Consider the following 72,089-nt stretch of genomic DNA (forward strand, 5'->3'; position numbering starts at 1 on the left):
GCGGGCAGAACTGAAAACAGCCGAACCGGTTGCGTTAAATGCGGAACCGCTTGATGAGGAAGAAGAAGAAGATCCGGAGGAACTCAACAGACGAAAAAGAAGGACAACCGGAGAACTTGCAGCAACTCCAAGCTTCAGACCTTTGACTGTTCCACCTCTTCCACCGCCAAAACCAGTCTGCGCCAACTTCAACCTTAAGAAACAGGTCACCGGTCATTCAAGTGTATGGGCCGGTGTGCTGATCGATGCCGACAGACGCGTCAGAGAACACAGAGCACGGCAAGAAGAAGCAAGAAGACGATTGGAGAAAGAACTTGAAAAAGAGCAAGACAAGGGGGGATCATCCAAGCCCTAAACTTTATTTCTATAACTATTTTTGAACTATTATGCTTCACTGTATTTCAGAACTCGGTTACTCTGATATTTCTTATGTTTTTCAAACATTTTTTGATGTTTTTCAAACATGTTTTTGATACTCTTCAAACATATTTTTCTTACAAATCTTACCTACTTTCATACACTTATCAAAAATCAAATTCATGTTTTTCAAACACGTTTCTCTCAAAGCAATTGAACTCATATTCTTAAAACCGGCCATACATTACAATTTTTGAATATTTATTCTAAATAATCAAAAAGGGAGAAATTGATAGAAAAATTTAAGTAAGTTAATTTTCTTAAAACCGGCCATACATTACAATTTTTGAATATTCATTCTAAATAATCAAAAAGGGAGAAATTGATAGAAAAATTAAGTAGATTAATTTTGGAACCGGCCAGACAAACTAAACAAGTCAAATGTTATATGCAGGTACTTAACAAACCGGAACCGGTTGAGGGATCAAACATCGGTTGCTACTATTTCAAAGAAACCGGCTTCAAGTGATCAAGTTAAAGGATCACAGGAACCGGCATCTCTATCTCAAGCAACCGGTTAACGAAGAACAAAAGATTACACTCCAACCGGATCATAATGCACAAGACACAGAAACCGGAAAGTATAGATCAAGAGTCAGAAGATTCAAATTTCAAGAGTAACATACCATGACGAAAGAAACGTGTCTCGAAAGAATAAAAGAAGATCGGATCCGATCAGAAGCATGGAAGGAAAGCAATGATGCCTTGGTGATCCGATGCTGACGACCGTAAGCGGATGTTCAACACGTGTATCAATCTGAAAACCGGCTATGTCATCACAAGCTCAGAGTCACCTGCATGGATGCCAGGTGTTGAGGAAATTGAAGCGTGCAAGCAATCCTTCTGCAAACAGGCGTGATGACGATCAACTAATCCAGAAGAGAGAGAAGAAAGTAGCCGTTAGCTATTTTCAGCTATAAAAGGAAGATGGATCGTCTTCATTCAATGCAGTTCGGTACTTGTAGTTGTGAGCATCATAAATTCAAAAAGTCATAAAGCATTAAATTCTAGAGAGATAAAGTCTTATATTTTAAATCGTTTTGCCTAAAACCGGAAGTCATTTGTGTGATATTGTGTTGAGTTGTTGTATTACATCAAAGTGTGAGTTTGGTGTAACCGGCGAGTAGCGAAGTTGGGCTCGACCGGAAGTGTAATTGTAACTCTAAAGAGTTAGTGGAGATCCTTCTCATAACCTGAGAAGAAGGGGTGACGTAGGAGGGTTTGCTCCGAACATCCATAAACAAATTTCCTTGTCTTGTGTTCTTTCACTTTGCTTTTATTTCCCGCTGTCTTACCGCAAACCGCAAACTAATCATACTTCCTCAAACCGATCACTCACCTTTGTTAAATAGCCTCCTTCTTAAACATCATCTAAAAGTCGCAAACGTTGCTTCAACCTGAAACAGACATTTCCGCACTTGAACCCGGTTCAAGAGTCTGTGACAGGTTGTGCAGTGCTGAGAACGGTTTTAGTCTCTAACCGGACTATCACCAAGTTGTGTTGTGTAAGCGGTCACCCTAAAACCGGAAAACAACACGGACCTCCAAGGGCGTCCCCGATCCTAACAGTGTCATACCAAGCTCTTGGAGCCTGTTTCAAACCGTAAAAGGCTTTGTTTAGCCGGTAAACATGATTTTCGTATTCTGAATTTTTGAAACCTGGAGGTTGATTAACATACACCTCTTCATTTACTTTACCGTTTAGAAAAGCGCTTTTAACATCCATTTGAAAAACTTTGAAATTTTTAAAAGCTGCAAATGCTAGAAATATTCTAATGGCTTCAAGTCTAGCTACAGGGGCGAATGATTCTTCAAAATCAACGCCTTCTTCCTGTTTATAGCCTTGAGCCACTTACCGGGACTTGTTCCTCATAACTAAACCGTCTTCATTGAGTTTGTAGCCTTGAACCACTAACCGGGCCTTGTTCCTCGTAACTAAACCGTGTTCCTATAACCGGTTTATTTTTCGGTCTAGGGACTAGGTACCAGACTTTATTTCTCTCAAACTCGTTTAATTCCTCTTGCATTGCTAGGATCCAGTTGGGATCTGACAATGCTTCATCCACCTTTTTCGGCTCAATTTGTGATATGAAGGTTGAGTTTTCATAGTGTTCCAAATTCTGTTGCCTAGTTCGGACGGGTCAGGATATGTTACCTATTACTAGTTCAAGAGGATGATTTTTGTTCCTTCTGAGGTTTATACGAGACGTGTCTTCCAAGCTTTCGGTTGGCTGATCAAGGTTAGACTGATCGGTAGGCTGAACAGAGTCAGACCGACCGATTTCTTCAGTTGAAACTGAAGAGTCAACTTTCTGCGATAAGGCAACTTGAACAGGCTGAGGTTTAGCATCAACCACTTGATCATTAACAAATCGTCTAAAGACCGGAGCCTCATCTTCATCATCAGAATAGATATTGAAATTTTCAATTCTATTGTGAAGGTCGAAGGGTAATGCAGTGTTTCGTTCAACTGATTCATCAAAAACAATGTGAGATGTTTCTTCAACTGTTAAAGTTCTAGTATTATATATTCTATATGCTTTACTTACAATTGAGTATCCCAACATTATTCCTTCATCGGATTTAACATCAAAAGCGGACAAATAATTTTTGCCGTTGTTGTGAACAAAACATTTACTACCGGTACATAGTATATCATATGTTTGGAATTCGATCATAGTATATCTCAAAAGGGGTTTTGAAAAAAAACGTTTAGTTACTAGAGATCGGTTTTGAGTGTAACAAGCGGTATTGATAGCCTCGGCCCAAAATTTTTGAGCAATACCCGAATCGGCTATCATTGACCTTGCGGCTTCCTTGAGAGTTCGGTTTCTTCTCTCAGCCAGGCCGTTTTGTTGAGGACTTCTAGAACTAGACAACTCGTGTCTAATACCGGAATCATCAAGAAAAGTAGTTAATTTGCTGTTTGTAAACTCAGTTCCTCTATCACTTCTGATTTTGTTTACCCGAATGGATTTTTCATTTTGTATTCTCAAAATCAGTTTGATCAGGTTTGGTGTTGCTTGATTTTTAGAGGCTAGAAATATTACCCAAGTAAACTTAGAATAATCATCAACGACTACCATAGTATATTGCATGCCTCATAGACTTGTTACTCTAACCGGACCAAACAGATCCATATGCAGGAGCTCTAAACATCGTTCGGATTGATGATTTCCTTTACTTTTGAAAGATGACTTTATTTGTTTACCCATTTGACATGCAGCACATACTTTATCTTTTGAAAACTTGACATTTGGAAAACCGTAAACCAACTCCTTAGAACATATGAAGTTTATTGTTTTGAAGTTTAAATGGTTTAGCCGTTTATGCCAGAGCCAGTTTGGATCATTTCTAGCTATCATGCATACAGGATTTTCAAACTTAGTTTTCCAATCAACTTTGTATATATTTCCCATTCGGTTACCGATTAAAAGAATGTCATTTTGATGATTCTTAACTAAGCATGCATTCTTATGAAACTCAACTTTGTATACTATATCGCACATTTGACTAATGCTTAACAAGTTGAAATGCAGGTTTTCTACCAATAGTACATTATTTATTGACAGGTTACCATGGACAATCTTACCCTTGTCCACAGTTCTACCTTTTGAGTTGTCACCAAATGTTATGACTGCTCCAGTTTCATAGGTGATATCTGCTAGTAGTTCACTATTACCGGTCATGTGTCTTCAACATCCACTGTCCAGATACCATTCCGAGTTCTTTAGCCGGTTGCTTATCCTAACTTGTAAGAAAGAAATATTTACACCTTTTTGGTACCCACATTCAGTTGGGTCCATGGTTGGTTAGTCCCTTTGGGATCCAGACTTGAATAAGTCGGATCACTTTCCCGATATTTGTTCTTATGATATTTGGTTTAACTTCTTGATCATTGCTCAAGAATGCCTTATATCGCGGTGATGGCTGTTTTTGAGGTTGAGATGTACTTGTTTTATTTTGTTTATTTTCTGTCCAGTTGGCTTTCCTTCTCTCAGGATGAAGCCATTTTTCTGATTCGGTTGGACTTACATATTTTAGTTCTGGTTTTATGATAGTTTTTGCCCCATTGTTGGTTGAAGAGCTCTTGACAAATCTTATGAATGGAAGATTGTCCTTTGTGAGTTTCATCACGTTAGGTTGATTTGGTTTGATCGATTTGTTTTGTTTGTATCCAACACCAAATTTACACTTAGGATGTCTTTTATAATTGCACATTTGATCTACGGCTTTACGTGATCTTTCCCAAGTAGCCGTAACATACAGTGTTCGCTCATTTACTTCAGCTACTGGTTGAACTGTCTCCTCATTTTCTAAGGATAGTTTAGCCGGTTCATACACTGTGGTTTCGCATGACTCATTAGCGATACCACTTGACTCTACGGTTTTATGTTCTACCGGAGTCGGTATGTAGGAATATATGTTTCTGAACTCAGCGACCATTTCGTTGAGTGCAGAAATCAGATCTTCCTTAGTAAACTCATCAGAGGAGAAGTCAAATACCTCTTCGTCATTTGCCATGAAGTATGTTACTCTCTCCTCATCATTTTCGTTGTCGGAATACGCCAATTCACTTCCACCGTCTGATGCAATGAGTGCTTTTTGTATTTCCTTCCCTTCATCGTCTTGCTGGTTATCGTTTCTCCGGTAATCGTTCCGTTGGTTGTCATTTCTCCGATAATCATTCCCTTGGTAGTTGTTACCCTGATACTGGTTGCCTTGGTAGTTGTTGCCTTGGTAGTTGCTTTCCGGTTTTCTATCGTCTCTTCTTGGTTTCCTACATTCTGACCTGAAATGTCCAAAACTATCGCAGTTATAACATCTTTTATTTGATTTATCAACGTAATTATAATTGAAATTGTTGTTAGATGGCGGCTGGTTCTTCTTCATGAATCTTCCAAATTTCTAAGCTAGCATCGCCATCACATCTTCACTGATCTGATCAGTGTTTTTGACTGGAGCCGGAACGGTTGATACTTGGATCGTCGGTTCCACAGATGTAACCAGAGCTCTGGTTGCGGTTGACGTAGATGCTTCGTCTTCTATCCGAGATTTAATCTCGAACTCATAGGCTTTCAGATCCTCGAACACGTCATGCAGTTTCATCTACCCGAGGTTGCTTGACTCCCTCATCACCATGGTTTTGATATCCCATGTTATTGGTAGTGATCTTAAGGCCTTAATAATTACTTCCCGGTTGTCGTATCTTTTTCCGAGTGTTTGTAACTCGTTGACCACATTGATTAACCGGTTGCTGAATTATTTCATGTTTTCCCCCGGTTTCATCCTGATGTTCTCATATTTTTGAGTAGCCACCAAGATTTTATTCTCTTTTGTTCTTTCGTTTCCTTCATGGATCTGAATGATCGTCTCCCAGGCTTCCTTTGCACTATCACAATCTGATATCTTGTTCAATGTGTTATCGTCTATAGCCTTGTAGATGTGTCTCATGCAATGGTTGTCCAGGTTACTCCGTCTTCGATCTTCAGTTGTCCATGCGTCTATCTCCTTGTTGATCTTGATTGGCCCTTCCTTCAGAACTCTGCTCATCTCATCATCCAACATAATTAGATGTAGATACATCTGTTTGTTCCAACTGCTAAACGCTTCACTGTTTAGCATTGGTGGCTTGTCGTTGTGGGTCATGCTTCCCATATTCTTCGGTTGCTTGAGTGCTAAGAACCTCGCTCTAATACCACTTGTTAGGATCGGGAATGCCCTAGGAGGAGCGGGGTGTTCCGGTTTTGGAAGGGTGGCCGCTTACAACATACTAAAATATTTTTTCATACATATGTCGTCCGTCAAAATCCCACCATGAATAACACTCCAACCAAAAAAATGAGATCTTAGATTGTATCTTGGACTCCCACAACTTCTCCTAATATTAATCATACGGGAATAACTCAACATACAAGTTATAGGTATGCCCCACGTGAAAACAATCAATGTCTAGCCACTGCATAATATCGTGTATGGTCAGTTTTACCTCCTTACGCACCACCTTCATCAAAACCCTGGCATGATAAGAGCTCTTAATGGTGTTCAACCTCCTTCTATATTTGTTCTATATTTGACGTGGTTAGTAAAACCCTAGTCAAATGATCAAACATTTCTGTTAGGATCGAGGACGCCCTTGGAGGACCGGGGTGTTCCGGTTTTGGAAGGGTAGCCGCTTACAACAACACACAATTTGGTGATAGTCCGGTTAAAGACTACAACCGTTCTCAGCACTACGCAAACTGTCACAGACTCTTGAACCGGGTTCAAGGGCGGAAATGTTTGTTTCAGTCTGAAGCAACACACACGACTTGGATGAGGTTTATGAGGAGTTGGTTTAAGGAGTATGAATAGACCGGTTTCGATTTAGGAATAGGGTTATATTTCGGTTAATGTATTTCGGTTTTAGAGTCAAATAAGCAGGAAATAAGTGAAAGACACGAGACAAGATTTTTTATGGATATTCAGAGCAAATCCTCCTACGTCACCCCTTCTTCTCAGATTATGAGAAGGATCTCCACTAACTTTCAAAGTTACAACAATTACAATGCCGGTCGAGCCTAACTCGCTACTCGCCGGTTACACCAACTCACTCTTGATGTAATACAATAATATCGCACAATAGATCTTTCGGTAAATGAAACGACAATTTTGGATCGCGTGTGAGATTTCTTTCTCTCTCTTAATGTTTTTCAGAACCGTAATAAATGAGGTCGCTTCGTCTTCCTTTTATAGTGAATCGAATCCCAACGGTCATTTTCTTCTCTCACCGTGGGATTGGTCAGTTCAAGTTCACGCCGGTTCAGAGAGGTTGCTTGCACGTTTCAACTTCCTGACACTTGGCAAGCATCCATATACCGGTCAGATATTGATGACGCAACCGGCTTGCAGTTTTGGACACGTGTCGGACATGCACCTTCCGGCTGTCTGAGTCGAATCTTCGGATCAGCAATTCATTATTGTCTTTATCGCATGCTTCTAATCCGGATCTTATCTTCTTTTATTTTTCCAAGACACGTCTATTTCGTCATATTACGTCATCTTTGTAATTCTTAGTTTCCGGTTGACTCTTTCGTAGTATGATCCGGCTGGAGTATGAACTTTTTCTTTGCTAGCCGGTCTGTTGGAAATGTTGAGGTCGGTTCCTCTTGATCATGACTTGATCATCTGGAGCCAGATTGCTTTGATATATTCTTCAGCCAATTTATGCAGTCTCCAGCCGGTTTATACAACTCGGTCTGTTCCTACACATGAAAGTTAATAGTAGTTTAGTTTTCTGGCCGGTTCAAAAATTAACTTACTTAATTTTTCTTATCAATTTCTTTAACAGTGACATTCCTACAAATGGAAATGGAGGAGAGCTCATGAAATTCCAAAGCCATGATTTTAACCGTACACCAAGTATCATCCCAAAAGTTAATTGAGGTCTCGTCCCTCATTGTTAATCTAGATTGTTCGTAATAACTCTTCCTTGAAGAATATATTCTACTACAAATGCTATAGCCTGTAGGAAGATTAGATTTTTTTTTTGAACAATCTAGAAGATGTTAATCTACTGCACCATTTAGAGAGTAGAGCTTTGTTAAAAAAACTAGATCCTGGATACCCAATCCTCCTCGATCCTTGTATCAATTGATCTTATCTCAAAGCATGACATAAGAAAAATAAATAAATAAAGACAAAAAGGAAGAAAGAAAAAAAAAATGATAAACCACATACAATAAAATAATTAACGTGCACGAAGGTTTTCAAGAAGGGAGATGATCTCTCCAACCAACTTATCGAATTTTTCATAACGAATTTCAGATAGTATCATAATAAAGACGTTATAAATTATATGCATCATTCGAATAAAATCATTTAACGTAATTCATTTTATTTTTAGTCAAATATTCCAGCAAAAGATAATAGGGATAGCCCAACGATTCATACCTGCTATATCTATTTACTCAATCAAAACCTCCTAATAATAACTTTTGAGAGACTTTAGCATCACCCACTAAATGAATTTCATGTTCTAAAGAAGACTTCAAATGCCCGCCACACCACGACAATGCATAAGAAGATGAAACGTTGTTTCAACCTCCATAAGGAATGTCCGACAACGAATAGTTATAATACAACTTTTTTTCATACATAAATCGTCCGTCAAAATCCCACTATGAATAAAACTCCAACCAAGAACGAGATCTTAGACGGTACATTGGACTCCCACAACTACTCCCAATAGTAATCGTACGAGGACAATTCAACATACAAGCTATAACAATGCCCAAATGAAAACAATCCATGTCCTATCATCGTATAACATCATGTATGATCGGTTTTACCTCCTTATGCCTTATGCCTCAACCTGATTAAAACCCTAGTATGAGAAGAGCTATCACTAGTGTTCAGCCTCCTTCTATATATAATGTGACTAGTAAAATCGCTAGTTAGAGGATCTAACATTTCTTTAATAGTGACATTTCTACAAATGGCAAAGGAGGTGAAGTTAGGAATTGCCAAAGCAAGACTTTTAAACCCGCACCAAGCATCATCTCAGAAGTTAATTGAGGTCTCGTCCCCCACCGTGAATCTAGATTGATCGTGATAACTCTTCCATTAAAAATATATTTCACTCCAAATGTTACAGCCCGTAGGACGGTTAGAGTTTTTGGTGAACAGTCTAGACCAATTCTAGCCATATTTATATTTGATGAATGATGTCCAAAGACTATTCGACTCAGATGTTAATCTACACCATTTTGAGAGTAGGGATTTGTTAAAAGAAACTAGATCCTAGATACTCATCCCTCCCTGATCCTTGTATCACATGATCTTATCACAACTAACTAAATGACTAAATAAGGAATTAGACAATTTCCAAAGAAATTTACACATAATTATCTCCAATTTTACCGCTACACTCTTAGGAAGAACGAATAAGGAAATCATATAGGAGGACATATATGCCAAAACACATTTAATGAGAACCAAACAACCCCTTTCGAGATCAATTTACTTTTCCAAATCGATAATTTACTTTCTATCTTAGCAATGATCGGGTACAAGGACGCCTTAAAATGAGCTTTAGCACCCAATGGCATACCTAGATATAAAAATGGGATGACATCAATACCGAAACCTAGAACATTGACGAGCATTGTTTTTATTCTTAATGAAATAGAGTTCGAGAAAAAGATAACAAATTTACCAAGATTTATCCATAGGCGGGCACATGTACCGAATAACCAAAAGATATAACGAAGGTGCTTGAAATTCATGTATGTGGCTTGAATCATACAAAGTGAATCATCGACAAAAATATTAATAATACTTCTATTTTAAATTATTAATTTAATTTTATTGTTATATACTAATAATCTTTAATTATTTTGTTAAAAAAATTCTCACCTTCTCAAAATTCTCACCAATTATTACCATTTTTTCTTCATGTTTTTTAACATGAATCCGAAAAAGGATTTAGTCTTCCAAAGAGCAAGCACATAATGGGGACATTTCTCTTTATTTCATATTTTTTCCAAGCCTAACTCAACAAGTATATTACCACAAAACTCCTTAAAAATGTTGGTCTTAGAATCTTAGAATTAACGTTATATAAAAAAGAAATGATATATTATAATGTTCAAATAAATTGAAATTGATGAGAGTCTAAAATATAAAACTCATCTATTATAGAATTACATTCATATTTTTAGTTAAATCTTGTTTAATATAGAGTGTCAAATAATTGACAATAAAATAATTCTCAAATTTATTACAAAGTTACGTCTTTACATTGTTCATTGTTGAAAAATAAATATTAAAATAAGATAAATCAATATAATAAACTTAACATAAATTGATTGAACCATCTTTTATTAAACCGATGATTCTGACTTCCAAATTTTGTACTCGGAGATACTCAAATATATTTGGTTGATAAGGCATCGTTTTTAATTATGAATGTCTTATCTCATCATGTATATTAACATTATATTCACATATATATTTATTTTTTCTAGATCTCGTTCAATACAAGTAGAGGGTGAATGATGTCCAATGTTAGAAGAGAAAAAATTGAAATTTGCTTACTATATTTATTTTGGATTATATAGACAGTATATTTAGGGTTTTCACTAGTTTGACTATATATTGAAGATATCAATGTTTATCATTTTTAGAGAAAATTGATGTTCTATTTTTTAGATATATGTATACTATTTATTATAAAATGTTATTTTGGACATATAATTGAATGTTCTCAAATTATATTTATAATGAATTCTGAGATAAACTCAACTACTCAAGTTGAGTGATCATTTTATCAAGCAATTGGAGTGCAAGGATGAAAAACAGAAGAAAAAATTAATGAATATTTCATTGAACATTTGAAATGCAAGGATGAAAAACCAATAAAAGGATATGTGATGATAACATGAAAACTTCTCAAGGTTATACATTCAATCTAACATACATAAATTCAGTTTTAAACATCTTATACATAAATAAATTGAAGACTATATACTGTAAATTTTCGAGAGGTATTGTTCAAGATGGAATCGATTAGCTATACCAATGAAGAAGATGAAAATTAGGAAAGATAAGTAATGAAGGAAATTAAGGATGAAGTGGGTGGATTAATGTGGGTCTTTACCTCTTTTTAAGAATTAGGGGTTCATACTAGCTTTCTACCGTTGAGGAAAAAAAGTTAGTGAGTTTAAGCCCATCTCAAACCTAAAATAGTTTCGTCATTAATCATCTTTATTCATCTTTAATGGTTGAAAAATGACGAACTTTAGTATTCATGGTGTTGGAAATATAATGTTTTTTAGCCGGAATTTTAGATCAAAATTTAAGCACCCAGTCCTAGGATTTATATGCATAATATGATAAGATCAAAACTACTTGGTTTATAGAGGAATACATGTTTATGCATGACCTGAGTCATGCTTGGTGGTATCGATGGAGATGAGAGCCCTACGTATTTCTCCTATAGTTAATCCACATGAGCCCGGTTAGATCTCATTGCTTTCGACTGTTAGGACAAAAGGACTAAGAGAGAAATAATATTTATTAATTGATCAGAAAGATTGATGGTTTCTTTCTCTCAATAACTTCAAAAGTTATTTTTATGTTATTCTCTCTTAATTACTTCCCATAAAGCTAATTCTTTAGCTACACATATTTTGTTTTGTGTCTCTTCATTGTCAAAATTTATGGCCTCAATATCATATATATTGTTAGATGAATAGGTAATTAATTATTAATTATTAATTATTAATTATTAATTATTAAAGAACTTAACTAAGTTTAAATATCATGCATGTTAAAGAAAACCGGAAATAAAGCTGATCATTTTTATCTCAAGTCGGGTGCAAAATTAGTCTTATATCAGAGTCGTAATCGGTAGTATCTCAGAATAGTTATATCTCGAAGTTAGTTTTATCCTAAACGTTACCGGTAGTATCTCCAAGCCGGTAGTATCTCGAAGTCGGTTTTATCATAGACGTAACCGGTAGTATCTCAAAGTCGGTTTTATCCTAAGTGTATCCGGTTATATCTCCAAGTCAGTTTTATCATAAGCGTATTCGGTTATATCTCCAAGTCGGTTTTATCCTAGATATAACCGGTAGTATCTCAAAGTGGGTTTTATCCTAAGCGTATCTGGTTATATCTCCAAGTCGGTTTATCCTAAATGTAACCGGTAATATTTCTAAGTCGGTAATATCTCAAAGTCAGTTTTATCCTAAGCGCAGCCGGTAGTATCTTAAAGATAATAATATCTCAAAGTCGGTTTTATTATGAGCGTATCCGGTAGTATCTCAAAGCCGGTAATATCTCAAAGTCGATTTTATCTCACACGTAACCGGTAGTATCTCAGTTCGGTTTTATCCAACGCGTAGCTGGTATTATCTCTACTTCGGTAGTATCTAAATTTGGTAATATCTCAACTTCGGTTTTATCCTAAGTGCGGCTGGTAATATCTTAAATATCGGTTCTCTAATGAAGCGTAGCCGATAGTATGTATTCCAGGACTATCACAAACATACCCGATAATTGCAGAAATTAGCTTTATACTACTTCAGCCTTTTATTTCCATTTTGGTGCAAGTCTGATGAAGACTTCTTGGGAGCAGATGTCTACCAACTTAATCTAGACTGCCATTTTAGTGCAAGTCTGATGAAGACTTCTTGGGAGCAGATGTCTGTCAACTTAATCCAGACTGCCAAATCATTAGATGACAAAATTGTATGTTGATTATTCCTCGTAAATCATTAATCTAATTAATGTCATCTTGACTTATTATTATCAAAGTACAGACAAGTACAAAGGATATCCAATATGTTGTACTACTTTGAACTCCAACCAATCACGATCAAGAAAGGTTTACCATCAAACAAACATATCCGTTGAAGAAGAAAATATATCCGTTGATATATTTTCCTACTTAAAAAGATAGAAGTCATCTGTTTTCACCACCTGTTTTACCTTTTAACCTTACAACTTTTGCAACTCGAATCCTTGCTATCAAATCGTTCAAGCTTTCGAAATAGTGTGTGTTAGAAACTATAGTGTATTACAATATTAACTATTCTGTGTGAGTGGTAAGCATTGTAAGTTGACATAATTTATTTTTGTTCAACAGAGTGAGTTCATTGAAAGATCGAAAATAGGCAGTAGTTAAGCCTTGGTTGTTCGACTAAGTTTGTGTACGTGTTGTAAACAAATCGAATATTCTAGTGAATATCCTTCTCAAAGGTTTGAGAAGAAGGGGTGACGTATGAGCTTTATCTCCGAACATCCATAAATTTTGTGTTGTATCTTTTTTCTTTTACTATCTTCTAAACCGACCATCTGTTGCTTCAAGTTGAAACAAATATTTCTGCACTTGAACTCGGTTCAAGAGTTTATGACAACTTGCGAAGAATAAAGATCGATATTAACCTCTAATAGGATTATTATCAATTGGCGTTTATGTAAGCGTTCACTCTTGTGAGACCTCAGTCTCCCTTGACGATCCCGATCTTAACAAGTGGTATTAGAGCATCTAGTCTCTATTCTCAAACAATCAGATATCAGCATGGCTCTTGTCATATATATATATATATATAAGGTGTAAAATATTTAAGGAGAGAATATACAAAATATTGTAAACTTTTCTTTAGTTAACTTTTGATTATATGTTATTTTATTTTATTTTATAAATAAATAAATAATTTATTCGGTAAGATCTTAACACCATAATTTAACTATTTAATTATATATTATTTATTTCATTAATAAATAACATTTTATTAAAATCTTAATTCTATAATTAAATCCTTTAATTATATATTATTTAATTTCATAAATAATATATTTATTATTAATAATATATGTCATATTTAATAATAATCAACCATCATTTCCTTTTATCTAATTCGTCGACTCTTAGTGTGTGACCTCGTATGACCCAATTATAATAGCTATAGGTTTACTGTATTAAAATAATACAATTTTTAAAATAATTAGATTAAATTATCTTCAATAATTGTCCTATCTAAAATTAGTCATTACACATTAAATTAAAAGACACAATTCCTTCACATAGTTCATTGTCATTGATTTTAAGAGTAATGGCGACTATTTTTTAATATCGTTGATGACTAAATGACGGTCATTTTACCACGATGGCTTTTAATTTCACATCAATCAATTTTAAGTGCAGTAAAAATCAACAACATTGAAACTGAGTTTTCATTGATATTTCTTCTTGAGCAAACATATCTTTCCTTACGCATTAAAGGACATAAACTACAACAATTCACTACCTAAATAAAAATTAAGCACATTTGCTCTTTGATCCAAAATTACATGTATGTGCTTGATATTTGTTAGTGAAAATATATCATATTATGTATCATGTATGTTAGATAAGGGTGGTCAATAATCATCCTCTCTATTGGGTATGTTATTTATATGCACATATTAATTAAGTTTAGAGTTAATGGGTTATCCCTAGAGTAGTTTAGTCTTTATGACCTACTGTACTACTCTATAAATACCATGTATCATAGAGTTTTAACCCTAATAGTGAAATAATATATTTGATGGTACTCCCGAGTACGTAGGCAGTTTGGACGAATCTCATTATATTTTTGTGTTATTTATTTTACTTTCTCTATTGTTATTAGTTTACATGGTTACTTGAATCAATAATTGGTATCAGAGCATTGTTGAGTTCTAACATAAACTAATTAGAGATGAAGATGTTGTGTTCTACGTTCGAGTTATGATTCTCAAAATAGATCGACAACGGTGGTGGAGAAGAAATGGTGAAGCTTATTTGACTAATCAAAACTTCCAAACAAAGATGGATTTCAACAGCAGTAACAAGAAAGTGGGAATCTTCATTGTTGATTTTTCAATTCGCAGAAAAATAGAGATCAAAAAAGTATTTTAAAAAAAAAGAGAAAAGAGATAAGTAAGTGACGGAAGGAGAGAGAAACAAATAAAAAGCTTAGGACTTTTTTTATTTAGGTCTTGTTTATTTGTCAAAATAAACAAAAGGCTTATTTGATTTCAGATTTCAACAAATTTTTGAGGTTTCATTTATCTTTGGTTTTGAACTTGTTTGATTTGCGTTGAAGCTTGTTTGTCTTGTCGTTCAAAGTGAATATTTGAGTGTTTTGAAATGTCTTATAGTGACATATTTGAAGTTGGAAAGTTCAATAGAACAAGTAATTTTGGTCTTTGGAAATCGAGAGTTAAATATCTGTTGGTGTAAAACAAAATTATGAAAGTCTTGCATGCTGAAAAGCCAACATGAATGGAGGACGAAGATTGGAAAGAAGCTCAACAACGGTCATCGGGGATCATACGACTTTGTTTGGTATATTAAATCATGTATCATGTTATGAATCTTCAATCTCCAGTTGAGATATGGAAAAAGTTAGAAGACCAAATTATGTCCAGATCGTTAACGACCCAATTGTATCTTATGTAGATACTATATGGGCTAAAGATGCATGAGGGTTCAAATTTGGTTTAGCATGTGAATATTTTCAATCAAATAATCATGGATCTATCACAGCTTGATGTGAATATTGATGATGAAGATAAATTAATGATTCTTTTATGCTCAATATTGTCTTTCTATGAGCACCTGGTGACTACTCTAACATATAAGAAAGAAACTAACAAAGTTGAAGAAATTAATGTAGAATGTTTTGTCCAAAATCAACGAGAGAAGAATGCAAGAAAACATTTTCAATACAACATTTTATATGTTACGGGAAATCAAGGTCATGAAAGAAGGAATGAAAAAGAGCGTTCTAAAAGATGAAAATCTAGATCCAATTCTTCGTATTCCCATGTACCTTCAGGACACTCAATTTATAGTCTTTGTATTCCCTATACGTCATCATTATAGTTATGTGCTTATTTTGTGTGAATTGGGCTAGTGATCCTACAGACCGCAAGTCGACCATTGGATTTTCTACTTTCCTCGTTGACTCGCTTATTTTGTGGAAGAGTAAGAAACAATAGGTCATCTCTTAGTCTTCTACATAAGTTGAGTATCGTTCTATGACCTTGATTACTTGTAAAATGGTTTGGTTACGTCGGTTGATTGTTGATATGGGTATTTCTCTTTATCATACTCCAATATATTGTGATAACCAAAGTGCTATTCAGATTGCATAGAATGTAGTCTTTCATGAACAAACCAAACATATCAAGATTTATTGTCATGTCTTCGTCATCGCCTACAGATACACACAATCATGTTTTCAGTCATTCATTCTTCTCTATAGATTACAGATATATTTATAATAGCTCACTCAGTTTTGCGCTTTCATTTTTACTAAATAACTCTCGATGTTTATCGTTGTTGCATCATGAATTTAAGGGAATGTTAGTTGTATTATTAAGATACTTTTGTCTATCTGTATTTTTGTGTAATCCCTATACACATCATATATTAGTTCTTTTAGGCTTCTAAATAAGAAACTCAAGTTTAACTCTCTAGATTTTTGAAAAAAAATTAGTAAGTTTTGGTTCTGATTATCGAATCTTTTAATAACAATTACGAAGAAAAGAAAAGATGGGAAGAACAATAATATTTGTTGAAGAGGAAAATTTTTAAAAGTCTTAAGTATTGTATATCAATCAACCTTTACAAACAAATCTTTTAAATGAGTATATTAGCATAGAAACCCTAAACTACTTATATATACAAGTCAAAACTCATTAATAATAAAATAAGCCCTAATTTCATAAAACACAATAAAGACCAACAACTTTCAATTTACTTACAATTAATGTTCAAACTCACAATCTCCCCCGTAAGCTTGATTTAGTTCAAAATTCTTCACGTTGAGTAGCTCTTGCATCTCTGCAAATTTTACTCTTGTTAGCGCCTTGGTGAGAATGTCCGCACATTGCTCATTATTTCTTATGAACTCTATAACAATTTATTGGTTCTCGACACATTCACAGATGAATGGAACCAATTGTCAATGTTCTTGTTGCGTCCATAAAACACTAGGTTCTACATTAATGATATTGCAAACTTATTGTCGACACCTCGACTCGCACCTAAGCACCTCGCTCAATAAGTTTCTTAATAAAATTCCTTGACACGACGCAGAATTAGCTTCCATAAAATCTATCTCGCATGAAGATAAAGTAATAGTTCGATGCTTCTGAGATTGTCAGGTAATCATATTCCCGTTGAGATAAAATATCATTCCTCTAGTCATTTTTCTGTTTTCTGTGTCACCGGCTAGGTCGCTGTCAGTAAAACCAATGAGTTCTTCAACTTCTCATCATTTTCTTAACTAAATCTCATAACTCGTTGTTCCCTTCATGTAACGAATAATGTATTTTAATGCATGTTGGTGTAGAGTGGTAGCTTGCTCCATATATCGACTCACTATTCCTAGTGCATAAGAGATATCGGGTCGAGTGTGTGTCAAGTACCTAATACACCCGATGATACACCAATACTCATTCCCACTAAGCTTCCTTCCTCATTCTTTTTGAGTTGCAACTTTGTTTCCATTGGATACTTGCTTGGGTTGCAATCCTCCATTACAAAATATTTCAACACCTTCTTTGCATAAGTTGCCTGATTCACCTCGATTCTATCTTTCTTATGGTCCACCTCGTTTGTTGATTCTGAGATTGCCATATGATCAGATTTTCATTGAGATAAAACAACATCCCTATGGTGCCTTTTTTGTTGTTTATGTGTCACCGACTAGGTTTTTGTTAGTAAAACCAACGAGTTCTTCAACTTATCGTCCTCTTCTTAACTGAATCCAATATTTCCTCGTTCCCTTCACATAATGAGTAATGTGTTTTACTGCATGTTGGTGTACAATGGTAGGTTGCACCATGTATCGACTTATTATGCCAACTGCATAAGAGATATTAGGTCTAGTGTGCATCAAGTACCTGAGACACCTTATGATACACTAATTTGGATCCACTAAGCTTCCTTCCACATTCTTTTTGAGCTACAACTTTTCTTCCATTGGATACTTGCTTGGGTTGCAATCCTCCATTATGAACTGTTTCAACACCTTCTTCACATAAGTTGTTTACTTCACCTCGATAATATATTTCTTCCGGTCCACCTCGATAATAAGGTAGTACGAGAGTAGCCCAAGATCACTTATCTTGAACTCCTTCATCATCTGCTTTTTGAACTCCTTAATGCCCTTAATGCTTGATCCTATCACAATCAAGTCGTCGACATATACGCCGATAATGAGTACTTCTTTTCCATGGTTTCTCGTGTATACAACCTGCTCTAGAGAATATTTCACGAAGCCGAGATTCATCATTCTCTTGTTGAGGCAAGTATTCCATGCCCTTGGTGCTTGACGTAGTCCGTAGAGAGTCTTGTCTAACTTGTACAACTTGTGCTCTATATTTTTTTATAATGAAACCTTCAGGCTGAGCAACGTAGACTTCTTCTTCGATGTCACCATTGAGAAATTTTGATTTTGACATCCAAGTGGTGGATCTCCCATCCACGGTAAGCTACGATGGCAAGAATTAACTTGACTGTGTTAAGTTTTGCCACCGGTGCAAAGGTTTCCTCAAAGTCAACGCCTTACTTTTTCACGTAGTCTTTCGCTACTAATCTCGCTTTGTGTTTGAGGATGTTGCATTCGTTGTCTCTTTTCAACTTGAAAACCTACTTTAACCCGTTGGTCTTGTGACCGGGTGGTAAGTTGGTGATCTCCCATGTTTTGTTCTTCTTGATGGACTCGAACTCTTTCTTCATGGGCTCATACCACGGCTCTTTGGCTACCGCCTCGTGATATGTTATTGGTTTTTCGGTAGTGAGAAACAACAATTCATCATGATCCATCTCTACCAGTGGTGCCTCTGCATAGACATCTCGTAGGATTCCAAATTCTACGGAATTTTGTACGAGCTCGTTGTTGTCGTTACATCACTTCTACTTCTTCTCCTCCTCGAACATGGCATCTTTACTCACACAGACTTTCCCGCAAGTTGGATCAAGAAACCTCTATGCCTTGCTTTCATCTTTGAACTTCACATTTCTAGTGATCTTCTCGTTGAGCTCATTAAACTTATCTCGATGGCTCGTCATATGGTTACTTGCTCCATTGTCAAGGTACCACACGTCAGTTTGATTAACCTCATCGCCATTTGCGAGGAGGTTCACCATGATTTTTTCTTCAGTGAGAAACACCACCTCTAGTTCCTCCTTGGACGATTCTTGCACGAACTCTTCGAGGATTATCTCATTGTCTTTGAGCAAAGCATTCGTCACTCCATCAGAAAACATTAATGTTGGTTCCTCGTCATAGAAGCTAGTGAGGTTTTCCTCATCGTCGGGCATTTTGTTAGGGCACTCGGAACGCGTAGTTCTCGTAATTTTACAAGTGTAACACTTCATTGTGCTCTTGTCTTTGTGGGGTTTAATGTCTTCTTGTTGAGGTGAGCTTTCTCCGCGAACTCGCCCTCGATATCTCTCTTTTTCACGACCTCGATTATCTCCACTATTGCCGCTGCAACTCGACGATCTAGAAGAGAAATTGGCTTCTCCATTTTTCTCATTCATGACATCCATTAATCATGCGTGAGAAATAAGTGCTCCTCCTCTTGGTCTCCGTAGCCGCGGTGTATCTCCTCGTGGACTTTTAGGCGACTGACGTTCTCCTCGACGGTCATATTCTTGAGGTCACCAAATTACTCGATCGCGGTAACGATCTGCATGTATTTTCGTGGTATGGATTAAAGGAACTTCTTGTCACGTTCCCTTCTCTTCTGATCTTCATTGTCGCCACATCTCTAGTTAATTTTGACGACATGTTCTTCAGATAGGCTCTAAAACCAAATGTTGATTTTGAATAATAGATCTTCTAAGAACAATTATAAAGAAAGGAAAAGTTGTAAAAGTTGTAAAAGTTGGGAAGAACAATAATATTTATTGATGAGGAAATGTTTTAAGAATCTTACGTGTTGTATATCAACTTTTTACAAACTCTTTTAAATGAGTATATTATCTTAGAAACCTTAAACTACTCATACATAAAATCTCAAACCCATTAATAATTAAATAAGTTATAATTATATAAAAGACATTAAAGATCAACAAGTTTTAATTTACTGATCATCATTGTTTAAACTGACAGTAAGCAAATCAAATATAAAGAGTGGCAATCAATATTTCAATCCATCATAGGAATAAGCTATATTTTCACTACTTCATTTTTCTTATGAAGAACAATATCTTCACACCTAACTTAGTAAATGTTTTTATCTCGATCGCCGTATTGAGTGTTTCTCCGTCCATCAAAAGACTTTTTAAAAAAAAACATAGAAAACCCTAAGGTGCTTGTCTATGAAGCCAGCTTCCACCAACCTTCTCTGAAATGCTAATCTTCAACGGACAAATCCTCACCAATATAATGTTATTATATTTTCTAATTTAACTATATATCATTGGAGTATTTGTTCTAATTTCATTCAAACTTTATATCATTCAATAGATCATAGACTTTGAAGTAGTTTAAAAGTCACTTTCCTTCTTATTTTTTATCAATCAAACTATATGTTTTTACCAATAGATACTTTTTTATAATTTATCCTTCTTTAAAGGCGGCAAAAGAGAAGGAAAAAGAGTTAAGGTTATTTCCTAGTTCAGATTAGACCGGTTCATTGAAACTTCTAACTAATAAGAACCAGTCAATTACAGTCGTTTCTTTCCCTTTATTTAATTTTCTCCGCGTTTATTCACACATCTATAAATCTCTCTCATTCACCTGAAAAGAGAAAATAAGATAGAAGAGAAAGAATCTGAATTATTGAAGAAGAAAGATGGAGGATACTAAACCAAAATCCACACCAATTCGGTTCTTATCTTCTCTTTTGATGATATCTCTCCTGATTTCTTCATCCTCTGCTCAGAATTGTCAATCCACAACATTCTCCGGCAACAGGATTTACTCCACTTGCACAGCTCTCCCCGTTTTAAACTCTTTCCTTCACTGGAATTACCATCAATCCAATCGGACTGTTGATCTTGCTTACCGGCACACCGGCGTCTCTTCCACTAACTGGGTCGCATGGGCGCTCAATATCAATGGAGTTGGCATGGCCGGCGCTCAAGCGCTCGTCGCCTTTCAGGGCACCGGAGGAAACATGCAGGCCTACACCTCCTCTGTTATCGACACTCGTATTTCAACCCTCTCGCCGGGAAATTTGAGCTTCAATGTTCCATCCATCTCTGCTGAATTTGTTAGTAGTGAGATTATTATATATGCAACTCTTCAACTTCCCGGCGACGGTACTAGTTTCAATCAGGTCTGGCAAATCGGACCTCTTTCCGGTAACAATCCGGCAGCACACAACTTGGCCGGAGCTAACGTGGCGTCAACAGGGACAGTAAATTTTGCCGACGGCTCTGTGACGGGTGATGGAGGCGCCGCTATTACTAGACAGAGAAACAAAAATGTAAGCATTTTAATTCTTTTTTAGTCAAACTTTTAGTTGTAATGTTTTTTTATTTAATTTGTGACAAAAATTATTACTTTGATTTGTGATTATTTATATTTTCATGAGTTTATTATCTAATCCGGGATTAATGAAAAAAATCATTTCAGATTCACGGAGTATTGAATGCAATCAGTTGGGGAGTGTTGATGCCGTTTGGGGCGATAGTGGCTAGATATTTAAAGGTGTTCAAGTCGTCTGATCCGGCATGGTTCTATATCCATGTCGCGTGTCAATCGTCTGCCTACATCATTGGAGTAGCCGGATGGGGTACTGGATTGAAACTCGGGGAGGAGTCTGGATTAGACAATACCACACATAGAAACATCGGGATCACACTCTTTTGTCTCGGAACTCTTCAGGTATAAATATTACTGATTTCCACTACAAAAAGTGTCTTAATTGTAGAATATTTAAATTTGATATTTGTTAATTATTTGATTAGGTGTTTGCACTTATGTTGAGGCCAAACAAGGACAACAAGTATAGAATGTATTGGAACTTTTACCATTGGGGTGTGGGATACGCTGTGATCATTCTCACCATAGTGAACATTTTCAAGGGATTTGAGCTTTTGAACCCGGCCAAGGGTTGGAAACATGCTTACATTGGAATCATCATATCCTACGGCGCCATCGCTGTCTTGTTGGAGTGTTACACTTGGTATTTTGTTATCAAGAGAAAGAGACAGACTCCTCTTTCCGGCGACAAATACCCTTACGCCGGAAACGGGCAGCCCGGGCAATCTGTCTAGATCTACATCTTATGGGTAGAAACTTAAAAGAACAAGGGATGGCCATGGCCTTTCACACTTTACATTTATGGTTGAGAGAGATATTTTATTTTTGTTGTCATTGTATTCTTAGATATATTAATATTTTTTCATAAATTCTTTCTTGTTTGTTGTACGATCTCATGTGACATAAAATAGTTCCTCAGTAATATTGTTTTAATAAAATGAATTTGGTACATTATTATAATTTATGTTTTTTAATTCAATTTAAAATAATTTTTTTAAAGTGAAAATCAAACCTTTAATCTTTTATTATCCTGACCCTTATCATCACGACACATAAATAATATAATAATATTCATCACTTCATTATTACTACTAAATATTTAATAAATAATAAGATCTCAATTAATAAATTTTATTATATTGAAATGTTAAATTTATTTTAATATTATAATTAGTTAATTTAATTTAATTATATTTATTGACTTTTAGAATAACTAGGTTATCTAATTTATACCTAGGTATAAGTATACGACTATTTAACCCAAACTCTAAGGGATTTGAATTACTAATTTGAGTAAGTTATAATTATTTGAGTTTGATATTTACCTATTTTAAAACGTATTAAGTTTATCAAAATATATTGAATGAGTTAATTAAGAACATATTAAATTGTTAACAAAACGTATTAAATAGTAAAAAAAAAGTATAAAACATGGGAAATTAGTCAAAAAAAAATATATATATTAAACGGATAACTAAGATGTTAAATTGTGTTAAACGGATAAAAATATATAATTAATTGTGCCAAAAATGTATTAAATAGTGTAAGAAACGCGTTAAATTAGTACAAATAAATATATTAAACGAATTCGAAACATGTTAGAGTTATTGATAAAAAATTAATTGGGTAAACTTATTTTGTCAAAAAAAAATAGTTTTCCATATTAATGAATAATATAAGTTTGTGTTAAACTTGAAACTATAACTTAACTTTCCGAGTTCTTGATTCAAGAAACGTGTTCTTGATTGATGGGACCGAGTATGGAATTCTTTTAATCAAGCGCAACAGATATAATGTGATGAGAAAATTCGAGGTTAAAGAGAGAAGAAATCGGGGTGAGAAGAGAATACTACTAGAATACACCTAGTAGTCCAAGATAGAGGTTCAAGGCCGAGAGAATAACTTAGAGTAACAACTTTCACAAGTTTCAATTCATAACCCAAAAAGTGGGGTGGGCATCAGCATTTAAAGCGGCTGAATTACCCAAGAGTATTCGGTTACCAACTTGTTACAACAACTTTAAAAAATAACAGAATTTGGTTTGAGAGAAAAATAAGAGAAGGGAAACAAAACAAAATTATTAAACAAAAAACATAAATTAGCCCATGTGCACCATAGGACCGAGAAAAGGGTGCCGGAAATATTCTAGGACCGAGGCCTTGATGCGTAGACCTAACATAATCTCCTCCTTCAAAGTTCGTCGCCCTCGACGAAAAGAACGTGGACTGGTCAGCCTCTAATGTGCATCCTCAAATCTTTAAAAAAATATTGCTTCGGTCGGGCTTCAGCAAATTCAGCAAGGGTCGCAGCATAGGACCGAACTTCTTAAAAAACTTTCGGCAGAATCGTTTCAATAGTGGAGTTGGTCGGGTCCTTGTAGTCTTTTGCATTTCCGGGTCACTTGCCACTCCGCCTATGTAAGGAATTTCTGTGCACCCAAGGTCGAGTTTTTCATTGTTTAAGCTGACCTTTGTTGTTGCAATGTCGCCAAGACTTGAAGCAAATATATAAAAAAAATTTCTTCCAACTTCGATTATACTCTATGGTGTTATCAAAAATCCAGGCCAAGTCTTTTTCCCGAACCAGCATAACATGGGCAGCGAAAGAGCCATAGCTTCTAATTATTCTCCTAACTTGTGGTCGGTCTTCGGGTTGCTGGAATAGAGCATTGAACACTTCAAATAGTTGCTGGAGATCTTCAGGAATATCTTCTAAGGTCATTGTCGCGAGGGAAATAGTTTGGCCTTCAGGCTTACTTTTTATTTGCACTTTAGCAGCAACACTACATTCATCGAAAATCTTTTTTAGTTGGTTTCCATGCATCAAGGAGACCTGCGACTGAGGAATCCCCTTTAGGACTGTGGTTATGCCTTGCTTCTCATACGAAAAGGTCAGCTTTTCGAAGTTCCAAGATGAAGGACCTAAAGTAATCAGCCATTCAATGCCCAGCACAATATCATATCCGTCCATGGAAATTACCTTCATTTCTGTTTGATAGTCATTGCCTTACATCGACCACTTCAAGTCTTTACAAACACTAGAGCATAACACATTGGACCCATCGACCACTCTAACCGATTGCACCCGGGTTGCTATGCTTTTGTGGTCTATTTTCTCCAAAATCCTGTTATTGATAAAATTGTGGGTGTTTCTTGTATCAATCAGGATCACTACCGGCAGGTTCCTAACTTTGCCAAGAATCTGGAGCGTTTGAAAATCTTTAGAATCGGTCAATGCATGTAAAGATATGGCTGGTTCTTCCCTTGCCCCGAGCAACGAAGGTAGATCATCCAAAACAGATTCTTGAATGGGTTCTTGATGTTCTTGTTGATTGGCCGAGACCATGAATAATCTGGATTTGCACTTATGGTTTGGTTGCCATTTTTCATTACAAGTGTAGCATAGGCCCTTCTTTCTCTTTTCATCCATTGAGACCGGGTCTAATTGTTTAACATGGACATGGTTTGCACTTGAAGAGGACCCATATGATGAATTCTTGATGTCGGTATTGGTGCTCGGACAGGCTGTGTTAATATTGGATGGCGTGGGCAGCAACGGTGCTTCAGCGCTGTACAAGTGCCCGTTGCACATTAGGAACTAGTATGTTGCTTCTTGGACCTTATCCATGGCCATGGCTTCGTTTAGAGAATCCGGGAATCGCAATCTGATGCAATTTGCAATCTCCTCCCTTAGACCGGACAAGTAGCAATCTATGATGTATTCCTTTGGCATGCTGTAGAGTTTTTGAGAGATCGACATGTATCGCAGATTATATTCTTGAACCAAACCAACCTGTTTTAAATTCATCAACTACCTCATTGGAGTGTCGTGTATAGAGGGCCCAAATTGCGCCAAGAGGTCTCTCTTGAACACATCTCATGATAATGCTTCTCTATGGTTGCGGTTCTGAAGATATGACCCGTACCACATTCTTGCTTCGCCAGAAAAGTGAATGGGGGTGATTTCTAATTTAGTGGCATCATTTGTCTTGTCCACCCTAAAGATTTGCTCGGCGGATATCAGCCAGCCCTCGACATCGGGTCCATCAAACCGAGGAAAGTCGACCTTGGTTAGCCGAGTGGGAGGAACATAATGATGGTCGCGGTTCTGTCCAGGGTGATGGGGACGATATGGAGGACCGTGGCAAAAAGGCTCATCATCATCATAGGGGCCGGTGCGGGGATCTTGGCCCTTGCCCGACGCGGCACTTTCGATTGCTGCAAGTCTTTCTTCAGCGATATTGAATCTTCCGTCCATGTTATTGCTTAGTTCGGCCATATGTTGTTTAAGAGCAGCATGCATAGCAGCCGATTCAGTCATGTGTTGGTGCAAAATGGCCTGCGTAGCGGTTAATTGTTGGGACAATCCTTCGATTAGGAACTTTAGCGCCTCCATTTCTATCTGCTGGCGGGATTCTACCATTTAGAGAATCGCCCAGCTCTGATACCAATATGTTAAGCTTGAAACTATAACTTAACTTTCCGAGTTCTTGATTCAAGAAACGTGTTCTTGATTGATGGGACCGAGTATGGAATTCTTTTAATCAAGCGCAGTGGATATAATGTGATGAGAGAATTTTAGGTTAAAGAGAGAAGAAACCGGAGTGAGAAGAGAATACTACTAGAATACACCTAGTAGTCCAAGATAGAGGTTCAAGGCCGAGAGAATAATTTAGAGTAACAACTTTCACAAGCTTCAATTCATAGCCCAAAAAGTGGGGTGGGCATCAGCATTTAAAGCGGTTGAATTACCCAAGAGTATTCGGTTACCAACTTGTTACAACAACTTTAAAAAATAACAGAATTCGGTTTGAGAGAAATATAAGAGAAGGGAAACAAAACAGAATTATTAAACGAATTACATAAACTGGCCCATGTGCATCATAGGACCGAGAAAAGGGTGCCGGAAATATTTTAGGACCGAAGCCTTGATGCGTAGACTTAACAGTTTGATACAATGATTAAAATTAATTTGAGTTGAGTAATACATCTAAGTTGTGAATTAGTTTGAGTAACTCAGTTGAGTTGTGTTTACCAGTTTTACATCTAACTAGTATATATTTAAGCTTATATTATCTATAAATATATTCTTGAAGATGTTATTAATAGGTTGAATAATATATGTAATACATTTTTTTTTCTTTTTGCAAAGTTATAATTAATTAATAATATATTCTTTTCAATAAGCACAAGTTGAGAAAATTGATAATATGTTATTCAAGTATAATGGATATTCTTATTTTTTAAGACATGACTTACATTCACTTTTATTCACAATTTCTTTCTCATCAAACTCTCATATTATGTCTACTATTTCCTCACAAAATTTCAACTCTTTACAAAAGATTTTAGTGGCCGACTCTAATCAGCCACAAGTTCCCCAATGAGTATCTTGTTATAGAACTGTGAGGGCTTCGAGACTTCTGCGACAGTTCATTCATTAAAAAGTCTTGTTTGTATATGTATAATTAATTTGTATTCTAAAAGTTCATACATGTGTCATTAATTTTAATTTTCTGAGTTATAGTTTATGATTTACATATTACTATCACATCGATACAGTTGACCAATTTAAATGTATTGTATTATTCTGGAACGAGGATATGAACATATTCTTATATTTAAGTACACAATACTGGATAGACACATCTGTGTCTTTTAATCATAGCCCTCATCCATGGAGACTCCTAATAGGGACGTTCATTGGGAAATAATTTCAAAAACTTCCATCATGTACTACTCACTATGGTTATGTGTGGAGATTTTAACGACCATGTATATCACCTTGAGAAAGATAGTAGAATTGAAATCAATCAATTTGAGATCTATTTTTATCAAATTTATTAACTATTGTCATTTTTTAGATATTATCTATAGTTCAACATAATGCAATAATCGTTCAGGCGCAAATATCATGAGGAAAAAATTGGAAAGAGCCTTTGAAACAAAAAAAATGGACACTTTTCCCTCAAGCCATAGTCAAGTGCCTTCAGAAATCATTCCCCTTTATTCATCACTATTGCAATACTTAGATATTGACGGTCTCCTTTTTGCACTAAGCTACATCCCCATTGAATTTTCAAAATCTTAATCAATTGGGATAAAGACTGTGTTTGTAAATTTTTCTAAACATATTTATGATTAGACCAATAAACTCACCAACTTAATTCTTAATTCTTCGTTCTTAATGGTTGGTAGGGCTTGGATGATATTAAATTGGTGAAAGAAAACATTAAACAACTTAAAAAAAATGAAGAGAAATTTTGAAAAGAGTGTTGAAAATTAAAAATCTTATCTATGACTATTTTAATACGAGGTATTTTCATACTACTATTATCCATAGGAGACAAAACAATCAAATAAATTTATCCAAATTAATATTTTGTGTCTAGATTATTATTTGGGTCAACCCAATATTTGTTTACTCCATTTTCATTAACTAGGTCTATTTGATTGAAACAAATAAATAAATAAATAATACTTAGGAGAAACAAAAAAGAATGCCGTTAATAATTTATAGGTCCGAAAAAGAAAATATTGAAGTGTTAATAATTAGAGTGTAAATTTGAGAATATTTCAATACTAAGGGTTTCACTTAAAACCGGCTTGTGACCGGTTTTGTAATCTGTAAAAATAAACCGGAAGCTCGCAAAAACCCTAGCCCCCATTTCCCTTTCTAATTTCCTCCTCTCTCGATCTTTTCTCGTCTTCGTTACTTTCTCCGGTAGCTGATTCAGTCGGAGTTTCCATTGCCGTCTTCTCCAGAGGTTTAGTTTCCTTCAGCTTGAGTCGGTGCCTGAGTCGGCGAAGAGCCGGTATGTAAAACCCATTTAAAGAATTCAATTCATTCCCAATTTGATTTTCTCCAAATAATCGACAATGAAGAGGGACCGTCGGGATTTTATGAAACCCATAATGAAGGTTATACTGTTTATTATGAAAAAGAGTGAGAAATTGATGGAACTAGAAACCAAATATTAACCTGTGTTAACTGATAGAAAAATACCGACAACTTAGTTGTTTATGTGGATTGATAAAAGGATTCATAACTTTCACAGTAATAGACTGCAAATGAGTTTGAATGCAGGATTTCGTAGATAAGCAGAAGAAACCCTCAATTGAATTGTTATCATGACCTGCAGTTCTTCTTTTTTTGGTGTGGTTGTCTCATTTATTGATTAAGCAGATGTTTCTCTATAAGTAGGATGGGAATGATTTTTCCAACTTGCATTTATTTTGTATACTCTTAGTTTGATGATCAACATGTTAACTCAAATGAAATGAGGTTCTTAAATCTTGTCAAAGCCAACTGAGGGTTGGTTTCCTTACAGAAACATTTAATAATTGGATCTATTTGTTTTCATGACATCCTTCGATAAGAATAACTTGTTTTATGTAATCTGCATTGATCAATATCATCATTTGTTTCCTACAGCGCATAAGAATTTTTTATGGGTATATTGTTTCTTTACTAATTTAAATGATGTCGGTTTTCCTTACATCAATATTTAATAATTGGATCTATTTGTTTTCATGACATTCTTTGATACGAATAACTTGTTTTTATTTTTAAACTGGTTGTAATCTGCATTGATCAATATCATCATTTGTTTCCTACAGCACATAAGAAATTTTGATGGGTATACTGTTTGTTTACTAAATGAAATGATATTGGTTGTTTGAAGGATTTCAGCTTCTAGAACCATGTTGAAGTGTGTACTTCAGAAGTTGTCTACTTGTGGACATGGTGAAATTAGTTCTTGTAGGTTTGCACAAGCAAAGGGTTTCCACAGTGGGCAGGTATATTTGCTATACATTTTATTCGTGTGATAAACTATTAGAGATGGCTTGTTTGATTTGGTGTTAATGTGTGTGATAAACAATCTGTATATGTTTTTGAAAAAACGCTGTTCGATGAAAAAGTATAATGTGGGTCCTTAGCATTTTTAAAATGTTATGAAGGGTATTTGATCATTTAGTTAATGAATTGATGAAAGTTGTTTTTGTTTGAATTTAATCCTCATCAATCAAGGCCTTATAGAGATGCACAACCGCCTTTAGTTTTAGTCGTTCTTGTTCGATCTGGGTTATTTGAATTTAATCTCAAATGAATCCACTATCCCATCAGCATTTAAATCATTAACCAAATAAATACCCTTATTTTAAAAATTCATTAGAAATTTATACCCCTAATGTCTTCTTCCCCAAATAACTTATTTTTCAATAACCTACAACAGGCAGCTCATTTTGAATAACCTACCGGTTATCCAAGTAACCCTAAAGATCAAACAAGGTCACAGTTATAATGATAAGTTGATGAACTTCCAAAGTAATAGGTCAATATTGTTTATTGCATTGATTATAATCTCCTTGACATCACCCACCCAAGATAGCTCAAATGTTAAGGCCCGGGTATTTTAATATATCCTCTTATCAATCACATCAAAAACACAAAAATACATTTACTTCTTTTTTTCAGTATCTTTTTATTATATATTTATACATTTTAAGTATTTTTACCTGATTAAACCCACATAACTCACTTTTCCATAACCCAAAACAACAAGGCTCAAAGAGTTGAAGTTTAAGAGGTTGCTCAAGTTCAATTATAACTGAAAGAACCTTGATTGAAGTTGGAATTATGCGATTAGATGTTTACCTAGCCTCCTCAAGGGAAGAAACCCTGTTAATAATAATAATCCCCTTGATATCATTTATGTGTCTATTATATTCAGTTGCTTCTAGCCCCGAGAAGTTTTTTCGGAGTTGAAGATTATCTTGACGACGAAAATAGCAAACCATATACTTACCAGAAGGAGAAGAAATCGAAGAATCCCAACAAGCATATATCTTTCAAGCAAAGGACCGTAGCCTTTATGGAACCATTCACACTCGATGTGTTGATCTCGAAAAGATTTGTGACAGCTTCACTCACACATAGGGTAACGAGCAAGCAAGTTGCGGTTGCAGGAACAAACTCAAAAGACATAAAGGCCGCACTAAAGTCAAGAGCGGATATACCTGCTTGTTTATCGATTGGTCGGATATTAGCTGACAGGGCAAGAGAAGCTGATGTGTACACGGCTTCTTATACACCTAGGGACAGGGACAAATTTGAAGGGAAGATAAGGGCAGTTGTTCAGTCCCTTATTGATAATGGTATTGATGTTAAAGTGTACCTAGATTGATTAAGATACTTTATGACATTTTGTTTCAAAAACAAAGTTGCTAATTTGTGTCATGATTTGGTTTAGAGTGGTTTATACTCTAATTGATATTTTGGATTGTAGTTAATTTTATTTTCCAATTTTATAACTACTTTTTTAGTCTAAATTGAATGAATTTCAATTTTATGAGAATTGGTATTGAATTGTAATTCAATTCTAATTCCTATGTTTGCAAAATAAAATATCGGTTTAAAATATTAACTTTTTAAATATGTTTTCACGTTTTTTTGCACGTTTAATACGTTTTTGACATGTTTAATACGTTTTTGACATGTTTAACACATTTTTACACGTTTTTGATATGTTTAACATATTTTCACACTTAAAATACATTTTCACACGTTTAACATATTTTTCATGTTTTTGGTATGCTTAACACGTTTTTGACATTTTTAATACGTTTAACATGTTTTTCACACGTTTTAACAAGTTTAACACGTTTTTGACACGTTTTTAACATGTTTAATACGTTTTTCACACGTTTAACATGTTTTTCACGTTTTCACACGTTTAACATGTTTTGGCATGTCTAACATGTTTTATACATTTTTGACACGTTTAACACATTTTTCACGTTTTGACACATTTAACACGTTTAACATGTTTTTCACGTTTAACACGTTTTCCACATTTAACACGTTTTTTACGTTTAACTCATTTTCACACGTTTTTCCATATTTAACATGTTTTTCACATGATAAACATGTTTTTCACGTTTTTGGTACGTTAAACACATTTTTGGCATGTCTAACACGTTTTTCACACATTTTGACACGTTTAACACGTTTTTCACGTTTTGGCACGTTTAACACGTTCATCACATTTTTCACATATTTAAATACGTTTTTCACACATTTTTCACGTTTTTCACATGTTTTAACATGTTTTCACGCGTTTTTCACGTTTTTCACACGTTTTTCACACATTATAACAAGTTTAACACGTTTTCACGTTTTGGCATGTTTTTAACATGTTTAATACGTTTTTCACATGTTTAACATGTTTTTCACGTTTTTCACACGTTTCACACGTTTTTGGCATGTCTAACACGTTTTACACATTTTTGACACGTTTAACACATTTTTTCACGTTTTGGCACATTTAACACGTTTCTCACACGTTTTTCACGTTTAACTCATTTTCACACGTTTTTCACATTTAACATGTTTTTCACATGTTTAACATGTTTTTCACGTTTTTTGCACATTAAACACATTTTTGGCAAGTTTAACACGTTTTTCACATGTTTTACACATTTTTAACACGTTTAACACGTTTTTCACGTTTTGGCATGTTTAATACGTTTTTCACACGTTTTTCACACATTTTTCATGTTTTTCACACGTTTTAACACATTTTTCATGTTTTTCACACGTTTTTACATGGTTTTCAAGTTTTTGGCACATTTAACACGTTTTTGACATTTTTATTACGTTTAACATGTTTTTCACACGTTTTGATAGGTTTAAAACGTGTTAAACGTGTCAAAAACGTAAAAACGTGTTTAACATATCAAAAATGTGTTAAATATGCCAAATAAGTGAAAAACTTGTTAAACGTGCCAAAACGTGAAAAATGTGTTAAAAATGTGTCAAACGTTTCAAAAACGTAAAAAAACACGTGAAACGTGTCAACAACGTGTTAAACGTATTTAATGTGTTAAAAACGTTTTAAACGTGTTAAAAACCTTTTAAACATGTTAAAAACATGGAAATGTGTTAAACGTTCCAAACATGTGAAAAACTTGTTAAACGTGTCAAAACGTATTAAACGTGCCAAAACGTGAAAAACGTGTCAAAATGTGGTAAACGTGTCAAAAACGTAAACAAATATGTTAAATGTGTCAAAAACGTGAAAATGTGTTAAACGTGTCAAAAACATAAAAAAACGTGTTAAATGTATAAAAAATGTGAAAACGTGTTAAACGTGTCAAAAGCGTGTTAAAAATATGAAAAACTTGTTCAACGTGTCAAAACGTGCAAAATGTACAAAAATGTAAAAAACATGTTAAACATGTCAAAAACGTGTTAAACGTGTTAAACACGTAAAAATTATGTTAAACATGTTAAACGTGTCAAGAACGTGAAAAACGTGTTAAATGTGTCAAAAACGTGTTAAACGTATCAAGGACGTGAAAAACGTGTTCAATGTGTCAAAACGTGCCAAAAACATGTTAAACGTGTCAAAAACGTGTTAAAAACGTGAAAATCATGTTAAACGTGTTAAACATGTGAATGACGCGTTAAACGTGTCAAGGTCGTGAAAAACGTGTTAAATGTGTCAAAAACGTGTTAAACGTGTCAAGGATATGAAAAACGTGTTAAATGTGTCAAAACGTGTTACACGTGTCAAAAACGTGTTAAACGTCCCAAAAACATGTTCAACGTGCCAAAAACGTGTTAAACTTGTCAAAAATGTGAAAATCATGTTAAACGTGTGAAAATGTGTTAAACGTGTAAAAAACGTGTTAAACGTGTCAAGGACGTGAAAAACGTGTTAAATGTATCAAAAATGTGTTAAACGTGTCAAGGACGTGAAAAACGTGTTAAATGTTTCAAAACGTGTTAAACGTGCCAAAAACGTGTTTAATGTGTGAAAAACGTGTTAAACATGTCAAAAACATGAAAAACGTGTTAATTTGGAATTACAATTCCGACCTAAAAAGATTGAAATTGAGAACTATCAAATTACACTATATTGAATTCTATTGGAATTCTAATTCCAATTCCAATTTTTAATATTAAAGTGTCTAACAAACATAAGAATTGAAATTGAACCCTCCAATTCCAATTCTAATGTCATGGTTATCAAACACATCCTTAATATATTTAAAGGTTGATTTTCAATACACCTTACATATGGGTGCAATTTATTTAGACATTTTCGATTGATGTCTATTCTATTATTCTTAGGGCCATTTTAAATTACATATTTTTTTAAATATATATATATTTTAAAAGTAATTTGTCTAAATATAAATTTAAATGTTATATAAGATTGAATTTGCTTAGAAATACTTTATTTATTCTTCTAAATATCTCCTAAACCATTTAGATGATGGAGGTTTGTGAAAAGACAAGATTTTTGAATCAAGAACCTATTTTCACAAAATGAAAAATCTGAAAACTCTTCTTAACTTCTCTTCTATTGGATAATATAAATATTAAATAAAAATAAAAAAAGTTTGACGATGCAAAATACATCCACGTATGTGCAATTAAGAATATTAGTTGGAGGAATATGAGTCACATTTTGTTTTTGTGATGCTTGTCCAAATATATATTATAAGGATAGAATATATATTATATAGATTGAGAGGTAAGGGATAGATTCTCTCAATTTACTCTTTAAAGTGATTACTCCATTATCTAACAAAGCCAAAAATAAATTAAAATTTGATTTAATTTAATTTAATTAGTCACCTTAATAATTAATTAACATATATGAAGGATAAAATCCCACTTTGTTTGTGTGTTGCCAAACAATTTTGCTTTATTATGCCACTATAAGCAGTAACACATAGTGCTGATTCTGTCTGCCCTTGATGAACAAAAACATGTACCAAAAATCATGCATAGCCTTGTTTGGAATAGGTTTGAATTAAATTAATTAGTCATTCTATTTTTGTATTTTACTATCAAATAATATAGTCTGATTTTTGTCTTGTTCAAACAAGATTCTATAAATTATTTAAACAAATGGCTGACCTCTTTTTGTGATATACCCTAAATATGTGAAGTATTTTATAATTTTTAACCATATAATATACATATATAATATATATAGATTGTTGCCCTATGAATTAGACTGCCCCCAAAACGTGAATTAAACCGCTATATTACAAACTTTTATATTAAAAAAATTAATACATCTAACTTACAAATCTTTTTATATATAATTATGAGTTATTTGAGATTTTTTCAAAAAATTCAAAACAAATTGACCTTAAATTTTGATGGGCTGGAATGAGATCTTTGATCCTAACTTTAGGAGTGTACATTGTTTTGGCCTCCAATTATGTCCCATTAGTTATATTCTTTATTTAGGAATAAAGGACACATAGTACACGACAAAATTCTCAAGAGACCACTTCACTTCATTTAGAAATACCATTTATTTGATTTCTCATATTGAGAAGTCCTAAAACACTAAACAAAGCAAAAACTAAAATACAAGGAAAAGAAACATATCAAACGAGCCCTAAGTTCCTTCAAGAGATTAACGATGCCAACAATAGAGAAAGATGATATATTCTTAAGATGATCTACCAAAAATCAGATTACAAACATTTATTGTTCATCCAAAAAAATGCAACCGATGAGGATGGAAAATTATTCTACGACTTTTCTCACTTGAACTAACTTTAAACTGCCTTAAAAGCTGACATATCATTTTGTTGATCTCCAGGCAAAATCGAATTCAGAAGAACAAACCCATTTGAAAAGTAAATAGTTTTCTTGTTAAATGTCAATAATGAGACTCAAAATCATAGAAAGAATCTCAATAAAGATAGGTAAATGCAATGAAATTAATGATTTGATAAGAAAAGACTCTTCTAATAAGGTTAGCTTACCTCATTGTGCAAATTAAGCAGTATTGTCGCCATGTTGGCTTTCATTAAGACCCCACAACTATAGCCTATAGTAGTAGGAAAATAAAGAAACTAAAACCCAAAATTAAATAGTAAAAAGTCCACAATACCCCTCAAAATACTGATAAGCACAAGCACTAGAAGCACCACCATCAACTTTTATGCTGCCCCCACTATCAAATACCATATAAACAAGATGAACTCACTTACTTATCAATTTATGAGGGAAAGCCTTATTGGCAACATGAAAAGGAGGAGCACCAAGGTAGCAGACGAGAGCATGATAGGTCAAATACCAATCTTGCCCCTTGTCACCACCAGAAGAGGGTCCTGGCGGAGGATGGGCAGTTCTGTCATTTTGTGTGTTCTTCGGGCTCCTGTTTCTATCCTCCTTTCGTGTCTCAATCATGTTCCATCTGACAGAAGCTTGGAAGGAGTATGGACAGCTCAGATATCGGAGATGAATCAGCTCATGGTTAATGACAGTATGCGCTATGCCATCTTGCTATAGGTAGCCTTAAAGCAATTTCTAATATGATCAATGTTTAATGTAATATTATTCAATTTAATGTAATAAACCCTTCAAATACAAATGAGAGCTCCTCTTTCAGCTTTCTATAAACAAGAGCCATGAAAAGGAATTGAAAATATCTATTGCCCATTATAATAGTTCAACTATTCCAAAATGGGTATTCATGAAATTTGCAAGTAAGCATTCAATTTGAACAGATGAGGAAATAAGACATTAATAGCACCAAGACTGAATCTTTGTCAAAAGAAACAAAGAGAAGAACAAAGTTATTTAACCAGCTAGCAAAGTTCACCAAAGTAACTCATATTTAGAAGAGAGTATGTAAGCCAGTATCATTAACAAACTAACCCATCAAACTTGCAATCATCAAAAAAGGAAGAAAAAAAGGAGAATGTTTGCGATCATACTAATTTGTATTTTGGGGAAAAGTCCAATGGTGAAACAAGGGTATCAGAATGAAGAACAACATCGTACCAAGCATTCTTACCAACTATATCGATCCTCTTGAATGTCATCTTCTGGGGATCATATGTTCCAAGAACTTGATGATTATAGAAAAGCAACAATTGACCATCTTCTTGTTGATAGTCAAGAACTCGAACAAGCTCCACAGACCATTTAGGTTCTGTTATCTTAATAACAAAAAGCTTTGCCCAAGAATCAATAACCCCATATTGCTTCATGACCCACACATCTACATTAATATGATTGTTCATTATCGAAAGACAATTTCCTAACACTCCAGTTGAGAATCTACCTGTACCAGCTTTTGGGCCAGGCATTTTGTCGAACACATCGTTTGCCAAGTCAAACACAGTTACGAAAGCAGCGGAGGATTGATTAACCCAGTGAAAAACGCCATTAACGAGAGATGCTGAACCAGGATTTTCTGCAGTCCTTTGCGGCTGCCATGGATGAACTTTACAATCGATACGCTTCCAAAAATCATCGCCTAACCTGTAAACGTGGATCTCCAATCGATCTTCCGTTTGGCTTCGCCCAACTACGACAGTCCATTTGGAGATCTCGAGAATTTTATATGATTGGGTTTTAGGGCAAAAACCAAGTTCGCAAACCAAGGAATTAACTCGACCAGATGGGTATGCAAGATTATCAGGAATCTTAACACAATGACGAAGAAATGGATTACAGACAAACCTGATGAACTTATCGGCTCGATTGACCAAACAGAGAAGACCGTTACAGGATCCTCTTACATAAAACTCTCTGAAATTGAGGATAGAAAAATTCATCGGAAGACAGGTGGGTACAGGGACATGGTGCCGATCCATAAAGAAAAACTCACTGAAGAAGCAGATTCCTTCATAGTAGATAGTAGTATGGAGCATCAGACCTGATTTTGCAGCAATTGATCGAGTCATTTGATTACGGGTGAAGAAGGAGCCGCAAATTAAATCTCGCCATGATCGGCAAACACATCGACATTGCATAATAGATCTAACTGGTAATCTGGAGAAGATGTCTTGGAGTAAGTCGTCCATCAGCAGATTCATCATCTTCCTTTGATCGCCAGACGGCCGCGTAACTCAGCCAAAGTTGAACTCAGCAACCGCTCCGCCGTGAAAGAAACATGAGAGAAGACTCATGAGTCGCTCTGAATTTCTCTGTGTAACTTACTTGTACCAGAGTTGTTGTTTCAGGTCATCACAATTTCCAATTTTACCCCGTATAATTTATTTTTTTATAAATTGAGGGTAAAAGAATGAGTGAAAACAATTAATTGAGAAATTTGACGAAATGACCTTAATGATTCCCTTAATTGCATCCGTGGTTATCATCTAATTTTTAATGCATTGGTGACCACATTATTTATTTTTTTGTACGAAAATACCTTCATCGCGAAACGAGAAGGCCCATCGCATTTTGCGAAGGAAAAATGTGTGGAATGTCAAGAATACCTTTACTATTTAATTTAACTTCGGCATTTTTTTTTCCATTTCTCTTCTTCTCCTCCTCTCTCTTCCCACTCTTCTCCTCCTTCTCTCTAAAGGGAGGCGATCAAATCGACGGACAACCACGACGACGATCTTCGACGGACACCACAATGAGCACGAGAACTGTGGCAATTGGTACGTTTGTTGTTTTTATTGTTTATTTAAATACATGGGACATCCTTCGGTTCTAATTCTGAATCGATTCTGAATCACCACCACCATAATGCTCTGATTTGGGCCCTTTTTGTTTCGCGATGGGGCCTTTCCCGTTTCGCGAAGGGCCCTTCCAGTTTTGCGAAGGGCCCTTCCAGTTTCGCGAAGGTCCTTTGGTCCATTCTCGTTTCGCAAAGGGTCTTCCCTTTTCGTATTTAATTATTAATTGCATGACTTCAATAGTATTACTTCAGTAATATTATTTATCCATTCATGTTTTCTATTGCAGCTGAAGTATTCGTTTTCTATAATGGAGAGTGGAAATTTGTTGTTGATGGTATAATGTATTTTCATGCAGCTTCAATCAAAACATTGGATTTACACCAAAATACTACATTTGCCGAATTAGTTGATATCCTCTATTATAGACTTAACGTGCAAAAATATATATATGATTTACTGATTTAGTGCTTCAAGTCAAGTATGATATTTTGCGTATCGCAAATCCTCCCCATGTTGTTATTGATCAAGATGAGGATGTGAGCACATATTTATCACAGTTGATTTCGGGTCGCACTGTTTCACCATTGTGTGTCTCTGTAGTAGAGAAGTCACCACTTACTCAAGAAAAGATACCACTACTTACATACCCAACTCAAGAAAGTATACTACCACCATCACTTACTCAAAAAAGTCTACCAAGAGTTGTACCCTCGGATGCCTTTGAAAGTCAAAATGAAGCAGGAGAAAACTCTTTGCCTCATTATGGGACACTTACTCAGGACTTGCATGCTACTACTAGTGCCTCACCAACAACTGCACCCACGCCAATACCTACACCATCTAGTGCAAGAGCATCAATGTGTACACCATCTACTGCAAGAGCATTAATGGGTACACGATCTACTACATGAAAAACATCAATGGGTACACCATCTAGTGCAAGAGCATCAATGAGTACACCATCTAGTGCAAGAAAAGCATCAATGGGTACACCATGTAGTTTAAAAAGAGCATCAATGAGTACACCATCTAGTGCAAGAGCATCAATGAGTACACCATCTAGTGCAAGAAAAGCATCAATGGGTACACCATGTAGTTCAAAAAGAGCATCAATGGGTACACCATCGACAGACCCGACAGTCACATCACCAACAGACCCCTCATTTGCGATAACATTAAGTAGTGAAACCGTATTGGAAGTCAGTGCGTTGTTTGATAATAAAAAAGAACTTCAACTAAGGTTATATAAATATGTGATGGCTAATAATTTTGAATTCAAAGTGGAGAAGTCAAGAAAACATCTTTGGTATGTGAAATGTTTGGATGAGACATGCAAGTGGAGATTGTGTGGTGTGAAAGGTAAATTAATTGAGATGTTTGAGATTTAGAAATTCGACCAACAACACTCATGTTCAGTTTTTGTTAGGATTTGTATTTCCCAAATCCGACCAGCTTGAAACAATCTGTAAAAATGCAAGAAATAAGAACACAAGAAGACACCGATTTATAGTGGTTCACTCAAATTGAGCTACGTCCACTTCAGCCACCACCAGATTTCACTATGAAGAAGAAGAAGAAGGAATACAGAGTTTTTTTGCCTCACACTTTATCTCTCTAGAATTTTGTCTTTACCTTGTAAATTCTTAATAATCACATATTTATAGGGTAAACATTTAGGTAATAAACCTAAATAACTTTGGTCAGGCCCAAGACACTAAAAAGAAAACCCAATAAACTCTAATTAACAATGTAGAGTTTATTATAAGTGTAGGCTCCATAACTCAACAATATCCCACTTGGAGACTAACTTCATCATCTCTCGATCGATAGTGGCTTTCCATCCGGTGTCTTAACAAAGAAGATCAACTGAAGTTGCACACAACTTTAGTTTCTCATTTGTCACAACATTTGTCAACATATCAGTTGTATTCTCACTGCCGATAATCTTCTCAAGAGCTAATACTCCATCTTCTAAAATTGACCGGATGAAATGATACCGAACTTGTATATGCTTCGTCCTGCCATGATAAACAGGATTCTTTGCAAGATGAATGGCACTCTGACTACCGCATCGCAACACACTTCCCTCATAGTCTTGACCTAATTCTCGCAAAAGGGTTGTAACCACATCATCTCATTAACAGTCTCTATCACATCAACATATTATGCCTCACAATTAGAAAGAGCAACAATCTTCAACAATTTTGAAATCCAACTGATTGCAGTACCTCCTAGAGTATAAATGTACCCTGTTGTGCTCTTTCTACTATCAACATCATCACCATTGTCAGCATCAACATATCCTTTCAAACCCATATTAGACTTTCAAAAACATAAAGCGAGACCCGTACTTCCTCTTAAGTATCGTAGTATTCACTTTACTACTACCCAATGTTGTCTACCCGGGTTGCTCATGAACCTGCTAACAACTCCCACTACATGTGCTATGTCTAGTCTTGTGCAAACCATCGCATACATAATATAACCAACGGAAGAGGCATACAGAACAATGGCCATGTAATTTTTCTCCTCCTCTGTTGAAGACGACTGGTCTTTAAATAGTCCGAAGTGACTAGCTAAGGGGGTAGTAACTGATTTTGCATCATACAAGGTTAACCTGTTAAGAACTTTCTTCACATATTCTTTTTGTGAAAGCTTGAGAAATTCTTCATCTCTGAAAATTCTCATCCCAAGGATTTGTTTAACAGCACCCAAATCCTTCATTGCAAACTTTTCAGACAACTCTTTCTTGAGCTTGTTAATCTTATACAAGCTTTCTCCAGCAATCAACATGTCATCAACGTAGAGGAGCAGAATAATGTACGATTTATCAAACCTCTTGATATAGTAGAAATGATCAGCTTCACGCCTTAGAAAATTGTTACTTTTACATTAAGCTATCGAACTTCTTGTACCATTACCTTGGAGCCTGTTTCAAACCATACAGACTCTTCTAAAGCTTACACACAAGCTCATATTTTTTTTTTGATTTCAAATCCTTCTGGTTGTCGCATATAAATCTCTTCATCTAAATCAACATGAAGAAAATCAGTTTTGACATCCATTTGTTGAAGATGAAGGACTTCTTTCACAACCAAACTCAAAATAGTTCTGATTGTTATCAATTTAACTAATGAAGAGAAGATTTCATTGTAGTCAATAGCTTCTTTCTGTTGAAATCATTTCACAACCAACCTTGCCTTGTACCTCATGGTTTTTTCATGTTCTTCTTTAATCATGAAGATTCATTTATTGTGAAGGGCTTTCTTTCCCTTTGGTAGCTCAGTGATCTCCCAAGTTTGATTCAACGTCAAAGATTCCATCTTATCTTTCATTGCAGACTCCCACTTAACCGATTCATCAGATTGTATTGCTTCCTCATAGCATTCAGGTTCACCTTTATCTGTCAACAAGATATCAGAGATGGAGACCACTTCTCAACTGGTTTTCGATTCCTTGACGATCTTCTCAACTTTATAACCGGTGTTTGCTGATTTACCTTTGGGGCCACATTCTCAACGATTTCATCTTCAACAACACATTGTTCTTCTTTGACAACCGGTATATATTCAGCTGAAAATTCTCTCAAATTGACTGTACCAGTCTCTTCCAACTTGGAATCACCATCTGATGTCTTCCCAACACAATCTTTGTAGAGAACCTGTTCATTGAAGATAATATTTTTTCTACGAATGTTCTTCCGATTTTGATTATCCTAGAAACGATAATCAAACTCGATATCACCATAACCAATGAAAAAACATTTATTAGACTTTGGGATTAGGCTTGCTCCTATCATATTCATTAATATGAACATATGATAAACAACCAAACACTTTCAAATAAGAAAGGTTTACCTTTTTATTTCTCTAGACTTCTTCAAGAATTCTGAATTCAAGAGGAACATTGGGTCCCCTGTTGATCAAATAAGTAGTAGTATTAATAGCTTCTACCTAGAAGGTTTTAGGCAGCCCTGCATGCAATCTCATGCTTCTAGCACGCTCGTTCAATGTTCGATTCATTCGTTCAGCTACTCCATTCTCTTGAGGCATTCGGGGAACAGTCTTCACCATACTGATCCCACAACACAATACTCTTCAAAATCTGAATTGATATATTCACCTCTGTTGTCAGATCTCAAACACTTAACTTTCTGATTTGTTTCATTTTCAACCAAAGCCTTTCATTTTTTGAAAATAGCAAATACTTCAGACTTGTGCTTCATAAAATATACCCATATATTTCTTGTCGAATCATCTATAAACGTCACGTAGTATTGTGATCCTCCAATAGAAGAAACAGGTGTAGGTCCCCACACATCAGTGTGTACCAACTCTAGCATTTCTTTCTTGAGCTCATTCCCAATCTTTAAGAAACTCACCCGTTTTTGTTTTCCAAGAATGCAGTTTTCACATAACTGATGTTCAACATACTTCAGTTCTGGAATCTGTCCATTCTTCAAAAGAATTTTCATCCCTTTTTCGCTCATATGGCCCAACCTGCAATGCCACAGTTCACTGAGTCATCAACTACAACAACAACTGTTTCTCTACAAGTTGAAGTCGTGTATAACGAATGAGTTTTGTGACCTCGAGAAACAACTATTGCTCCTTTAGTCACCTTCCATGCACCATTTCCACAAATGAAATTATGACCTTCTTCATCAACTGTTGTGTAAAATAAATCAGAATGAGCATTAAACCTGGAATGTGTCTCACCTTATTAATCTTCCAAACAGAACCATTTGCCATCTTCAATTTGATGTCCCCCATACCAATAATATCAAGTGGCTCACCATCTGCAAGATATACTTTCCCACAGTTTCCATCCACATAATTCTCCATTAATTCCTTGTGAGCAGTGGTATGGAAAGTCGTTCTTGAGTCCAAAACCCATGAATCTATCAGGTTATCAACAGACAGAAGTAACGCATCAGTGATAGATTCTATAACAACGTTGGTTGCATCATTTTTATCATCACCGTTTTTCTTCGGTGCTTTGCAGTTCCTCTTTAAATGACCCTGTTTACCACAATTCCAGCACTCAAATGTCCGCCCAGACTTGGACATACTCCTCTTGCTCCTCGACATAAATCTACTCTTACCTCGGTTGAAATTTCTATCATTACCTCTACCCCTGTTTTCTACATTCAAAGCAGAACCTTTGAACGTTTCACCAGAATCAATTTTACAAGCCTCTTCAGCAAGAATACAATCTCTAACTTCAACAAATTTCAGTTTAGCATTTCCAACTGAATTACTAATTGTTGCCCTCATAGGTTCCCAGCTATTTGGTAGAGATGCTAACAAAATCAGGGCACTAACTTCATCCCCAAAATCAATCTCAATAGATAGCAATTGATTCATAATTGTATTGAATTCATTCAAATGAGTAGTGACAGAAGTACCATCAACCATTCTTAAGTAAAAGAGTCTTTTCATTAAGTGTACCTTGTTGTTAGCAGATGGTTTCTTATACATATCAGAAAGAGCTTTCATCAGAATCATGGTGGTCTTCTCCTTTACTACATTGTGAGCAACCGTCTTGGCTAACGTCAATTGGAAAACTCCCAAAACCTGTCTATCAAGGAGTTTCCATCCAGTTTCATCCATCTTCTTTGGTTTCTCACTCAAAGGAACATGAAGCTTCTTTCCATAGAGATAATCTTCAATATGCATTCTCCAGAAGGCATAATCTGTTCCATCAAATCTTCCAATCCCATGTCCTATACTGTTCTCACTTGCCATTGTTTCCAATTCTCAGATCTAGCCTAACTGTGTTAGGTCAGATTATTTCGACTATGTGTTGAAGTAGTTTGACTATTGGGATTTTGATGATGAAATGATTTATGCACTGTGATGCAGATGTATCGAAATCATATCTCATGAAGACTTGGCTCTAATGAGGCTCATTAGACCGATTTGGCATTTGATGCACAGAATTAGACGTGAAGTCTAACTCATAAGAGTTAGACGTGCAGTCTAATGTATACAGAATTAGACGTGCAGTCTAACTCAGAGGAGTTAGATGTACAGTCTAATGTATACGGAATTAGACGTGCAGTCTAACTCAGAGGAGTTAGACGTACAGTCTAATGTATACGGAATTAGACGTGCAATCTAACTTAGAGGAGTTCGACGTGCAATCTAATGTATACGGAATTAGACATGCAGTCTAACTCAGAGGAGTTAGACGTGCAGTCTAATGTATACGGAATTAGACGTGCAGTCTAACTCACAGGAGTTAGACGTGCATTCTAATGTATACAGAATTAGACGTGCAGTCTAACTCAGAGGAGTTAGATGTGCAGTCTAATGTAAGCGGAATTAGACGTGCAGTCTAACTTAGAGGAGTTAGACATGCTGTCTAATGTATGCGGAATTAGACGTGTAGTCTAACTCAGTAGAGTTAGACGTGTAGTCTATTGGATTGTGGAAGTTAAACGTAAGTCTAACTCCTTTAGACAAGTCTGAAGTAGAACCGGAATTAGACGTGCAGTCTAACTCAGTGGAGTTAGACGTGCAATCTAATGGTTAGTGAATAATTAGACGTGTAGTCTAATTAGTGAAAGTTAGACGTAAGTCTAACTTCTTCAGACAAATCTGAAGTAGAACCGGAATTAGATGTGCAGTCTAACTCAGTGGAGTTAGTCGTGCAGTCTAATGGTTAGTGAATAATTAGACGTGTAGTCTAATTAGTGAATGTTAGACGTAAGTCTAACTCCTTCAGACAAGTCTGAAGTGATTGTAATTAGACGTAAGTCTAATCCCATTAGACCAGGCAGTCTAATGGATTCTGCTCTTAGACGGGGATGTTTGATTTCATTAGACGAGGTCGTCTAACTGAAATACGTTTAATGCTCAACTTAAGCAGTATGCTTGAAACTAGCACCCGCCTACCCACGTGCTATAGTTGTACTCTACTCCTGCTCCACTTTCTAGTGAAGATTAGTACGACAGTTATATGCAACCAACCAATGAATGCCACATAAGAGAATTTTCCTCATATTGCTTGTTTTGTAGGTACATCCCTGATGGAATATTCGGCGCACTACCAGTTGGTGTACGACCATGATCCTTGTGCTCAGAACCTGCTGTGTACTATGGAGGCTTTCCAATGGAAGAGTATCACGTATCATTCTAAATATTCGACCGTTAGTCTCTGCCCAGTATTTATCAAATCCTAAGGACAACGGACAAACCCCCGATCGAATGCCCAACTGATTGAAAACTATCTCTCTATCATCTTGCCTGCTTGCTAGAATTTCAGAGAGAAATCAAGCCTTTGAATATTCATACTGTGATGCTGCTTTCCTGATTGTACTGTGTGTGAATCAAGAGAGAGCTAGAATCAAAATCACCATTAGCTGAGTGATATTTTTCATCTTGTAAATTGAACAGAGTGTGTTCTATTCAATAGTGATCTAAGTGTGTGCAAACTGTATTTGATTCTAATCGTATTATAGTGAATTCTTTCGGTGGTTGGAAGAAGGGGTGACGTAGGAGAGTTTCTCCGAACATCCATAAACAAACTGCTGTGTTATTTCATTTCTGTCAACTTTTCATCCTTCATCTTGAGCTTTAAACCCAATTAAACAATTCCTTCTTGATTCTGTTTCAAGTGTTTACAAGATTTTGCGTAGAATAGAAAGCAAATTAAATCCCTAACAGGATTTCTTTCAAACCGTTTTTCATAAGCCTTCATCAATAGTCAGACCCCCGTCTCTATCGATAAAGCCGATCCTATCAAACTGCTCTAATACCAGTTGTTAGGATTTGTATTTCCAAAATCCGACCAGCTTGAAACAATCTGTAAAAATGCAAGAAAGAAGAACACAAGAAGACATAGATTTATAGTGGTTCATTCAAATTCAGCTACGTCCACTTCAGCCACCACCATATTTCACTATGAAGAAGAAGAAGAAAATACAGAGTTTTTTTTGCCTCACACTTTATCTCTCTAGAATTCTGTCTTTACCTTGTAAACCCTTAATAATCACATATTTATAGGGTAAATATTTAGGTAATAAACCTAAACCACTTTGGTCAGGACCATGTCCAAGACCAAAAAGAAAACCTAATAAACTCTAATTAACAATATAGAGTTTATTATAAGTGTAGGCTGCATAACTCAACAGTTTTGTCGAGGCCAAAGAAAAAATATGCAAACACCAGCATGGGTTATTGGGCAGTGCATGAAGAGTAAGTACATGAACCATCACCATGACCACTTGCTTAAGAAAATAGTTGAAGACATGCAAACAACTTATGAGATACATTTAACTTGTAAAAAGGCTTAGAGGGCAAGAGAAAGGGATTTAATGGCGATGCGAGGAACGATAGAGGATTCCTATGGAAAATTGCCATTATACCTTTACATGTTGGAGAAGAATAACTCGGGTACCAAAACAGACATCCAGATAGATGAGTTCGGCCACTTAAGGTATATGTTCATATCCCTGGACCTCTCAATTAGGAGTTTCAAACCCTCTTGCCGTCCTGTATTGTGCGTTGATGCCAATTTTTTTAAGCATAAAGTGGGAGATCAACTATTGGTGGTTATCGCATTGGATGCGAATGAGCAACTATATCATATCGCATTCGGCGTTGTTGATTCAGAGAATAATAACTCATGGACTTATTTCATGCAAAAATTGAGAGAAGCAATTGGATTAGATAATGATCTCGTCTTTGTATCTGATAGACACATAATCTCGTTAATGCCTTCTGTGTTGTTTTTCTAGAAGCAGACCACGGTGCATGCACATATCACATAAAGATGAATATTATGACCAAATTCAAAACTGATAAATGTCATCTTAAGTTTGATTTGACTTCTCGTGCGTACACTGTCTCCAACTTTAATCAGTTTTTTGACAAGATCAGGGTTAAAGATCAAAGGATTGCTGCCTATTTGGAAGAAATTGGGTTCCAAAGATGGAGTAGAGCATTTTTCCCGGTAAGCGATACAATCAACTCACAAGCAATTATGTTGAGAGTTTTAATAGTCAGAGCAGGGAAGCCAGAGAGTATATCATTTCAATAATGTTTGAGTATTTAAGATTCACAATACAACATTGGTTTAAAGATAGAAGAGAAAAAGCGTCCAACCACTAAGAACTTTTATCTCCAACTTATGAAAAGTTATTACGTGAGGAATTTGAGAAGGCCAGATTCTATATTGTATCATCGCTTAACCGATTCGAGTTTTATGTGCATGACAATGAGTCCCATTTTAAAGTCAATTTGAAAGACATAAACTGCACTTGTAGGGTATTTGAAGTATCAAGTCTTCCTTGTACGCATGCACTAGTTGCTGCCCGTCACCGGAATTTGGTTTCTTATCAATTCTGCTCAAGGTATTATTGAACTCACATGTTCAATCTATTTAACCAATTGTTTAATCGTTTTATTTTCCTTGCTCACATGTATTACACAACTGAATCTTAGATGAATGCATGCGGAAACATGTTATCCTGTTGGCGATGACGACAATTGGGATGTTCCCGAAATGATTAAACAACGCGTGTGTCTAAAACCACTTGTTAAGGTTAAGAAAGTGCGGCCACAAACAAAGCATAGGTCATCCCAAGGTGAGGTCCGTAAGGTCCCGAGACAATGCAGATCATGTCCTGGACTAAAACATAATATGGCAAATGCAAAGCAGTGATTCATGTACCATCTACTACAAGAGAATCATCATCTCAGTAGTATGAGTCATCATCTCATCCGTATGAGCCTTTAACTTGAAACATTTATTGTAACTCATCTAGTGTACTATATTTTTAAGATTGTGGTGGTTTGGGATAACTCATCTTATGTTAATTGAACCATTTATTGTAAAGTTTAACTCATCTAGTGTAACTCAAACTAGTGCATTTTTTAAACGCCATTCTTCAAACTAAAGTTAAAGTGTATAAAGTTAAAGTTAAGTTACACTTCTTTTGGAACCCTTCATTTTATTTTTATTTTCTTTATAAACAGAGGTAAAATTTACATTGAAGGTTATCTTCCTTCTGCTCCTCCACCTCATCTTCCTACTCCTCATCATCCTTCTACTCCTCCACCTCCACCTTCACCTCCACTTTCTCCTTATCCTCTACCTTCACATCCTCCATCCGCTCCTCCACCTCCACCTGATCCTCATCCACCTCCACATCCACATGCTTCTCATCCTCCATTTCCTCCACCTTCACATTCACCTCCACCTCCACCTCCACCTTCTCCTCATCCTCCACTTTCACCTCCCCCTTCACATCCTCCACACTCTCCTCATCCTCCGCACTTTGCTCACCCTTCTCCTCACCTTCACCTTCCTCCACCTTCACCTCATCCTTCTTATTTGTCTCTTCCAAAATAGAAAAACATTTTGGTTAGTTGCATTACCTTCGCGAAACGTAAAACCCATTTGCGAAACATGAAGTACTTCACGAATCATGAAGTCAATATCTAACCTCATCCTTCACGAAACGTAAAGCCCATTTGCGAAACGTGAAGTACTTTCGAAATGTGAAGTACTTCACGAATCGTGAAGTCAATATCTAACCTCATCCTTCACCTCCTTCTTCTTCACCTCCTTCTTCTTCACCTCCTTCTTCTTCTCCTTCTTCCTCTTCTTTTTCTTCTTCTTCTTCTTCTCCATATTATCTAATTTGGCTAATAATATGACCATCTTTTGGTTGGATTTGGCTAATAACTGTTCGGAAATACTTATAACCAACTTTTTTTTATATAAGCATGGTGAGTTTCTTGAGTTTCTTTGATGGTAATTTTCAGCTCTTTGAGCTCCTCCTTCCGCTCTATTTTCAGCTCTATAAGCTCCTCCTTCATCTTTGTTTTCATCCCTTTTAGCTACTCCTTCAGCTTATCAAATTTACATCCAATAGAAGGTACTAAAGGTGATGCAGGACATGACATCGCGGTGGGGGGACTAGGAATGTTGGCAGGTTTGAGGGGACTATATTCTTCATCATAGGCAAGCTTTCTCTTCAAGTTGGCTTCTTTGAGAGTAGCTTCAACCTTTCTCTTCCTGGTGGCAGGTTTGGGAGTCACTTCAGGTTTAGATTCTTTAGGTTCTTCATCTGCATCTTCATATTCATCTTTGGATCTCTTCCCATCTTTAAATCCCTCAAACAAATCATGAGCTGACTTGTCTATTTGTTCAAAGTTCACCCCACTGTATAACCTCTTCTCCATGGAGGACTCTTCTATCTCAGTCAGATTTGTGGTCTGAAGGACATACTTTATCTCTTTCTAGGTGTTCTTCTTGTTGGATTGATAGACTAACAACCTTGGGCGTAGAGGCCAATTAAGCTCATTCTTGCTGGCGAATTTAGGGACAAATCCTTTGATGACCTCATATGCCCACACTTGAAATGCTAGTGCGAACCCATAAATGTTATAAGAAAAAAGGAGCAAAAGGATGAGAACTCGATTTCTCGATCTTCTTAAAATATAAGGAACTGAGACGTTTTATGTTCTTGTTCAGACCCTTCAGGGTGGATCTAAAGGAGACCTTTCCCCATGGAAAACGGAGGAAAGTTTCCAAGTCTTCCACTATGTGGATGATTTTGACAAATACAATCCTACTTGGGTCAAATGAAAATAAGTACTGACAAATCAGGCATACTAGCCCTATCTTTCATGCATCATCCTTGTCAGTGCATGACAGAAAACACGACTCAAAATTGTTCATTCATACACTCATATTCCCTTTAAAATATTTCATCAAGAGAGGTGGACAACCTCGACATTCATTTGCTTCTTCGTTCAACACAAGAAATCTGTCGAAGTTTAGGCCTATAACCAAGGCATACTCCTTCATACCAAATACAACCTCCAACCCATTGACCATGAATGTCATCTCCTTTGAGTTTGAGCTTACCCTCCTAAGAAACATAAGATGGACTAGTGTTCTTGAGAACCGCAAGCCTGGGGTTGTGAATAAAGTTTTGAATTGGGTATTATAAACCCTCTCTAAAAGATCCATTGTATCGAATTTATTAGCTATCTTTTTGAGATAGTGGACGCTTTTCCAAGAAATCCTACTAGGAAACTCAGTAACGGTGGTTTCTGCTATCTACAAAAGGAACAACAAAAATGTAAAAACAAATACAAATACCATAGTGAAACCATCAACATAAACCCCAACCCATAGAAAAACCCTAAACATAAACCCTAAACCCATTGTGAAGCCATCAACATAAACCCTAACCCATCGCGAAACCATAAACCCATCTTGAAACCATAAACATAAACCCTAACCCATCGCAAAACCATAAACATAAACCTTAAATCCATCGCGAAACCATAAACATAAACCCTAAACGGTTTAAACCAAAAACTAAACTAACCTAATTAATGACGATGATGAAGGAACAAGAAGATGAGAAGGAAGAATTGTCGAGGCAGGGATTAGTGAAGTTTAAGAATAAGCTCGATAGAGACGAGGTCTTCGCGAAGTGAAGAAATAAAATGTTTCGCGACATAAGAGAACAACAGAATTATAAAGAGTATAGCGCGTGCGAAACGCGCGCACCTATTCGACTTCCTTTGCGAAACTTTAAGCCCATTCGCAAATCATGAAGTCCATTCGTGAAACGTGAAATCCATTCGCGAAACTTAAAGTCCATTCGTGAAGTCCATTCGCAAAACGTGAATCACATCACGAAGGGACTACCGATCGCAAAATATAATTTTTTAAATTATTTATAGGTAATCTCTCTCGTTTGACAAGGTATCAACATTAAAGTCATGGGTTTGAAGAGAATATGTCTTAACAAAATAAATCTTATTAATCTTACATGGAAACATTTAAGATTCTTCAGAAAAGGCCTTTGAAGAAGCGATCATTGAGCTTCAGGTAAGAGAAGATGGTTTGAAATCGATTCATAAGTCCATTGAAGAAAGTAAAGAAGTAGTTGAATTGTTAATCTTCTGTTTAACAACTCAACTTCTTATTTACTTTCTTCAATGGACTTACGAATCGATTTGAAACCATCTTTTATTACCTAAAACTCAATGATCGCTTATTCAAAAGCCTTTTCTGAAGAATCTAAATATTTCCATGTAAAGATTATTAAGGTTTATTTTGCTAACATGGATTCTCTTCAAAACACAAGAGTGATGTTGATACCTTCCCAAATGAAGTCATGATTAACTATAAAAACAAGAAATTTTGGCCCATCGCGAAATGTGAAGCCCATTCACAAAACGTGAATTCCACGCGACTTCACGAAATGTGAATTCCATTCGCGAAATGTGAATTCCATTCGCGAAATGTGAATTCCATTCGCGAAATGTGAATTCTATTCAAGAAATGGGAATCTTCCCTAAAACAGAACCGATTTAGAGCATTATCTTCAAAAATCATCATTGACAAGATAAACAACCAATATGAACAAGATGAACAAAACTAAATATGAACATGATGAACAATAAGAACAACCTCGTGGTTTTAGGGTTTGAAGATGAACATAATGGAAATAAGAACATAAATCGATACATAAAATGAACAATAATAGATTAGAAAGGGTTTTGGTCGTCGATTTGTATGATGTGTTCGTTTAAGGTTTCGTCGTCGTCGTCGTCGTCGCACGAGAGAGTGCGCGGAGTAGAGAGAGAAAGAAAATAACGAAATGAAAAAAAAAGAGTATTTATATAAAGAACATTTTTCCTTCGTGAAACGTGAAGGCCCATTGTGTTTCGCGATGAGGGTATTTTTGTCCCAAAATAATAAAGTGGTCACCAGCGCATTGAAAATTATGCAGTGACCACGGATACAAATAAGTCCCTTTTTAGGGCCATTTCGTAAATTTCCCAGCTAATCAACTCATTTTTTTGGAATTCGACCGGTCGAACTGAATTTTAAATTTTATTTAAAAATAAAAATAAAATATATATGACTCTCAATTAAACTCTATATTCAACAAATTAAATTAACATCACACAAAATATTCTTAATTTTGTACAATCAAAACAACACTTAATTTCAAATTAGTTTATATAACCTTTAAAATTAAGAGTGAAAATAAGAAACATAAACAAGAACTAGCTTGTATTTTGTGCATTTGTACGAGTAATGATATAAAAAACCCTGAAAAAAATATTACGGTAAAAATGTGATATCATTTTTAATTTTATTTTTAACTGTTTTAAGATTATGAGCGGGTCAACCCACAATCTGACCCAATATCCATTTACTCTCACATATATATCCAAATTAACCACAACTTTTAACTAGGCAGTTCGGACACTTTAAAAATTAAGCATCATTATATATATATTAGTTAGTTAAAAAGTTTAACTTATATTGTTAAAATGTCCCGCGTTCCTCAAATTTGGAGTTGAATTGAAAATATAAAGTGTTATTAACCTAGTTGGTTAAAGGGTTGTACTTGTTTTGTTAGGTTGGAAGTTCGAACCATACTCGTAGCTTTTTTAATTTTATTTTTAACTGTTTTGAGTTTATGGGTGGATCAACCCATAATCTGACCAAGTATCCATTACTCTCACATATATATTCAAATTTACCACAGCTCTCGACCTGACAATCTGAAAACTTTAAAAATTAAGCATAATTATATATATATATATATATATATATATTAGTTAGTTAAAAAGTTTAACTTATATTGTTAAAATGTTCCGAGTTCATCAAATTTGATGTTGAATTTTAAATATAAAGTGTTATTAGCCTAGTTGGTTAAAGGGGTGTATTTGTTTTTGTTAGGTTGCAAGTTCGAACCATACTCATAGCTTTTTTAATTTTATTTTTAACTGTTTTAAGTTTATGGGCGGGTCAACCCACAATCCGACCCAAGTATCAATTTACTTTAACATATATATCCAAATTAACCACAACTCTCGACCCGACAATCCGGACACTTTAAAAATTAAGCATCATTATATATATATATATATATATATATATTAATTAGTTAAAAAGTTGAACTTATTTTGTTAAAATATCTCGCGTTCATCAAATTTGGTGTTGAATTTAAAATATAATGTGGTATTAGTCTAGTTGGTTAAATGGCTGTACTTGTTTTTGTTAAGTTGGAAGTTCGAACCATACTCATAGATTTTTTAATTTTATTTTTAACCGTTTTAAGTTTATGAGCGGGTTAACCCATAATCCGACCTAAGTATCTATTTACTCTCACATATATATCCAAATTAACCACAGCTCTCGACCCGGCAATCCGTACACTTTAAAAATTAAGCATCATTATATATATATATATTAGTTAGTTAAAAAGTTGAACTTATATTGTTAAATGTCCCACGTTCATCAAATTTGGTATTGAATTTAAAATATAAAGTGTTATTAGCTTAGTTGGTTAAAGAATTGTACTGTTTTGTTAGGTTGCAAGTTCGAACCATTCTCATAGCTTTTTATAATTTTATTTTTAACCGTTTTAAGTGTATGGGCGGGTCAACCCACTATCCGACCCAAGCATCCATTTACTCTCACATATATATCAAAATTAACCACGGCTCTCGACCCGGCAATCCAGACACTTTAAAAATTAAGCATCATTATATATATATATATATATATATGCATGACTAAGGCTACAAATGAGCCGAGCCGAGCTCAAGCTTGCTGAAGCTCGAGCTCAACTCGATTAAGTATTTATTAGCTCGACTCGAACTCGAGCTCGTGCGAGCTTATAAATTTGAGCTCGAGTTCGACTCGACTAAATTACCTATAAGCTCGGCTCGACTCGAAAGCTTGAACAAAAATTTAATTTTCAAACTCGAACAAGAGCTCGAACTCGATTCGAGCTCGAACTCGAACTAAATTTATTTATAAATTTAAAATATCAAACTTTCATACATATTAATAATTTAAAACATAATATTTCAAAATTAAAATATGAAACAATCATAACTATTCAAAATTCTAAAACATAATAATCCAAAACATTAAATTATCATTACTAATCAAAATTCTAAAACATAAAATTCAAAAATTAAAGTACAAAACTATAAAAATTGTTTAATTCAATATATTAATCTTTTTAACTCATGTTCTTCAATCATAACACACGTACAACTACCTGCATTCAATAATATTAAATGTTTAATCTTAAAAATAATTAATATAAAAAATAATTTTTAAAACAAATAACTAAAACTTAACATACTTTAAGATAAAGATACCCGGCAACAAAATTTCTTAATATGTCTTCTCTTTCTAAAAAAATGAAAACTTAAGTAAATAGGTTATAAAATTCAGTATGTAACATAAGAATTTAATAATGAAAACTTATTTTAGTCTTCTTATTATTAGATATTATTATATATATTTAAATTATTTGGGTGCAAGTATAACAAGATTCAAACATTATAACAACAATTTATTATTTTTTATATATTATAATATATATTATTAATCTTATAAATTATTTTTTTCTCTAAACATATTATATATAATATATATCTCCTTTTTTTCTCTCCATATTATATATAATAAATATATTAACTTTTTTTTTCTATTTAAATATTATATATATTATACTTTTATTATATAAAATATATTAACATTTTTTTATCTCTTTCAATATTAAATATAATAAACATTTTTTATATATAATATTTTAACTATTTTTATCCATAAATAATTATATATTATAATATACTAATTATTATATCCATAATATTTATTTTTATTATATATAATATATTAACCTTTTTTTTTTATCTCTTTGCAATATAAAGTATAATATACTTTTATTATAAATAAAATATTAACCATTTTTATTTCTTTTTATACTAAACTAATTATTATATCTTAATATTATTTTTATTATATATAATGTATTAACCCTTTTTTTTATCTCTTTCAATACTATATATAATATACTTTTATTATATTTAATTTATTAAAAAAAAATTTATTTTCTGTCTTTTTTTATAACCAATCTTTTTTTATAACCAATCAGTTTTATTCTATATATTCATCCCAACCTATGTATAGAATAATCGAAGTCTAAGTTTATTCTAATACATGAAAAAAAGGATATATAAGCATAAATTTCTTTTAATACATGAAAAAAAGATGAACAAGACTTACCTTACCACTGAGTTTACCAATAAAATAGTTTTTTCCTTTCTTGGATTTCCTTAAGGTAAAAAAAATTAAAGTTAAATAAAAAGAAAAAACAATAGTTATCATAAAAGTGATTACCTGTAAGCCTCTTCTGAATCTGAATGAGATCGATGTGAAGACGAAAAAAGAAGAAAATGAATAGATGAAGAGTGAAAAATATGTGAAGACTAAAGAATAAGAGATTAAGATCTAAAGAAATGGTGAAGACTGAAAGAATGAAGAAAAGATTAAGAGTGGAAGAACGGTGAAGAGTGAGCGAAAGAAATGGTTAGATGAAGAAGATTAGGTTAGATGAGAATGAAAGAAGTGGCGGATGAAGAAGATTAGGTTAGACGAAGAGTCGTAGATATGTAAGAAATTAGGATTTTACTTATGGATTGTGGGCCTTCATATGGGATTTGAAGAGAGGGAAAAAATATATTATTTGAGTTTTAATATTAAATAAAAGAAAATTATATATTATACACTTAGGCTCAAAAAAGCTCGACAAGCCATCGAGCAAGCATTATATGAGCTTGAGCTCGACTCGAAATTTAAACGAGCCGGCTCAAGCTCGGCTCGAGCTCGGTCAAAGTCAAGCTCAAGTCGAGCTTTGACCGAGCGGCTCACGAGTGGCTCACAAGTAGCTTGACTCATTTACAACATGCATGACTAATGGATAGCTTAAGAGTATATTATTGAATTAAGGGGTAATAGGTATAATACTCCATATACATTTAACTAAGTTTGAAATATATCTCTATACATGATCTTGTTTTAAATTGCTTCTTTTACATTTATTTTTGTTTGAAATTGTTTATTGTACATTTATTTTGTTTGAAATTGCTCATTTATACATTGATTTTTGTTTAAATTTATACCCTAAATATCTAAAATAATTTAAAATATTATAGAATCGTTAATTTGTGTTAAAAATATGCACAAATTCCTCTTATACGTGTTATATCTATTTTTTTCTAAGTCTTAACGTGGATAAAAGTTTTACATTCGTCTTGAAATGATTTATTCAACTACATTCCCAAACGACGACGCATGTGATTTATTCCATTTTCAGACAACGATGTTGCAGACTGAGGCAACGACGAGCTTGTTACTCAAGCGTCTCCTCCATATTCAGATATTTGGTGTTTGTGTTGTGCCTTAAAATTCATCTCTAAAACATAAAGAATATTGATGTTAAAGGAGGCGTAGAGTCATATAATTAAAATATAAATAATATAATAGAGATTACGAAATATAAAATATGATATTGTAATACTAAACCCGCAATATATTTGAATCGGTCGTCTAGAAAAGTCTTACACTAAAATGATAATTATCTCATTAGTGAGAATAGATGTAATTTGATTTGAAGACGAAATTAGTTTATTAGTCAAAATATGTTCTAACAAAAATTTGAGGAACAAACATAGTTAAAAACTTAGGCAATCGATGATTTTAAATTAGAATAAAAAGGTTCAAATTTTGATTATAAAATAAGAATTTTTTATACTTGGAGTTAGGTTTTTTATTTTGTACTCCTTGAAAGTGTTTGACTATTTCATACAAAAATAAATGTATATAGGAGAAATTTCAAACAAAATAAATGTACAAGGAGCAATTTCAAACAAAAATAAATGTAAAATGAGCAATTTAAAATAAGATCATGTATAGGGATATATTTTAAACTTATTTAAATGTATAGAGATCATTATACATATTACCCCTTGAATTAACTAGTCTGTTAGTGTCCCGCAATTGTAAATAAAGTGGAAGTCCTACGACTGCATAAAATGACACATAAAAGAATTTTTTAACTCTTTGAAATTGTGTTAGAACTTCTCTAATGAGTTTTAGGTTTCTTCGTAACTATACCTAATACCTTCTCCTCCAAAGCTAGCCTGAACCTATAATGTATTTTGAGCCTCCAATTTTCTAACAATACAAACATATGATACTTATAATATCATATATAGAACACATGCACTTGTAATTCCTTGAATTCAAACAAAGTTCTAAAGGATGCTAAATCTGGATCATAAAGTGTTGTCCTAAATTTAAGGTTATATTCTTTTAAAGTCATTCTTAGACAATCACCTACTATATTTCCTTCTCCTCTTTCTCCAAGAAAAGAAAAACAAAAAAATTATATTATATTTGTATATGAATTATTGAGTTGTGGAGTCTACACATATAATAAACTTTACAAAAATTAATTAAGGTTTACTGGGTTTGGGCTTTGGCCTGAACTAAATTTGTTTCGGTTTTATTATCTTAATATGTGAATTATTGAGTTGTGGAGTCTACACAAAACTCTGTATTCATTTTTTTCATAGTGAAATCTGGTGGAGGCTAAAGTGGACGTAACTCTTTTAAATAAACCACTATAAATATATGTCTTCTTGTGTTATTCTTTTCTTGTGTATTTATAGATCATTTCAAGAAAGTTAAATTTCGACACCCGAATTCTAACAAATGGTATCAGAGTTGCTAGGCTAGATCAAAGCATTTGAAATGATGGAAGCTAGCACAGTATATGGCATGGCATTGAAAGATTTGATGTGATAAATTATGTATTCTAGAGGATACAAATTGAATATTATCTCTATGAAAAGAAGTTTCATGTTCCTTTAAGTGAGAAACTAGAGAAGATGGATGAAATTGAATAAAAACCCCTTATAGACAGGTTTTAGGAATTGTTCGATTGACACTATCCAAGATTATTGCTCACAACATAGAAAAAGAAAAAGAAAATAACACCATGAGTCTGATGAAAGCACTCTATGATATGTATGAGAATCCATTACTAACAACAAAGTACATTTCATGAAAATACTTTTCAATTTTAAAATGATTAATGGTACTTCTACCATTACTCATTTGAATTAATTTAATACAATTGTGAATTAATTGCTATCTATTGAGATTTATTTAAGAGAAAAAATTAGTGCCCTGATTTTCTTAGTGTCTCTACCGAATAGTTGCGAACCTATGAGGGTATAATTTAATAATTTGGTTAGAAATGCTAAATTAAAATTTATTAAAGTTAGAGATCGTATTTTTGCTGAAAAGGTTATTAAAATTGATTATGATGTAACGTTCAAAGGTTTTGCTCTGAATATTGAAAATAAAGGCAGAGGTAATATATAAATCTCAACTGAGGTAAGTGTAGATCTATGTCGAGTAATAGGAGGATTCAATCCAAGTCTAGGCGGATATTTGATTGTTGTAATTATGGTAAACATGATCACTTGAAGAGGAACTATTAAGCACCAAAGAGAAACGATGATGATAAAAATGATGCATCCAACATAGTTATATAAATTATCACTAATGCGTTGCTTCTATAAATTGATAGCCTGATAGACTTATGAGTTTTGGATTTGGGAGCCTCTTTCCACACCACTGCCCATAAAGAATTATTGGAAAACTATGTGGCTAGAAATTGTGAGAAAGTTTAACTCGCAACTGATGAGCCACTAGATATTCTGGGCATGGAGGACATCAAATTGATGAGCCACTAGTTGGTAACTCTTTATATTGTTTTATAATACGTTTTTATGATTTGCGGGATTATGAATTCTTTAAACCGGTTTGTTTTGTATCATAAAGTGGGTCGTGCGTTGTGGTGTGAGGACATGTTAATCGAAAGTTTTGTAAACTTAAGCGTTATGTTAGGATTAGTGTTACCAATAGAGACTATGGTCTGACTATTGTGAACAACTTACGATAAGCTCTTCAATAATAATCCTGTGAGGGATTAGTATCTGTTTCTATTCTTCGAAAATCCTCTAAACTCTTGAAATAGATTCAAGTGCAGAATTGTTTGTCGGATTTGAAGCTTTAGACAACTTAATATAAATGACAGAAAGTAAAGAACACAGGGTTTGTTTATGGATGTTCGGATTAAACCCTCCTACGTCACCCCTTCTTTCTCAACTGGAGGATATCCATTAGAAGACTTTGATTTGTATAGAACACACTACACAAACCCAGTCAGAAACTCATGACTTAATTGACCGCCTGTTCTGAACTCCTATCACACACTGTTGAATAGAACACCTTATGTTCAACTTACAACGCACTGTTAATAACTATCAAATAGTTCAGTAACTTATCTCTCAACTTCACGTAGTGACTTACAAAATACACTTTAGAGTAAAATATCTAGAGAGAGAGTAAGTTGATTAAAGAAATCAAACTTGTAGAAATCTGGTAATTCAATGAGAGAGAGAGCTTTAGCTTCTGTCTTGTGATTCCATCCAACAATTCATTTATTATCCTTAGGCATCTATTTATACTTGAAAAGCACTAACGGTCAAATCCTCCTTTTGGACACGTGGCATGTGTCCGTTGGACAGCCGCCTATAGTACAACAAACTCTGAGTAATTTGATCGTGGCCATACTGCAGAATAGGTAGTGCGTTGAATATCCTCTAATCTAGTCTTGTAGTGGGAATGCAATAGAGAGATATTCGCTACATGGCATTCATTCATTTGTTGAGCTCTGCTGCCAACTGTCTAAAGACTCATCTGCCTTCTAACACCATCTGCTTATCTTAGACGTCCATCTGATCATTTTAGCCATCCATCTTCTTAGACGATGCCTCATCTTAGACGTCCATTTAATTAGACGCCCTCATCTAATTAGACTTAGATGCCATCTTCTATACTTAGACACCCTCGTCTAACTACGCTTAGATGACATCTGCCCAAGTTAGACGTCCTCGTCTAACTACTCTTAGACAACATCTACTCAAGTTAGACGCCCTCGTCTAACTACTCTTGGACGAGCAAGTTAGACGCCCTCGTCTAACTACGCGTTGAATTTCAGTTGTGCCTACAAATGAATAAAAATCCAATTATTAATTTGCACCTGTTAAGGTTCGGACCCAGGTCACCCGTTTGACATGCGAGCATACTTACCACTACACCACTTAAGATGTTGATATCTAAATATATATTTATATATTTGATATGACTAACAATTATTGAACTTAGTTTTATCCATTTATTTTCAAAAACCATTTCATCAATCATCGAAATATAAATCGTTAAATTATTTTAAATCAATTAAAAATCTTAACCCAACAATTTCTCCCTTTTTGATTATTTAAGTAAAATTATCAAAACCAGGTGAGTTCATGATTTAAACATACTTCATCATTAAAAATCTTAACCCAACACGTTATTATATATATATATACTTAAAATGTATAATAATTTTAGGTATATTTCTCCCATATGAAAATGATTCTATGATAATTACATTCTGTAATTTTAATTATAATTTGTTTTTGTTTGAAACAAAAATATATAACATATATTCTATGAAAAATCTATTATATCCTAAAATTTTAAACAATAAACAACTATTTCTCAATCATCTACCAATTTGAATGTCAAATTTTATTACTACCTTATATGAACTATGTGTCAGAAACGTAAAAAACATGTGAAACGTGTTAAACGTGTTTAATGTGTTAAAAACATTTGAAACGTGTTAAAAACATGAAAATGTGTCAAAAACGTGTTAAACGTGCCAAATATGTAAAAACCTTATTAAATGTGTCAAAACGTGCAGAATATGCCAAAATGTGAAAAACGTGTTAAACGTGTTAAAAACATGTTAAAACGTGAAAATCGTGTTAAACGTGTCAAGGACGTGAAAAATGTGTTAAACGTGCCAAAAACGTGTTAAACATGCCAAAAACGTGTTAAACGTACCAAAAACGTGTTAAACGTGCCAAAACATGAAAACATGTTAAACGTGTTTAATGTGTGAAAAACGTGTTAAACATGTCAAAAACGTGAAAAATGTGTTAATTTGGAATTACAATTCCGACTTAAAAAGATTGGAATTGAGAATTATCAAATTACACTATATTGAATTTCATTGTAATTCTAATTCCAATTCCAATTCTTAATATTAAAATGTCTAACAAACATAAGAATTTGAATTGAACCCTCCAATTCCAATTCCAATTCTATGGTTACCAAACACATCCTAATGGATTTCATACATAATTAAAATCTAAATTTTAAATTGAAGTTACCTATATCATTATATTGTTACAACCAAGCCGATATATATATATATATATATATATATATATATATATATATATATATATATATATATATATATTATATATATATATATATATATATATATATATATATATATATATATATATATATATATATATATATATATATATATATATATATATATATATATATATATATATATATATATATATATATATATATATATATATATATATATATATATATATATATATATATATATATATATATATGTTTATATGTTTATCATGAAAGAATATTTTATAATAGATTGTTATGTAATTAGATTTCAATATATATAACATATAACGTAGAAACAAGAAAATATATAACATACATCTTTACAAAGGTTTTGGATTTTCCTCAATTTTAAAATCTTATATCATGTTTATTTTTTAAGATGTTCATCTTGAGGTTGAGTGTAGTATTGTGGTTCGTAGGTATACTTATCTAGTTTTATTATAGTTTTAATAATAATTTGTTTTTATTAATCATATAATTACATATTATAAACAACATTTGGTTTCAAATAAGCTCTCATAGACTTTATATTCCATTTTAGTATGTAATAATAGTTTAACATAGAATCATAGCCGTGATAATAATCAAGGTATTAAAGTCAGTTCCAAAGGTCATGATCAGCACAAGGATAAGAGCAATGAGGGTCTGGGTCAACACTAGGTTGAGGGTCAGAATATGGGTCAAGATCAACACCAGGCTGAGGGTCAAAATTAAGATCTAGCTATGGGTCAAGATCAGCAAAAGTCTGAAGTCAAGGCTCAAAAATGTCGAATTTCTTGCTGAATCTATTGAACGTGACCTAGAAATACTTGGGTTCAGAGATTTTAAAAATCCAGAATTTAACCTAAACAAGAGAGGTATTAAAGTAGAAAACTTAAGCTCCGAAGTGGGTCGAATCAAAATATGAACTGCTCAAGAATCTAGTAGTGAGGAAGTTCAAAGTCAAAAAAGACCAAATAGAAGAGAACATGTAGACACTCACGAATAGAAAGAAGGGGCTACTAGAACTAGTGAAGTTGATCTGAATACAACAAATCTAATCACCAATGAGTATTAATTTCTAGAGAACACAATATTTATCCATTGAAGACAATGCGGACAGTGATGCATACGACTTCACTAATGATGAGACAGATCGTGTAGTGCAAGATAATTTTGAAAACCAAACCCCTATATCCATTAATGAATATCATAACATGGAACATAAGAGGACTTACCATTATTGAATATCATAATATGGAACATAAGAGGACTTAATGATCCTCTCAAATGTAAAGAAATTAAGAGGATTATTGAGAATTAGAAGGTTACAATCATGGGGATTCTGAAAACGAAAGTCAAAAGTAATAATGTTAATCAGGCTTGCATGTTGTGCATTGATAGCAGTTGGGAACTCATTCATAATTCGAACTCGAGAACTGGAAGAATCTAGGTTGTCTGGGATCCAATTGTTGTCGAAGTCAAGTCGCTTTTCTCCAATGATCAAACAATACTAGTTGGGGTTAAAAAAAATATCACTGAAATTGAGTTCTAACTTGTTATCGTCTATGATAGCAATTCCATTACCGAGAGAAGACTGCTCTGGAGTTGTCTTAGGAACTGGATTGATGGTGATAAACCATGGGTTTTCCTTAGTGATTTTAATTCTACAAGAAGCGAAATTGACCGAAGCTCGGAGTCTGATATTACCCAAGATATGATTGACTTCAATGATTGCATCAGAGACATAGGATCATCGAACCAACCAACTCAAGGAACTTCTTTACATGGTCATCAAGTCGAGGAGATGGACATATTTAGAAAAGCAGAATTGATAGAAGTATTATCAATGAGAAGTGGATTGCTCAATTCTTGAGAAGCCAACTACACGTTTTGAATCTCGGATCACAGCCCTATTAAACTCTTCTGGGAGAAGGAGAGGTTCAAAAGATCCATCAAGTTCTTTAATTTCTAAATGGAGAGTGATAATTTCAAAGATATATTGGGTAAAGTGTGGACCGAAAATGTGGAGGGATCAAACATGTTCAGGGTCTCGGAAAAGCTCAGACTTCTAAAAATCTAACTAAAATGTTTGACAAGAAGAATTTCAATAACACTCCAAATGAGTCCAAATAGCCATAATTGAGTTAGAAGAAGTCTAAAGCAAGTTACTTGGGGGAGAAAATGATGAACAACTTAACGAGAAAGAAAAAGATGCTCTTGGCAATTTCAGAAAGTTGAGCTTATTAAAAGATAATTTTGTGGTAAAAAATCAAGGCAGAATTGGCTTTCTCTCGGTGACAAGATTACTTCTTTCTTCTATCAGAAATATATGGCTAGGAATCTAAGGAACAATATTTACAGGCTGAAGAATGTTGAGGATGAATATGTACAGGACATAAAGGGGTACAAGATCTCTCCATCAACTTCTATAAAGAGCTTATGGTACAAAGAAAGCGCAACCAAGTCATATGAACACATTATACCAGATTATCGATAAAAGAGTTTATACTAAAGACAATCAAGATATAATTAGGGTTGTCACACGAGATGAAGTAAAATATGCTCTATTCAGCATCAACGGTAATAAAACCCTAGGTCCAAACAATTTTAATGTTCAATTTTATAAGGAAAACTGGCCAGTTGTGGGTCACGATATTACGGAATGGGTTCTGAAATTCTTTAAGAACATGAAGATGCTCAAGCAGTGGAACACTACAGTCTTGACTCTTATACCCAAAACCTTAGTTCCTGAAAAGGTTTAAGATTTTAGACCAATTTCATGCTACAATGTCGTTTCCAAAATAATTTTAAAAATTCTTTCAAAACAATTTAAAAATGTCATTGGTATAATTGTTAGTTTAAATTAATCTACATTCACTCTCGGTCAAACTATCTCACATAACATTCTGTTCATGCAAAACCTTCTTAAAGGTTTTGGAAAGAGAAATATCCCCAAGAATGGCTCTCAAAATTGATATAAAAAGCATTTGATTTAGTCAGATGGGAAGCCCTTCAGAAATTTATGGTCGTATCGGGTTTTCCCATGATTTTTATAGAATGGATTATGCAATGTGTTTTTACCTCTCGTTTTGTAGTTATCGTCAATAGGATCCACGGAGGCTACTTCAAGGGTGAAAACGGCGTGAGGTAGGGAGATCCCATATCATCTTACCTTTTTATCGTCATCATGGCAATCTTTGAGAGCGTCTTTATGAAGTTCCGAAAGAATCGATCATACATCTTCCACTCATTCTGTGGTTAGGAGGAGATCACCCATTTATGCTTTATTGATGATTTGTTCATTCTCGCGCATGCTGACGTAGATTCCATAAAAACTGTAAGAGCTGCAATAACATTTTTTTGAGATTACAGGTTTTACTATCAATGAGAACAAGAGCTTGGCATTCTACGGAGGAGTAAAAGAGCAAGTGAAAGCACACATCTACAACATCATAGGTATCGTAGAAGGAAGCTTCCCGGTAAGATACTTAGGCATACCACTTAGGACAAAATATATTCAAATCTCGCAGTACATGTCAATAATCGAGCTAGTGAAGAACTCAATTTCTGGTTGGGCAGCAAAGAAACTTACATACGTTGGAAGAATTGAGTTGGTCAAAAGTGTGGTAATGAGAATCATCGGTTACTGGTTGCAGTAACTCATGCTCCCAAAGAAGGTAATGAAAGAACTTGACGTGCTAATGAGAAACTTTATTTGGGGAAACAACGGGAGAGGCAAGAAGAAGGTTAAGTGGACCGCACTTTGCAAACCAAAGGAAGAAGGCGACATATGGCTCAAGAACTGTGTTGAATGGAATAAAGCTTTAACGTATATGCACCTATGAGCCATCGAGAGCAAACAAGAATCACTCTGGATCAAGTGGGTCCACACTCGGTTTATGAAAGACGAATAAAGCGTTTGGACATCCAAAATAAGTGAAGGTATGGAATGGTCGTTAAAAAAAATCCTTGAGTTAAAAAACAATATTGCATGACTTTTTGACATTAGTTGGGGAGACAGCAGAAACACATTGGTATGGCATGATCCCTGATATGAGGACCAACCGCTAATCAATAAAGAGGAATTCAGAAACGTGAGGATCAAACGGGACTGCCTAGCCTCTAAGGTTAGAGACATTAAAGACGGGCTATAAAATTCGCTCCTTAGACGAATATCGGTGGGGCGGCACATTCTCAAACATATCAGTAACATCTAATTCAACAAAAGAAAGACGTACACCGATGGAAAGCCGAGGAAAACATGAAGACAATTTCAAGCAAAGTGTAGAACACCATTTGAGAGAAGGAGCAACTAGTAGATTGAGATAATCTAGTCTAGTCGTCAAACGTCATCCCGAGAAACCAATTCATCCTATGAATTGCATTTTGGTAAAGGCTAAACACGAGAGATCGCGTCAAGAAGTACATGGAAATTTCGGATTCAAGTTGTCTGTTGTGTGAAGGGAATGAAGAAATAACTGATCATCTCTTCGGGAACTGTTCATTTGCCTCAAAACTTTGGAATAAATTTGCAAAAATATGGAGATGACTAGATTTCTAGGAGACTGCAAAGAAATCAAGGAAGTGACTGTGAAGAAAGCAAAGGGCACAAAGTTTAAGTCCAAGATTTTCAAATGTGAATTCGGCTCAATAGTTTACAATATCTGGCAGGAGAGAAATGCGAGGGAATTCTCGAGGAATCGAAGAAGTCTAGAGCATACCTGGGATGATATTGTAACTGACTGTAGTGTAAACATCCAGACATGGAGAAGAGCCTCAAAAAACGAACATAATTGGAATCTCTACAAGAATTAGAATGTATCATATCAAGAAGTCACCAAAGACGTTTTTAGTGAGATAAATGCAATTTAAATTTGTTTGTAATTCATTTGTTTTTAAACCGTAACGAACTTAATTTGCCTAGGCTTGTCTAGGAAAATACATAAACTCATTTCATTTTTTTCCGTTTTGGGGAATTTTTAATGAAATTACGTTAAGTCCTTTTTTCAAAAAAAAAAGGTTTAAAATTTGGTTTCATATAGGGGTGGAGAAATTACCGATATTAAAGGTATATCGAAAATACTGTACCGTAATAAATCGAAAATATCGACTTTTAAGGTATACCGAAAAAAAGGTAAGGTATGATACCAATACCGTAATTATTGGTACAATAAGTGTATGAGATTTTTAAAATTTTGGTATATCGAGATATACTGAAATACCGAAATAGTATTTATAAGTTAATATATAAATATATATATATATATATAATACTTATAAGGAAATAATAGATTTGAAATTAATTTAATTATAGAAATATAATTTTTGAATGATATCAAAATATAATTATACTGAAATATTATTCAATATATGCAATCTCTACCTTACTGATGAGATTAATTTTTTTTTAAATTAATATATTTTTTAGGTATCAAAGATATAATACCGATACCGTACTGAAAATAAGGTATACCGAAATTAAGTTAAGGTAAATGTATGATTTTTTTGTATACTGAAATTAAGGTATACCGAAATCAAGGTAAGGTAAAGGTATGCATTTTTTTCATACCGAAAGTTTAGGTAAAGTATAAGGTATGGATAAAATATTAAGGTATACCGTATCGACCCACTCCTAGTTTCATACAAGACTTCATAGATTTCATATTGTATTTTAATATGTAGTAATAGTTTGTGGGTGATTTTAACTTTGTAGACATGTGAAATTGTGAATAGAGTATATGCCCCTATCCCTAAATTCCCAAAACACATGTACATTCATTTTATTACTTCACAAATGAAATAAAATCTTAGAGCATCTTCTTGTACTAATCATTCTTTGTAGATTAATTCACATTGTTTTCTCAAGACCAAGAGAACCCACAATTAGTTAATATCATAAGAGATATTGTCACATCACATTTCGGTGAAAATGTGAAACTTACACAAAGTACTTGTAAATAAAGGAAAACGAAATTGACAAATAAGTCTTCAACGATCAAGACGATCAACAATTGAGTTAACCTCCTAAAAATGTCAGACGGCCATTCCTGAAGATGTGAAACTAATTAGTTTAGGAATATCCCACAAAATAGTAACAAGTCTTTGTTGGGTCATTGAAGAGCCACAAGGAAATGATTTCATTTATTGAAAGTGGTTGGAGCTAATTCACCTACTTCATTGCCCTTAACAATATAATCATGCCAAGTTAACGAAATTACAATGTCAAAAGACATTGAATCAGAGACGAATTTATGTAAGAGTTGTATTAGACTTAAACTTAGATAAAATTCAGGCATCCTAAAAGTCAATTAAAAGGCACGAAAGAATCTAGAAATTGCCCAACTGGACAAAAGCCATCGTTAAGTTATTTTTTTATTTGTTTTAGCAAAGCCCATTTACTTAAATTAATAATGCCCACTATACAACTTGGAAGAGAGAATAGAAATGCAAGTCAATTAAAAAGCAAATTTTGTAAGGAAAAAAAACTTTTTTTCTCTTGAATAATTCCCGCAAAATAACAAATTATAGCACAATCATTTACATCTAAGTTTTATCTGAGATTTTAATATCACATCCTTTATTCTTATCATCTCAATTATCTTTTTTTTTTTTTTTTACAGAATCTCTAAATAACAAATGAAAATTGATCTCCCAATGGTGAATGGCAATACCCGAATCGCATAAGGGCACATTTTTTCACCGATAATTCGAAAATCACGAATAAAAAAAATAAGATTCAAAGTGAAAAATAAGCATATTTATATGACACAAACATATATATATATATATATATATATATATATTCTTATTAATAAAAGACATTCCACTCATACTATCCCAATTTACCAAAGCTGTTTTCCCAACTTCACCTTAGCATGCCAGGTGGCAGATTAGCATTGGCTACATTCTTGAGTCATTTGATTCTTAGAATCTCTCTTTCTCCACCAAACCAAACAAACAAAGAAACCATCGAACCACTTATTCTTAAACATAACAAATACAAATAAAAAAGATTCAAACTTGCCATTTTGATTTTCACTTCACTCCTCAACCGCCGGCTTCTCCTCTTCTACAGCCGCCGCCGCCGCCACTTCTTCCTCCGGCTCCGGAGCTTGATCAGCCTCTTCTTGTGGCGGCTCCACCTCCTCCTCAGCTGGCTCCGGCGCCACTTTATCAGAACTTTCCTCCTCTACATTTTCTTCTTTTTCAACGGCAGGCTCATCATCAGCCGACGCAGCTTCTGGCTCCGTCGTGGCTTCTTCTTCAGCTGCCGGAGCTACCGGCTCTGGCTCCGCCTCTGGCTTGGCTTCCTCTTCTTCATCAGCTGCTGGGGCTTCCGTTTCGGTCACATCAACCGCCTCTTCTTCAACAGAGGGTATTGCTTCCTCCTATTATTATTAAATATAAAAATTGTTTAAAAAAAATTAATAAATATTAATTTGAAAATATTATGTTTAATTAATACCTCTTTGATCTCCTCCACATGGACTGGTGTTGCGGGCACAACCTGTGGTAATATCATTTTACAAATTAAGTTCATGCATTATATATAATGATTTTTTGAGTAATTAATTAATTAATTACCTCAACAGTAGCCATTTTCAAGAACTTGGTTGGTTTTGGATGAAATTAAAAGGGAGAATAAGAAGAAAAAAAGAAAGAAGTGAGAGATTTGGAATGAAAATATTGTAATAAAAGAGACGCCTTTTATAGATAAAATTGATAGAGAGAGAAAGAGGTGGTGGGGAGCATGATTCATGAATAGTTTGTATTTGACATCGCATTTCACTGAAAACTAGGGATGAATACAGTATATATGTCTGTCTGGCGATGACGACGATGACAAAGCTAAAATATTAATAATAAATATATTTTTACCCTACTTTTATTTTTTAAGTTTTTTTAATATATATTATATTATAGCGTAAAGAAAAGGTACAATGGAAGTTAATTAATATATTTTTATTTTTTTAGTTTGAGTGGAGTGTTGTGGCTCTTGGTAGGGGTCACTTAATGGTCTATTTAACTTAATCAAAATTTATTTAAAATTGTTGTTTCTTAATATTAATTTTAATGGGTGGCAGACCTACTAAAAGCCTTGGGTCGGGCCTTCCTAACCAGGTAAAAGTTTTAAGATATTTTATATATGTTTACAAAATAAGGTTTTGTCCGACTTATCAAATTCTGACTCTCACATTTTATTTTATAAAATACTAATTTTTTTATTTTATACAAACAATATTTTTTAATATATAAATATTTATAATAAATTAACATTTTCTTTTATAAAAATTAATAAAAAAAACTAATTCATAATTATAATATTCTAATTTCAAATATAATTTTATTAAAGTAATTATTATTAATATTTTATTTTATACAAACAATATTTTCTAAGATACAATATTTATAATAATACATAAATTTTAGTTAATATATAAATAAGATTTATTTATATAAGTTAAAATATAAAGAATTATATATAAAATAATAAAAATCATATAATATTATTATTTATTTTAAAACTACATTTATATTATAATTATATATATATATTATTAATTTCAATATAATTAATAATACTAATTACTTATAAAAATAAAAATTAAAATAACAATTTATATAAATATAAAGGTAAAATATTATTTTATATTTTTTAAATTAATTAGTTTTAAACTATTTCAACAAATAAATGTATTTGTTAGATTTTATTTAGGGGCATAAGGTTGTGATATATATTTATTTTTAGTTATTTATTTTATATAGGATATAGAATAATGAAGATGTTCTATTAACGAATTTGTATTTTTACATCACAAGACCAGCCTGAATCTTTTCAATCAATTAATGAGCCTACTAATGAGTCTAATATTACTGATCAAATATACATGATTAGAATATAGCATATCAAAAGATGCATCATTTTGTTTTTAGTATTATCTTTTCAAGCTTTTAAATAGAGAAAACGTAGATGATACCTTTATAGGAGATGTGTACAAAAATTGGAAAAGGACATTAAAAAGATTCAATCGTCATATGAGAACTTCAAATAGTTGTCATAATGAAACTAGAATTCAATTTGAATCATTTCAAGATCAAAGACATAGCGTGAGAAACGTTTTACGTACACATGGTCGTGATATACAAATAAATTATCGCACCCGTTTAACGACAATGTTTGATGTAACACACTTTCTATTGAGGCAAGGATTACCTTTTCAATGACATGATGAGTCAAGTAATTCATCAAATAAAGGTAATTTTCTTGAATTGATTGATTGGTATAGTCAACGTAATGAAGAGATTTTGTCTTCTTTTGTACCGACTCATGGACAAGAATAATTTAATAATTGTGCTTGTTAGTATTTTTATGTAATTACCGAGTAAATTTTTAATTAAAAAAATTCTTTTATTTGATTAAAAAAATGCTACGTTACTATGTATTTGACCCCCGAGAAAACATTTCTAGGTCCGCCACTGATTTTAACTATAAAACTTGAATTTGTGATATTATTTTCTTATAAATATTTTTTTTCGTTAATTGAGTTAACTTAGTGACTGTTTTACAAAATAATATTAGTTATATATACATATATAATTAAATATTTTATATTTAGGTCATTTTAAATATATATATATATATATAATTAAGTGTAAAATTAATTAAAATTAATAATACATAAATGACATTATAAAGAAGTTATATTTATAAAATTAATTATATTAATTAATTATTTTAATTTATAAATATAATTTTTTTTTTCGCTTATAATTGTATAAAATTATAAATTCAAAATTATTTATAACCTTATAAAATTTTACGTTCATATATTTAAAATTGTAAAAGTTTGACTATTTTTAATTTTCATAGATCACTCATTAATGGCCTAAACACATATTTTGCCTCATTCTCTGACAGATTCTGTAATCTAAGTTAATTTCAAGTCTTAACCTAAAATTTGAAGTAGTGCTAATCTATTTACATAATAAAGTCTATTTGAAATTAGAAAAAAAGAAAGAAAGAAAGGGAGAGAGGAAAATAAAAGTAGATTGAGAATTATTAAATTAAAGAAAGGTGGTTTGTATCTTTCTAGTTTAGATAATGGAGACCATTTGATTTCCCTATGAGCCATCCTATCTTATCATCTCGGGTAAATTCTTATGGTGAAAATTTTCACCATTATTATTCATATCTCTATAAAAAGTTGGACTATTTTTAATTAAGTACAATGGGACCATTTCTTTATTAAAAAATTGTAACAATGCACAAAAGAATAACACCACAAAACGTCTAATTAGGTTTACTACTTATTTTAGGTTAATTTATATGGAAACTAATTAGTCAAATATAGAAATGCAAATTATGATCAAACTTAGTCAATAATAAATGAACAATAATTGTTTGCTACTTTAGAACGAAATTTGGGTTTCTTCAATGGTTGGCTCCTAAGATGAAAACCACTTAATTGATGAGTTGGATGGATGTGATGGCAATTGTATTTTTTATATATATAGCCATGCCCTCAACATATTTCTCTTATTAAAAAATTGAATTATCTTAAAAATAAAAATCACTAATATGTTTGTTTAAGTACTTCATTATTCATATATATAATAAGAACATGGTTAAACACAAATTGTGTTTTTATTCAAATTCAAACAACTTACACTACAATACAAAACAAATGAAAGAAAAATGACAAAATCAAAATGATCAAAAATCTAATACAGCTAACTCTTGAATTGAACGCGAGATAAAAGGATAAGAATAGTTAGTAAATATGAAGTAATACAATAACGAGAAACACATATTCATATCAAAACATCCAATATAAAAATCATATGGAATTGATAAAATGAAACTCAAACACAAATCATTGAATGTTCAAATAAGAATTAAGAAAAATATACTAAAAGGTGACAAAAATATTTTACCAACAAAGTTTCACAAATATTTTGCTGTTCTGAAACTTATTTGTTATAGTGTTCAAAACATTTAAAA

The 72,089-nt window shown here is 33.8% G+C and overlaps 5 protein-coding genes across 6 annotated transcripts; 2 read left to right on the forward strand and 3 right to left on the reverse strand.

Moving 5' to 3' along the window:
- The first annotated feature begins 20,723 nt into the window (after nt 1–20,723).
- Nucleotides 20,724–22,247, forward strand: LOC124944475 (cytochrome b561 and DOMON domain-containing protein At5g47530-like). Its single transcript, XM_047484735.1, has 3 exons — nt 20,724–21,381; nt 21,531–21,782; nt 21,866–22,247. The coding sequence occupies exons 1-3, from the start codon at nt 20,746–20,748 to the stop codon at nt 22,172–22,174; spliced, it is 1,197 nt and encodes a 398-aa protein (XP_047340691.1). The 5' UTR covers nt 20,724–20,745; the 3' UTR covers nt 22,175–22,247.
- Nucleotides 22,248–28,081: 5,834 nt separating this feature from the next.
- Nucleotides 28,082–30,757, forward strand: LOC124945629 (50S ribosomal protein L18). 2 transcript variants are annotated; one of them, XM_047486093.1, is made up of 3 exons: nt 28,082–28,254; nt 29,125–29,239; nt 30,175–30,757. In XM_047486093.1, the coding sequence occupies exons 2-3, from the start codon at nt 29,144–29,146 to the stop codon at nt 30,625–30,627; spliced, it is 549 nt and encodes a 182-aa protein (XP_047342049.1). In that variant the 5' UTR covers nt 28,082–28,254; nt 29,125–29,143; the 3' UTR covers nt 30,628–30,757. The 2 variants fall into 2 exon arrangements, with proteins under 2 accessions (XP_047342049.1, XP_047342050.1); XM_047486094.1 differs by having other exon boundaries at nt 29,133–29,239.
- Nucleotides 30,758–36,006: 5,249 nt separating this feature from the next.
- LOC124910542 (F-box protein At3g07870-like) lies at nt 36,007–37,413 on the reverse strand. Its single transcript, XM_047451203.1, has one exon. The coding sequence runs from the start codon at nt 37,304–37,306 to the stop codon at nt 36,191–36,193; it is 1,116 nt and encodes a 371-aa protein (XP_047307159.1). The 5' UTR covers nt 37,307–37,413; the 3' UTR covers nt 36,007–36,190.
- A 10,541-nt stretch (nt 37,414–47,954) lies between these two features.
- LOC124909536 (coiled-coil domain-containing glutamate-rich protein 1-like) lies at nt 47,955–48,729 on the reverse strand. The gene is made up of 2 exons (XM_047450206.1): nt 48,621–48,729; nt 47,955–48,247 (listed from the first exon to the last, which is right to left on the reverse strand). The coding sequence occupies exons 1-2, from the start codon at nt 48,727–48,729 to the stop codon at nt 47,955–47,957; spliced, it is 402 nt and encodes a 133-aa protein (XP_047306162.1).
- Nucleotides 48,730–67,822: 19,093 nt separating this feature from the next.
- On the reverse strand, nt 67,823–68,784 carry LOC124910384 (protein TsetseEP). The gene is made up of 3 exons (XM_047451017.1): nt 68,672–68,784; nt 68,553–68,594; nt 67,823–68,475 (listed from the first exon to the last, which is right to left on the reverse strand). Exons 1-3 carry the CDS (start codon nt 68,684–68,686, stop codon nt 68,128–68,130), a joined length of 405 nt encoding a protein of 134 aa, XP_047306973.1. The 5' UTR covers nt 68,687–68,784; the 3' UTR covers nt 67,823–68,127.
- Between the last annotated feature and the right edge of the window lie 3,305 nt (nt 68,785–72,089).

This window comes from Impatiens glandulifera, chromosome 7, assembly GCF_907164915.1.
Source record: "Impatiens glandulifera chromosome 7, dImpGla2.1, whole genome shotgun sequence".
Lineage (NCBI taxonomy): Eukaryota > Viridiplantae > Streptophyta > Magnoliopsida > Ericales > Balsaminaceae > Impatiens > Impatiens glandulifera.

Excerpts from the sequence above, each read along its gene's own strand:
- LOC124909536 (XM_047450206.1), bottom strand. The coding sequence starts at position 48,729 with ATGAAGGAGGAGCTTATAGAGCTGAAAATAGAGCGGAAGGAGGAGCTC. Across the intron at positions 48,248-48,620 it reads CCATGCTTATATAAAAAAAA|AGACAAATAAGAAGGATGAG; the intron begins GTTGGTTATAAG and ends CTATTTTGGAAG.
- LOC124910542 (XM_047451203.1), bottom strand. The coding sequence starts at position 37,306 with ATGATGAATCTGCTGATGGACGACTTACTCCAAGACATCTTCTCCAGA.
- LOC124945629 (XM_047486093.1), top strand. The coding sequence starts at position 29,144 with ATGTTGAAGTGTGTACTTCAGAAGTTGTCTACTTGTGGACATGGTGAA. Across the intron at positions 29,240-30,174 it reads AGGGTTTCCACAGTGGGCAG|TTGCTTCTAGCCCCGAGAAG; the intron begins GTATATTTGCTA and ends TATTATATTCAG.
- LOC124944475 (XM_047484735.1), top strand. The coding sequence starts at position 20,746 with ATGGAGGATACTAAACCAAAATCCACACCAATTCGGTTCTTATCTTCT. Across the intron at positions 21,382-21,530 it reads CTAGACAGAGAAACAAAAAT|ATTCACGGAGTATTGAATGC; the intron begins GTAAGCATTTTA and ends AAATCATTTCAG. Across the intron at positions 21,783-21,865 it reads TTTGTCTCGGAACTCTTCAG|GTGTTTGCACTTATGTTGAG; the intron begins GTATAAATATTA and ends TTATTTGATTAG.
- LOC124910384 (XM_047451017.1), bottom strand. Across the intron at positions 68,476-68,552 it reads ATGTGGAGGAGATCAAAGAG|GAGGAAGCAATACCCTCTGT; the intron begins GTATTAATTAAA and ends TAATAATAATAG.